Here is a 72,089-nt window from a genome sequence, read left to right on the forward strand (position 1 = left end):
CGGTTTGAACGCGTAGCAACAGGTCAGCAATGGCTGCAAGACAAATGGGCTCTTGCTGTAAGCATGTGCTTAAGTGGAGAGGCGCTTACCATTATTGGCCGAATGACCGCAGATGACTCTCTTGACTACGGCAAAGTAAAAAAGGCGTTGCTTCAGCGGTTCTGGTTTACAGCCCAAGGCTATCAAGAAAAATTCCGGAAAGCGCGGGCGAAGGATGGTGAAACAGGAAAGCAGCTCGCAGCGAGACTCGCCGGTTATTTTGACCATTGCATAGAGATGGCGAACATTCAGAAAACGTTCGAGGCTCTCCATGACCTTATCATCGGGGAACAATTCTTCCGCTGCTACTATCCTAAAATCGTGATTTTCTTGAAAGAACGCTAGTGCAAAACGCTGAGCGACCTAGCGGATGTGACAGATCGTTTCATCGAAGCGCAAAACTTGTCGAACCTCGGTAAGGTCTCCGATGACTCCCGGGATACAACTAAAGTCGCGGCAGACGCCCAAACAGAAGCGTCACTGAAATGCTTTCTGTGCGACCGCCCAGGGCACCGTGCACGAGAGTGCCGTAACTCCTTGAGAGAACAGGCTAGTCGCTCTACGCGTGGTCTCCACGGGCATAAAGCTGAGAACTGCTGACATGGGTTGAGTGGAAAAGAGCAGGTTGCTGCTTGTGCCCTCACTGAGCCCCGGGAAGCTCAACCGCAGTGCATCAAGCTTGATGACAAGCACGATGAGAATGCTTGTACCAAGTATTCATGTGGCATCGTAAAAGAACATCCTTGCCTAGCGAAAGAGATGCCAGTGGTCGAAGGGCGATTATTCGGACAGCCTGTCACCGTTTTGCGGCACACGGGTAGTAATACCGTTCTTGTTCGAAGCGACTTGGTCGCAGAAACCCAGTTAACGGGAAAAACTACCCGGTTAATGCTCTTGAATGGGACAGTCAAGAAGGTCCCGGAGGCCCACATAAACGTCCAAACCCCGTACTTTGTAGGCGAGGTTACTGCCGCTTGCCTGGACAAGCTAATCTTTGATGTCGTGATCGGAAATATTCGAGGTGTGAGGGAATCTCACATGCCAGATCCCCACTGGCCGCTCAAAGGGAAACATGGCCCACGTGTGGCACTGGCCGCAATAGCCACTCAGCTGCCCACCGATCAGTTGGCTTTGGCTGTCACAAATACAGAGAAGGGAAAGGTTACGCCTCTAACTGTGCCTTTAATCAGGTGAGCCCACATCCCAAGAGAACAGCTAGCCCAAGAACAACGACAAGACCGGACCCTCCGATGTTGCTTCCGGAAGTGGGGAAGACGTTTTCATTGGCAAAAGGACAGAGGTACTCGTTTTTTCAATCCAAAAAAGATTTATGCCGCCAATACCAGCTTGCCTCCAGCAGAGAATTTCAACAAGTCGTCGCTCCAAAGAGACTGCGGGAACCAATCCTTCGAGTAGCCCATGAGAGCACCTTGGCGGGGCACCAAGGTGTCCGAAGGACGACCGACCGCGTTATGCAAGAGTATTTTAGGACAGACCTGCATCGAGACGTACGACACTTGGTCAGAACGTGCGGAACCTGACCGCATAATGTGCGCAAAAGAAAGACGGGACCTTCGGCACCAGCAGAAGACATGCCAAGTTGCTGTACCCAAGGCGTAGACGTTCCAGACCCAGAAACGTTCATGAGCAAAACGTCATCGCGCATGTCCAACGATACATTTACCAATTCGACGGTCCGACGGCTAGACTGTCAAACCACGTACAACAGCGTATTCACTCAGTCGCCGCCGTTTCATCACCAACGAATAATCGTTAACAAATCAGAAGGTCGCCCACATGATGCGTCCAGCCATGACAAGAACACCAAGGTCGGGCAGCGAAAGAATCCTTCCGATAGGACAATAAAACGACTACAAGGCCACAAAGCCCATTTCGCGAACTTGGTACACAGGCGCCTGACGGCTACGCCAGAATCTTAGGATCTAAGAGTCAAGCCACTGACGCACTGGTCTTCTTGAAGCCGGTCACTACCGGACTAGCGATGCAGGGGCTGCCAACATTGGTAGGGTTAATTCTCGCCTGCCACCCGTCTTTTGTATATAGTGTGTTCTTCGATTGTTTTTTTTGACGTCACTTTGTTTCTTTACTCAGTTTGTATTTTTTCTTCTGTAACTTCGTGCGTTGCGCGTTTTAAGTGTTCTATTTTGACTGATCGTGCTGCAGTAAATTGTGGACTTTATCGTGCTTTGCCGGAACTTCTCCCCGCCTCTAAATGACTGTTCTTTGTATAGAATAGTTGTTGCTTCCAGACAACTTTCTTAAACCCATGGTCATTGTGATGAAGTGGCTGTGGAAGACGAAGAAGAAGGGACCGAGCACGCAGCTGCATCGAGTGAGGGCCGAGCAGCGCGCGGAGCGTGCAGACTAATCCATTCGGCAAGGGTTCAGCGGACGTATTTGACGCGCTGGCCGAGTGAGCGCGGCCCTGTGATCGCTTGGAGCTAGAAGCGAGGGTCTCAACCGCTGCTGTCACCGAAGAGCCGTCGGCCGCTGGGCCGGTTACCGAAGTCTGTGTGCTGGCCCGTGCCTGGATCTGGTGACGCGCTGGGCCAGAGAGCGCGGTTCGGGGAAACACCAGCTCGCAAAAGCCGCTGGGCCACCGAGCCGTCAACCACAGTGCACGGTCCCTGACGTCCGGCCGCTGTCCCGTGTCGGGACCCGACGTGGCGTGAGACTCTTCAGCGAGCAAGCCGCGCCATGGTACATGGCCGATCCCACGCACTTCGTGAGGAGACCTCGTTGGACTGCTGCGCATCCTTAACTATGTAGGAGGTTTCCTCTCTTGCTCTCTTTAGGGAACAGTTTTTTTGCCTGTTACCGCAGTTAACGCTGTTTGCTTTGGCCTAGTTTACGCTGTGTGTTTCCGCTACTTTCTCTTAACTTCTGCTCTCACGTTCTATGCACAAAGCTATCCCTACTTGCGCACGTATTAGTTACCGACTCGTGACTTTCTAGCTGGTCCTTGGCCCATTCATGAGATTTTGTATGTAGGGCCGAGATTGGTCGCGACATCACCAGACAAAAGTAACAAAACACTTAAGGAAAGTTTTACACTAGTGACAACACTCAAAAGCCATGCGAAAGTGGGGTCCGGCAGAAGCAGCAAAAAGCGGTTGTCACTTCTATGGCATTTATAACGGTAGGGATTTCCTGCCTGCAAAATGAAGCAGAAAACACTCGAGCGCCTGGACATCATGACGCTGCCGGACCCACTGAAGGGGAGCGTCGGCGACGATGCTTTTATGTCCGTTTGCCTCCAGGTAGGTGTCGCTACCGTCCCACGCCGTGTGCAATTCGGCGAGCTGATCATGGACCAGCCGATGGGCGAGCACCACGTGGCAGCGGGCACGTCGCAGAGAATCGATGATTTGGCGCATGTTCTGTTACTGAAGGATTCGTCATGCTCTTTGGAGGGCGCTTTGCAAGTGTGGCTTTCGGAAGCGGCATGCAAGTGGAGATAGTTGTTTCCCAAACTGGCGGCAATCTGGCAAATGAAGCCAAAGACACTGTAGGGACTGCATATCATGCCGCTGCCGGACCCACTCATGTTTATTGATGTTTATTCAAAGAATGCGACTTCTAGTCACAAGCTAGACAATTTTGTGCACAAGAAACAACAATAAAAGTACCGTTAAAATTGCCTTAGCGGTTCCAGGGAAGGTGCGCAGACGGCAAAAAGTGGCAAAACAAGGCGTTGAGTACGTTGTATTCGAGCGCTTCGAATTGTTACGTATCCTATACGTAGGGGCGACTGCGAGATGACTGGGAGAATAACCACGACGCAACACAATAGCCATTCATGTTGGAAACAAACTCTATTCTTGCCCGAAACAACTAGTTGACTCCTAGGTTGCCACGTGGCAGTGCCCAATCTCAGTTCACTGTTTCGTCTTCAGATGGCAGCACTATTCCTAATCCCCCCTCTTTGCGAGATAACTGTGGGGAACATGCTACTCTGTAAACCTCTGTGGCGCTTTCACATACCGGCCGCTTCTGCTGGATACAACTCGAGTCGACTGCTTTGGTGAGATGTCAGAAAATCAACAAGAAATCAGTTGACTCGTGTTTCTTCTAATAGGACCGTCTTGGGTGTCGATAATGCAGGTCCGAGGCTCAGGGGCTGAGCGTTGCACTGTTTTTCTTCTTCAAAGTCAGTTACCCAGACATCAGTGCCGTTGACAGTGTCAGAAAGGTCTTGGAATCTCTGCGGGCGATCGGAGGCCGTACGCTGCCCCTTGCAAAGTTCTTTATATCTTCGTAGTCGTTCCATGTTTGGAGAGGCAAGAACTAGCATCCTCTTGGCTACAGGCAAGGTGAAACGGGGTCTCCTTCCCATTAGCAGTTCGGCAGGGCTGTACCCATTACTCAGTGGTGTGGTCCTTTATGAGAGTAGTCTCTTGTGAGGGTCTCCAGTCTTCCCCGTCGACTGTTTGATTTTTTTGCTGCTGGTTCAGCCAGACCATTGCTCTGCGGGTAATGAGGACTGGATGCTATGTGTCGGGACGCATACCCCTGAGCAAATGGGGAGAATCATTAAGTGTTCAGGCGAGAAAACGTAGAGCCGTTGTTCGTCATGGCAACTTTAAGTATCCCGTCGTGGGCGAAAATGATTTTGCAGTGGTTGATTATTGCTTGAGAGGTGAGGCTGTTTAGCAATGCTATTTTCTAGGCCGTTGAGCAAGGCTGTTGAGCAATGCTATTGGCGAGGCTGTTGAGCAATGCTAATGCGAGGTTCCAAGATGCCCTTAAAGGTTACCCGGCCGCGGCAGAAGACGGGTGTTACGACTGGACTACGTGTAAAGTGCTGAGATCCGTATTCTTAAAGGGGCACTGGCACAAGATTTTGAAGGTGAGATAACTTCGAAGATAAATTGGTGTGAATACGTATACATCATCTGCACAATATCAGCGGCGAATACAGCCTAGAACATATTAAAAATCAATTTTAAAGTGTGCGAAACGCAACCGAGCAACTAGCAGAAAACCACGCGCAATCGACATCCCGAGGATATAGTGTAAATAAACAACATCCAAACACGTCACGAGTTTGTGTTTGCCGCTTCCGCACTGCCGGCGTTTTTCGCCGGCTCGCCCGGCTCGCCGCTCCAATCGGAGGGCCGGAAGGCGGAGCGTCTGCTCTCCATGGACCCGATCGTTGGCTGCGGAGGCGCCGTGATTTCGTCAGCTCATCGGGAAGCTGGCCGCGACCAAAGTTCTACAGCGATTCCAGGCACTCTGTTTCTATTACTTTTTATTACCATTGGATGAGAAAACGCGCCGGAGGCAGGAAAATCCCACTGAGCTAGCCGCACGGTCGCTATACAGGCGGCGGCCACGGCCGCGAAGTGGCCCAGGCCGGCGCAGGTAGCTCGAGTGATAGCTTGTTACCGCTGCACGAAATTGTCCCCAAGTCCCGATCATGGTGGCTTACATGAGAAAGGAGTTAATGATGCGATGGCGGGTTGCATTAAAAATTGTCATCTGCACCACTTACGCGAGCGGCATTCGAATATCCGCCGCAGTGCTAAGCCGAACACATCTGTAGCGGACCTGTAGGCAGACCGGCCGGCTGCTCCCAGCGCGTGTCTTGGGCCACCCACCGTCTCGAGCGTCGCGCGTCCTTTAGCCGCGGTAGCATTTGCACTCGCAGCTCCTGCGTCACATCCACGGTCGCTTTTTATTTATGCGCCTCGCGCGATCAGTACGTGGGGGCATTCGCAGAAACTGCCGCCGATGCGGATTCGACAGTGCTACTATGGTCCATAAGGAACCATAGTGCTACGGCGGCTCTGCTTTGTGATATCCCTCCGACGGTCACGTGGTCAGATTTGTTCACACAAAATCCATCGTTTCGCGGCACCCGCTGAAACCGAAACTGCGACTGGCCGCATTGAAAATGCCTCTAACTAAACAACCGTCGCACGCTGAAGCAAATCATGTTTCTACAGGTTATAAGTAGGTCTCTAGCTACTTATCGCAACAAAAAAAACGAGATGCAAAACTTTTGTGTCAGTGCCCCTTTAATCTCCGTTTCTTGTTCCTTCTTCGTGCTACGTGTGCTGCATCGTGCCAGCCGGTGGTGTACGTGTGATCGGCGACTGACAGTGCACGTGTTCGTGGCATCACCTTAAAACTTTGGTGTCTCAGATCTGCACGTGTTTTCCCACAGACGGTGTCTTTGAGCTGGAGAACGATGTACGCGGGTGTGCCGCGTTCATTTTTTGTTTGCTGTCTGTTTATTCCTTTAGCAATAGATATGGCACGTGGGCAGAAGTTTTCCCTGTTGGTCCTTGGACACAGTATGTCAGAAGGACATAGAACGAAAGAGTTTGCGCGGACCGGGGCGACGTCGGTGAGCTTGTCTGCGTCGTCTCTGTGCAGGGGATTCTGGCGGCTCGGCCGAGGTTGCGAGTTGGAGGTGGTGGCGGCTTGGGCACGGCTTGGGCTTGTCGGCATGTTTGGCACGACGCGCGTATTTTTCTCGCAAACGGCGGGAAACAAACGGGCTTCGAAAGCGAGAACAGTGCCTGCATAACATCGACTCAAAAATCCAAAAGTGGCATATATAGCACGAAAAGGTATTTTTAGCCACCAAAAATCCCATAGATTCAAAATAGGCACGGAAAAGCTCATATTGTTAAAAAGGCACTATAGGCACAATAAACTATTACTGACAATGCTCCCCTTTCCTTAGTTGGCGCTTATATGTAAAATAGGCTTGATACGGACTGAAGGATAAAATAGGCATTTTCCATAAAGTTATGGTCTCTATACATAACGGTCCATTCTACGCATTTGCAGTTTCAATGCATTGCTTTGATTGATTGATTGTAGGGTTTAACGTGCCGACGCAACGCAGGCGATGAGGCGCGCCGTAGTGGAGGGCTCCGGATTAATTTTGACCACGTGGGGATCTTTAACGTGCGCCGAAATCTCGTACACACGGGCGTTTTTGGTTTTCGCCTCCATCAGAAAAGCGGCCGCCGCAGCCGTGAATCAAACTGCGACCACGTGCTCAGCAGCCCAACGCCTTAGCCACTGAGCCACCGCGGCGGGTTTCAATGGATTGTGATATCACGAACAGATTACTATCCAATTGCCTGTCTTGCGTAAATCCATTCTGCAATTCCTCAAGGATTTTATTTTCTTGCAACGACGCTTGAATTTCCTATTTTATCGCCTGCAATAATAATCTATACACCACTTGCGTTACTGTGAATGGTCTTTATGACTCAATACTGGCTTTGTTCCCGCTGCCTTTATGTGTTTCTTTTATCCTAATTTCAAACCAATCCTGTGACATTGCTTAGTCTGTACCGCCTCATGTATTGCCCTCATTAACGATACATTACTTTATGCCCAAGCAGGTTTAAGTTGCGTTGGTATTAAATCCGCACCCAAAGCTGTTTGGGGAAGAAGCCTTTTGCTCTTCTTTTTTTCTAATCAACGTTGCTCTAACTTACTTCCCTTTCCGCAGTCATCGGTGCCGCTAATGTTATCGGTGCAGGCTTCCATACCTCTATTTTAATAAACTTCTCGCTAACTGCTTGATGAAAATGAACCAACGCGTGCTCCCCTGCTAAATGCTTCCCCTCCACGTCCCTCAAGAATTTCTGGTGGATATCGTTTTTAGAGCTTTGTAATTACACATATTTCCAGAACGTCTTCAATGCGTGTTGGTCCTTCGGCAGTATTTCTGCCATCTATTGCCGGCTTTTCTGCTTGATCTTTGCGTGCACCATTTCCTCCACTTCTAGTTTTTTTCTCGGTAGATGTCGACGACGACGAAGGTGGCATCGCTACACAGTGAACAGGCCCTTTTATTTTCGCCCTGTGCCCAAAAATACCTCCTTTTTCCGAGCTTCTTTTCAATCTTCTTGTTCGTAATTATGTGCTGTATCGAAAAATACCAAGATTGCACCCATCAAAGCAACCAGACCATCGCAAGTGCCACAAACAATCCCCTACAAGACAGCGGGACGCCCATCACGCCTGATGTTCCGGCTCCTGTGCTCCAGTAGCGCACCATCTGCTCAAGCTGTCGCATCTAGAACAGGCGGCATGGATGCACCTCTAGTTGCAGCGAACAACGACGCGCCGTCGCCGACAATGTACCAGACACCACTGCCACCTCCGGCAGCATACGAACATGGTGCTTCTTCAGGAGATCCGTATCAACCTTCACTATACGAAGATGCCTCTCTGAAGCGGCAAACTCCGGCGATGCCGAAGGCGACGATGGACAAACGGAAGATCTCGACGAACCACTCACGGACACCGACGAAGAGGACGGATGGCATCACACTAACGAAGAAGAGCCGACCCACAAAAACTGATCGGGTGAGTCGCTAGCCCTACACACAACTGATGAAACCACTTGTAAAAGTTCGAATTAGACACATCCCTCGGCATGTCATTGCCTCAATAATAGTACGCCCTGCCCCCAACGCCGGGTTGGCCGAAATGGCTGCGGTGTATATATGCATATAAATGTGTATATATATATATAAATATATATCAAGGTTGCAGTCGTCATTGCCAGTGCTATTCGGCTGTTTCCGAGATATTTGATAAGGCCGAATGACGTGCGTTTGTGATGTTTTTTTTTTTAATACAGTGCTAAATAGGCGAAAATATAAGTCGAGAAAAAATCCGCCGTTTTTCCGGGAGCGGGAGTCGAACCCACATCTCCGCATAACGCGTGCGGTGCGTTAACTAATTACGCTACCCCACAGCGGCTCCCTTCTCGACTTTTACCAGGGGGGTTTATATTTACAAGTGCTCTGAGGCCGGTCAACTAGCGCCGCCCCTCGACTACCGCGGGAGACGTAGAACGTCTTTTTTCAGCGGCCGCCACGTAAGACGTGGTCGGAGGTCGGGTTAGCAATTGGCATATCCGAACTGCTGGAGCCAGAGTCCTCGTAATGCATGTAGCAGAACAGAAAGATATGGGACGAGGGACTCAGTAAGGACACATATCAAGGTTGCAGTCTGACGACTGCAACCTTGATATGTGTCCTTACTCAGTCCCTCGTCCCATATATTTCTGTTCTGCTATATATATATATATATATATATATATATATATATATATATATATATATAGTCGTGAAGTGGAGTCCTTAGTTGCTGCAGGAATACGCGCAAAGTAGAGGCTCGGCATCGAAGTTACGCGACGGCAAAATGTTACGCGACGGCAGGACACAGATGAGACGAACGATGTATTGGGGTGGAACGATCTATTTACAGTACAGTCAAACGCCGCTACAACGAACGCTTCTACTACGAAATGGCCTGTACAACGAAGTATGTCATATGGCCTGGCCAGATTCCGGTGTTTCCTATGTATTGTGAATGCCACTACAGCGAATACCACTACAGCGAATTTGCCTGTTTAACGAAGAAATCATGCGTTCCCAATCGCTGAATTGTTGTTTGATAACGAATACGGCTAGCCGCACACGTGTTAACGCGCAGCAGCGAACCGAATCCGAGTAACCGGGCTGCTCGGTATAGGCTCGGAGCTGCGTCGCCGCGGCCCGCTGCTGCCGCCGATGGCACTCGATAATGCAATCGGCCAGACCAAGGTCACCCCGGGCTATCTTTTAAAGAACTACAAAAATAAAAAAGCTCGGTAATACCGCTGCACTGCTGCTCAGGGATGTAGCCAGCGGGAGGAGGAAGTGCGACCACCCCCCCTTCCCCTCCTTCCGAAATATTTTCCAGGCAGCGCGCTTAAGCGAGGGCTAGTGCTTCCTCCCACAAAACTCCTCCCCGGGAAGCCCACATGTTTCCTTTTACGCAGCCAGAGAGGGGACGGTTCGCCTAATTGTGCCTTTGGCCCTCGGGGCGAAGAACAAAATCACTGCGGGGGCGCAAGCGCCTACACAGAATGGCGGCGTGGCCCGACTGCGGTTACTCGCTCTTTTTAAGGCGTTGGCCTGGAGCTGAACCAGCTGTACCTTCGGCCTTTCTTGGGTCAACAGACGCCGAATAGACAAAATAGGGGCGCCGAAGACATCGATAAACAATTTCCATGTCGCCTCTTAACTTCCAGGTTGGGTGGCCTTCCTTTTCTTACGCTCCCTTCATTGTTTTCCTGCCGGCGCAAAAGCAGTCTGGACCAAGGAGGTTGGTCTGGACCGAGTTTCGTCGTCGCAGCAGGGTCTACAGTGTAATAAATAAAATGAGAAATGGCACAAAACAGGCACGGTTCGTCAACGTGGCCCCAAGTCCTGACTGGCTGTTCTGCCGTTCCCGGAGCACTTGCACTTTTTAGCGAGAAGAAAGAAGAAAAAGGGCGATCGGTGTGCAAATTTGGGATGAAACGTGTGTTTGAGATTTTTGTTTTGAATGACAGGGCGGTTGCGAGAAGGAAGGAACAAAGGGCAATAACGATTTGGAGGAGAGTTTTCGGGCTAGTCTTGGGGAGGCGGCAGCAGAAGAACGGCGTCAGAAGAGTTAGCTAAGTGCGCGCATGCACGCACTGCCTGACTGCGGAGAGAAGCGAGTCTGTTCCTGATCTGGTCTGTAGCATGGTTGGTCGATTGCGCGGTGTCCGTGTTGCAACGTCTTGGAATCGCGATGAATGCAGGTGAAGGTGCAGGGACTAAAAAGCGACAATTCAGCCTCGATGAGAAGATGAAGATCATCAGTGCCGTGCTGAGCGGCCGGAAAAAAATGACGTAGCCGAGGAGTACGGTATCAGCGCATCGACCTTGTCGACGTTCCTTAAGGACAAAGAAGAGATACAGGAGCAAGTGGCACAACATAAAACGGACCCGTGAAGGAAGCGGGTCCGTGCAGCCACATTGCAGGATGTTGACGCCGCCGTCTACACGTGGTTTGCCGATGTACGTGCAAGGAAGATTCCTGTCAGCGGGCCGTTGCTGTGTCAGAAGGCCAAACAGTTTGCCTTCGCCTTCGGCGTGGATGAAGTGCACTTCAAAGCGACGAGCGACTGGCTGAGAAGCTTCAAACAACGACATGGCATTGTTTTCAAGACTGTGGCTGGCGAAGAGGCCGACGCACCGCACGATCTCACCGACAATTGGCGTGAGTCGAAACTGCTGAGAGTGCTGCACGAGCACAGGCCGGAAGACACATTTGATGCCGATGAAACTGCTCTTTTTTATGAGGGGCTACCTCAGAAGACCCTGTGCGAGAAAACAGATCGCTGCAAAGGGGGAAAAAAGTCCAAGCAATGTCTGACTGTGCTGCTCTACCGCAATGCAGCAGGGACTGAAAAGCTGAAGCCTCTAGTGATTGGGAGGTTGGCAAAGCCACGATGCTGTAAGGGCGTGCGTAGCCTTCCAGCAGATTATGTTGCGAACAAAAAGGCCTGGATGACGGCGGACTTTTTCCAAACCTGGCTTTTGCAACTGGAGAAAACAATGCTCCTTCAGAATCGCAAGATTGCTCTTCTCATCGACAACTGCGCCGCACACAACAAGATCCCGGTGCTAAATCACGTGGAAGCAATTTTCCTGCCGCCGAATGCACATCGGTTCTGCAGCCATTGGACCAAGGGATCATACGGTCCGTTAAAGCCCGCTACCGCACGATGATGCTGCAGCGAATTCTGCTCAACCTCCAACACAACATTGAAGGGCCAACTAGGATCAACGTCCGCCAGGCCATTGAAATGGTTACCGGCGCATGGTGGAAGGTGCCCGCCGACGTTGTGCGCAATTGCTGACGCAGTGCTGGCTTCACTGAAGCTGACGACACAGCCGATAGATGTGCCGACGATCGTGAGTCACCCATTTTGGCCACGGAGCTGCAGGAGTCTATGAACACATATACAGTGCGTGTTGCGACGCCGCATTGGTTGTGACGGCCGACGATTACGTCTCGGTGGACGACCAGGTCCTAATTTGCTCTGATCTTACAACTGACGACATCGTGGAGGCCATCGTAGAGAAAAGGGACGCCACAAATGACCACGCGAGTAGCGATGAAGAGCTTGCAGAGTAGCCAAGCGTTATGCCTACCCGCGAAGCGTTAGCGGCATTTCACGCGCTACAGATATATATCTCGTCACTCCCTGACCTCGCGCCGCAGCATGCCGTGAACCTCGATAGCATCAGGTCGGTGGTGGTTGCGCATTCAGTACGTCATACTACTGTGCAGAAGGAAATTGTTGACTTGCTTCCGCCTACTTGAGTTTAAATCTGGCGTAACTAAACATATAGGTTCGCTGCTAATTCTAATTATTTGCTTACTTCATTCTGTACAACTGAAAAATGCATTCGCATTTTTCAGTTGTTGCAAACTACAACAGCCTGCCCGATGAAATTGAAGCTCTACCATCTTTATCATCATTTAAAAGGCTTCTTAAAAAGTTTCTTCTAGAGTGCTGAATGGTACATAACAGTCATAAAGAAATTTTTTGTGTATTTGTGAGTATTATTTGTTGCAGTGTTGCGTATGGTTGTTTTCTCGCTGAATGTGTGTTTGTAGTGCTGCAATGGGTTTTTATTAATTTATGTTACTTTTCACTTTAATTCTTTCTTTTCCTTTTTGCTGCATCGTGTTTTCTCATACTGAGTGAATGTATTTATGCCTGTATTTGTTTCTTGTGGCATAGGCTGTTTAGAAATTTCACCAAGATGCGCGATTTAGTGTTTTCTATCTCGTGAAAATTCCTTAGTGTTATTTTGAATATTACTATAGTTTTACATGTATAATATTGCGTTTCCTGTTATTCTATTTGTCCTGTTTTTTCACCCCCTTAGAGTCCGCCCTAAATATACTACTTATTTTGTATTGCTATATTGTAAATATTTTTTCATAATTTATAATACTACTCTGCAATGCATGTAGCTCTATAATATGCCACTGTATAATATGATTCTAGCGGCTTTCACTGTGTTTTATTCTCTATGTAATATTTAACCGAGGGTCCAGGTGCAGTCTCGACTATGGGACCCTCATCTGTATAATTTTGCTTTGTAACCTTCATCTTCTTGTAAGATTGAATAAACTTCTGCTTCTTATATATGCTTACCTGTTTTATAGGGTGTCAATTTAGTGTGCGACGCATATAGCGAAGTGACGTGTATAACGAACAATTACCACGGTCCCGAACGCTTCGTTATATAAGCGTTTGACTGTATTTACAAGCGGCCATGACCGAGTCCGCTGAGTCTGCTCGAGCCCCTTTTCCACGTCGTCTTGGATGCCGAGCTATGCCGACATGGGGCATTGTCCAGTGGTCCCGTGACAATATAAACAACAATTACCACGTGATAGGAGGGTTTTTGAGGTCCGCGTTTTACAGCCGCTCTTGGCCGTTCCTATATATCTAATGGTATTCAATTCTTTGACATTTCTCTTGGAAGCTTTAGCAAAAGTTCGCCACTGATACAGCACAAGTGAAGCATTTTACTATCGGAAGTTCTAGTAATCGAGCACTTGAAAAGGAACGATTCTATTCCAATTTACTGTAAGTACTGAATAGGTAGTCCTCCTTTCAATCGATGCACCTGCGCCAATGCAAACCTCATAACTCTTTGAGGGCCAGAACTATTCTTTCTAAGATTGCGAAAACATTTTTGTTATCTAAGAGTACTCCAGACATCTTATAAATGAATTTAGAAAAAATTAGGTTCATTATTACGGACACAATGATGTGTTACGCATGAGCAAATCTGCGCTCTTGCTGCTCCATATATCAGCTTAACAAAAATGCCACCGTAATCAGCATGAATTGTTGTTTAATTGAAGAAAATAAATCTATAGATGCCGTCACCATAATTTGTAGTGACAACAAAATCGCAAAATTTCGCTGACCTGTCACGACCCCATCGTGCCGCCGGGCTCGATGCTAGTCTACTGGCTTTAAGCAGTTTGCATTTTAGCGCGAAGAAGTGCGTCGTTCCCTCCTTTAATGGCAAAGCACCTTAGGGACTGGGCTGTTGGCGTCTCCTGTCGTCGTAGTCGTCGTAATCGTCGCCTCATGTAGTCAAAGTACGTCAAGCCTTTTCCAGTTGTACTGATGATGATGATTAGTGGCTTTCCCTTTGAATCGGGGCGTCTGTTGTCAGCGCCCCACTTGCCTGTCCCACTCATATTGATTTCCCCACGGATCCTATTCATATTGATTTTGATGACACTGTACGCATAATTAGGAGCATAAAATTGTCTTCCAGTTGTGGTACGGATGATAAGCATACAATAGCGCCTAAAAACACCTCAGTTTATTCTGCTATTATAGTGTCCAAAATATTTATGCAGCCCCTTCTATAAGGGGAGATTCCAGATAACAGAAAAATAGGTAAACTGATTCTACTCCGTAAACCTGGCGACAAACATTCCGCTTCGAGCTATCACCCTTTAACGTTAACGAGTATTTATTGCAAAAGGTTTCAACACGTCATCGCTTCTCACATGGCAATTTTTAAAATCATTTTCATTTTTTACACCTGAGCAACACGGCTTCAGAAAAATGTTTTTGTGTGAAACGCAGTTGGTAGCCTACACATACGACCTTCATTCTGTTCTTGATAACGGTTCCGCGGCTGGTTTCATGATTAAAGATTTTTCTATAAAGATTTTTTTATAAAGTTTGCATAATTATAGATTTTTCTAAAAAGTGCCCCACAGCCTGCTTCTTCGCAAAATAGGCGAACTGAATGTAGACCCCAAAGTTGTAAGTGGAATAAATGTTTTCTAACAAATCGCTCTCAATTTTTAAAGTTAATAGTCTAAACTATCGAACTCCTCCTGTCACTTCAGAAGCCCACAAGGTTCAGTTTCGGGTCCGCTGCTTTATCGTATACATAATATTGATCTGCCGAGCCAGCTTACGTCTTCTCTAAAACATTTTGCAGATGACTGTGTTATTTTCCGCGAAATAAAAAATACTAACGACGTTTTTTTTTGCTTCAAAAATATCCTCACGCTATCAATAATTGGTTCATGGCTTGCCATATGGCACTTAATAAATGGAAAGTAATGCAGTTCTCTAGCCAACGTAACTTACCCGTTCTTATTACACTATGAGCATCTCCTCATTGCTACCAGTGTCGTGTTATAAATACATCAGGTTTAATTTAACTGCAGACCATAGTTGGAGTATGCACGTCTCCTCAATTATCTTCAATGCTAACTGAATGCTCGGTTTTATTAGGCGACATTTTTCCTTATCCCCCGCTTCGGCTAAACTCTTATTGTATAGGTAACTTGCTCGCTCAAAACTTGAATACGCGTCTTGAGTTTGTAATCCACGCAATAAATCGCTAATAAATGCACTTGAAGTAATTCAAAACCGAGCATCGCGTTGCATCCTGCACGATTACGGCCGTTTATCAAGCATAATGCTATTAAAAAGAACTCTTCCTTTCGAACCACTTACACTTCGCAGGACGTTATCGCGCATGTGCTTTTTCTTTAAAATCTGAATATTTAACGCCACCCTTGAAAATTCTCTTATGTTACCCCTCCTCCCCCCAAAGGTGTTTCATTGCTCATAGATGATTTCTGCAAATTCGATATCCCGAAATGCCGCACTGCATCATATTCAAATTTCTCTATTCCTAGAGCTATATCGTAGTGAAATCACCTGCCCCCACCCCTAATGCTTACTAACAACATTGACCAGTTTAGGAAAAAAGTGTCTGATTACTTCACGCCTCCCTTGTTTGTGACACTTTTTTGCCACAACGGTGATTTTCTTTTCAATGTGTTATTTCCATTGGCATGTGTCACAGTTTCCTGAACTGTGTGCGCTGCTAAAAGATGTGGGGAGTCGTCTCAGGCGAGCAAACCACCTACAACGATTCTATAGAGCACAGGTGACGAAAGGGGTGGCCGTCTGATGTGCGGCTTTCGCCGACCAGAGCGGTAAGAATTTCAGAGCCTTGAACGAACATCAGAAAGTCTTATATTTGATCAGGCAAAACACTATACAAGCACGAGGACATGTAACGATCACCGGAGGTAACTTCGAGCGAATACAAAATGCGAGGAGCAGTTCAAATACAAAACGTACGTCAGGGAGCTTTGACTAGGAATATTACGAGATGGAAGAAGGAACCAGAAGAAAGACTAACGGTTCGAAGCATATAAGAGACAAAGTCTTACAATATTCACCGACCGTACCGGACGATGCACCACTGTCGGGGGCGATTGGGCTACCTGTGAAGCGTGGCGTCACGTAGGCCAGGCCGTCCGAGACGACCACGATGATTCGAGGCCCCGGAGTACGTTGGAGTCCTCTAGGGCGCGGGTCGCCGATAGTGTGATGCACGAACTGGCAGAAGCTGTTGCAACATCACGATGTCCAAACCATCCAAACGTAGCTAACTTGCTTGGGCGCGAGTCTCTTTTTATAACCGCGCCGCCGCGGAGAGAGTGAGCACAACCCGCAACGCTCCCGCCCCCGACAAGCGCACAACTTCCCTCTTTCTCCCTTCTAGAATTATCGGCGCGACTTAGCACTGGCAAGCCTCCCTCGCTCCCTCGAAAGAACTCGTAGCATGGCGAAAGCTGAGCCGCGGAGCTTTTATTTTTGTATTTTCTTGAAGGCGAGCCGGGGAGTGGTCGCGTTACGGCCGCTTTGTTGGAGAGAGTTGCAGCATTTTTTCGTGCGGATAGCACAGAACTGAATGAATGGGATGACTGTGATAAGAATTAGGCGCTGCACAATAAAATGGAAAAAATATACGGTACTTTTAGGCGTCCTCCTATCCAGTTTGTGACAGCATGCAATTATCAATGTTTTGTTGTGTTTCTTATGCTACATGTAATACTTGTGTAGATTTCTATTACGCCTTTGTATTTATCTGCGCAGTGCTGCATACTTATAGGTTTAGTGTTTGTGCATAATGTTTATTATATATAGAATGTTTGTGTTTGTACATTTAAAAATCCTGGTGCAACTGGTCTTTACTTTCACTTCTCTTCTAGGGACAGTAAACTTCTTTTTGGAACTACAGGTTGAAATGAATTGAATTGAATATTACACCTCTCAGTAATGCCCTCTAGGCCATGTACCGTATAAACCGGAATATAGGTCGAGTTTTTTTCCAAAAAAATCCGCACAAAAGTCACCCCTCGTCTTATATAGCGGTCATTGGCAGAATGTCAATCGTTGTCTGGCAACAATGTGCAAGCGCGAGTCCGTCGCCATTGCCATTCGTGTGGGACTGCTCTCTCGCACTATCAGGCTTTTATTTGATTTCGCTTTTCTCTAGTTTTTCGTCTTTAGTCGTCTATTACATGTGCGTGCATACATTTCTGTACGTCTCTGTTCCGAGATGAGTGGCGGCAGTTGACGCCAGTTCACCGCGGCGTTTAAGCTGACGGCGATTGAGTCACCGAGCAGAATAGGAATATGGCGGCACAGCGCCAGTTAGGCGTTTCGGAGAAAAGTGTGCGGTACTGGCGGAGCCAAAAAGTCAAGCTGTGCGCGTGCAACCCCCGAAACTGATCATTCCGTGGACGTCAAGCGGTCCACCCCGAGTTGGAGAACAAAGTGGCGGACTTCGTCCGGGAACTTCGCTCACTATCGCTCCGGAGGCCATGCGCGGACCGACTCCGCGAACTGTACAATGAGTGGATAGCCGGCGACAACAAAAAGACCTATACGGGTCGGTTGCGACCGTGTCAAGCTGGGTGTCCTCCTCTTAGCAGTCGCTGCCCGACGACATGGTTACACGAGCGTTCAGGAAGTGCTTCATCAGCAACGCATCTGATGGCATGGAAGATGACTGCGAAGCAGTCATCCTTGGACGACTCTGAGAGCTCGGACGAGTGACTTCGGCAGGCATAGTGAGTGGCAGTGGCAGACGGGCGTCGAAAATAAATATAGACATTGTGAGTGCGCTTCTGTGCCGAATTATTTTTTTGTCAACTTTTCCCACTTTAGGGTAGGGGGTCGACCTATATTCCCACTCGACCTATAATCCGGTTTATACGGTAGTTACCTAAGATAAATAATAAATAAATAAATAAATAAATAAATAAATATAAATAGACAATAAATACACAAATAAATAAAAAAAAAATAATTAGGTATGTAAATAATAAATAAATAAATAAAATATGAAAAATAAAATTCCAGAAAACTCAATCTTGCCTAGCGCTAGAACATAACGCGCAATAAAAAACACCGGAACACACGCTTATGCCAGGCGCTGGAACGCTTCGTAACGCGTACCAAAAAGATACACTGGGAAACTCCTTTAAACCTCGCCCTAGAGAACTTCGTGCTTCAAAGACAAAATAATTTTAACACTTTTACAGCAAACTTGTATACCTGTACCCCCCAATGGTTTCATCTCCGTTGGCAAAACGACAAAACGCCAAGAATGCACTTCTACACTGCATGCTTCGCCCCTCCCCAGGTTTCAGGTTTGTGGAAATGGGCCCAGAAATATTTACCCTAATAAGAGTCCAGATACACTCACGTGTGTAGAGAGGAGAGACAGAGCGGCTGTCAGAACACGCGGGTTAAATGGCGAAAAAATGAAATACTCCATCTTCCCGTAGGGAAACCCTGAGTAGTATACGAAGCAGCCATGCTGTCGACTGAAGTTCCCATTAGTTTTCAGTTCATCGTTTCCGCTGACGTTCAGCGTTGCGTGCCGTCGTTGTATCAGTAGCTTCTTGACGTAGTGTGAATGAGTGAAGTACATAAGGCGCTTTCGTAGCACTGCTCCCTTCTCGGTTTGTAGCGCCGTGGGCAGAGCGCCACGTATCTCCCGTTGCGGCCAGAGAATCGTGGGATCGAAACCGGGAGCCGCCTAACTATTTCTTTTGAGAGTGGACTACGCTGACGTCAGCTCAAACACTGACGGGGCTGAAGAGACGCGTATGCGCCGTAAAGTGCGGAAGGCGGACAAGGGAGGCAGAGACGCAGCCCCGAGCATGAGATGCTCGGCATCTAAAAATGATAAAGATTCCCCACTCCCACTGCATCAGCAGGTCTTTCTTCTTTGTCTTCTTGATCTTTATTGTGAATATTTTACAGGTTCCCGCCCGCTCCAAATGATCTGGGAATCCGTGGCTATATTCAAAACAACCCTCGAGCCGGTGTATGTGCCTTGTAGAGAGACATAGTGTACTCGTTGTTGCTAATGCGGTTTTGGTACGCCCTCATTACTCCCTCACATCCGGAATACACCTTCTCAATTCGACACATCTCCCAGAATGTCCTTGGCCCACGACCTTCCCGGAGAACTACGTCCCCTACTGACAGGCCTCTGTTTTTTGCTGTCCTGGTACGAACAGTCGCTGCAATCTCCCTCAAGAAGTTCCGGTGCCATCTGGTCCACCAAGACAGAATCATTGTGTAAACTTAATGTGGCAAATGCTAATAAACCTTCAATCAAAATCAGAGTGTTGCGATAACGGCTTTTCCAAGTCATTTGGATGTCCACGTTTTGCGTCCACTTTCCTCGCTCATCAAGTTTCATTCTTGCTTCAATCACGTCCGCCCAGTTCGTCAGGTTCAGCGTGCACGTAGGTAAGAGAACGGTTGTTAAGATGCGCCTTCCACTTCGATGACTATTGTCCACAGTTCTTCTAAGTTATTCGTTGCTACTTTTTCCAATAAGTTTCTCATTGATGTTTTGAGACTCCGTATTAGGCGGTCGTGCAAGCCTCCGCACCAACGGGTGAACTCTGTGATTGTCTGCCACTGAATCTTAGGTGCGGAGCAGTAATCCTGCGTTGTCTCGTCCTGGACATCTTGAATCATTCGGTTGACGCATCTCGCTGGTTTCTTGGATGTCTTTGCATTATCCGAGTATATTACGAGTGGTGTACCCCTTCTCGCAATAAACCGCCTGAACGCTTGGAAAAAACTGTTGGTCGACATGTTGAGTACTAACTTTAAATGCACAACCCTTGTGACCGCACAGGAGAAAATATTAGCGTACAACTTGGTCTTCCTGTGGTTTTCTAGAGCTTGAAGTGTTCCCGCAAAGTCTACAGCGCTGATTTAAAATGAAAGAGGCTTGCAAGAGGCTTCGTCTGCGAGGATTCTCCGCCGACGCACCACGCCCCCGACCCGGCCAGCGCCCTACTGAGATCGACGAATACCTGTCCAACACGAACCGAGACCTGCCCGCTTCAACCGTTCGCCGTCGCCCTACCGATACCAGTCGCCAAACCGCCATAACACCGCTGACGTCTCACATGGAAGGTCCCCCAGCCCACGCGGGGGAAACTAAAAGCAGCAACTTCTGGAGGTGAAGTTGCAGAACAGCGAAAAAACGAAAACCCTCCATCGACGCATGGCCGCACCGAACACCGTACCTGCAGCCCAACGACTCGATCTAACCCGGACGTGAGTCCCGAACCCGACGACGACACGACGCGACGCGTACCCGAAACGACAGACCCTGCCGCTCTGAAGATGACGAGAATGACGACGCATGGTGCCCGACTGTCAACACGTACAAGCCGAGATACAACGCCCCGACGCACCAAAAACTCCAAGAAAGCGGCGTCCGACGTCCAGTTGTCCATCGACGGCTTTGAGGTAGTCGCCCTCATCTACACGGGAGCCGACTACTCGGTAATGAGCGGATCATTCGCGTCGAAGCTGAAGAAAGTTACGACAACATGGGACGGTCCGCATATACGCACAACAGGAGGCCATCTCGTAACGCCAAATGGAACGTGCACATCACGCGTCACCATAGGCGGCACCACGTACCCTGCTGAGTTCGTTATTTTGTCTAACTGCTCCCGCGCCGTAATTCTCGGAATGGACTTTTTGACGGACAACGGCGCAATAATTGATCTGCAGACCAAGTCGATAACTTTCGATAACCAAGTCGATAACCAAGTCGATCACTCCACGATGCCGCAGCCGAACCCCGATCACCGTGCTGCTGTCAGGATCGCCGACGATCACATCACCCTGCCACCCCGCGCAAGCTTGATGATCGCCGTCTACTGTGAGGATGCTGCTCCTGACATCGACGCTATCGTAGAGAGTGATCAAAGGTTGCTCTTCTCGACCTCTGTGTCTCTGTCGCAAGAGGCATTACGCACTTTAAGCAACGTCAATCTCGCGTTTTGGTCACTAATTTCACCGAAGAATACCAGCATTTAAACAAGGGAGCTGCAATTGCGTTCCTCGAAGAAACGCAAGACGCAAGTGACGTGATCGTGGTCGCCGACTTTGAACGCACACCCCGGTGACACCTTCAAGCTTCCGCACCCCTTCGACGAGAATCTGGCGCCACCGGAAGAACAACAGAAGAAATTATTGGCTTTGCTGCGTCGCTACAGCGAGTGTTTTTCGTCGAGTTCAAAATTATGTCAGACACCCCTAGCGAAGCACCGTATTATAACTGAAGATGGAGCCCGACCTACCCGACAGTCACCATACCGCGTCTCTTCCCACGAACGGGAAGCCATCCGGACTCAAGTCGACGACATGCTCAGCGACAACATTATACAGCCCTCGAAAAGCCCCTAAAAGACGGCACATTAACGCTCTGCGTTGACTACCGGCGAATAAACAAAATCACCAAAAAGGACGTGTATCCCAGCCACGAATCGACGACGCCCTTGACCACCTTTGCCATGCCAAGTTCTTCTCATCGATGGATTTGAAGACAGGCTACTGGCAAATTGAAGTGGACGAGAGAGACCGAGAGAAGACTGCGTTTACAACATCGGACGGCCTATACGAGTTCAAGGTGATGCCTTTTGGGCTGTGCACGGCGCCAGCAACGTTTCAGAGAGTCATGGACACAGTGCTAGCTGGCCTCAAGTGGTACACTTGCCTCGTATACCTCGACGACATTGTGGTATTCGCCCGGAATTTCGACGAACACCTTGCAAGGTTTGAGTCTGTACTCGAGGCCATTCCTACATCGGGGTTAACGCTGAAGCCTGAAAAGTGTCGTTTCACGTATGAGGAGCTGAAGTTCTTGGGCCACGCCGTCAACGCCGCGGGAGTCCTACCTGACCCGGCAAAAACTTCGGCCATTGCGAACTTCCCAAGGCCGAAAGACAAGAAGAGCATGTGAAGATTCTTTGGACTGTGCGCATACTACCGGCGCTTCGTCGCAAACTTCACCCGCATTGTAGAGCCACTCACACGGTTGAAGAAAGATAGCACGCCTTTTAGCTGGGAAAACGACCAAGAAAAGGCATTCTGCGAGCTGCAAAAACGCCTGCAAAGTCCTCCCGTGCTCGCTCATTTCGACGAAAACGCCGAAACAGAAATGCACACCGACGCCAGCGATATAGGCTTGGGTGCCGTTCTCGTCCAAAAGCAAAACGCTGGCGAAAAAGTAATCGCCTGTGCAAGGCGTGGTCTGTCGAAGGAGGAGAAAAATTGCTCAGCTTGTGAAAAAGAGTGCCTCGCCATTATCTGGGCCATTTCAAAATTTCCCCCATACGTATTGGTAGACCATTCAAGGTTGTCACAGACCACCATGCGCTGTGTTGGCTCGCCAATTTGAAGGACCCCTCTGGCCGTCTTGGGAGGTGGAGCTTGCGCCTGCAAGAGTTCGATGTTACAATCGTCTACAAATCCGGCAGGAAACACTCCGTCGCCGACTGCCTGTCCCGCGCCCCCGTCGACCCGCCACCACTAGACTACGATGCCCAGCAGCGTGCCGACCCCGACTTGCGCATTATGATCGACTACCTCGAAGGAAAAAATGTCGCCGTGCCTAGGGTTTTCAAGCGAAACTTGCAAGCATTCAGCCTAAAAAACTCCTTCCTCGTGAAGAAGAATTTCAGCCCCGGAACGAGAACGCATTACCTACTTGTCATCCCTGCAGAGCTCCGTGATGAAATTTTGGAAGCGTGCCACGACGACCCGTCTTCCGGACATCTCGGCACAGCTCGCACTATTGCAAAAATCAAGGCGAAGTACTTCTGGCCCCGCCCTAAATCCGACGTCACCCACTACGTTCGGAGTTGCCGTGACCGCCAGTGAAGAAAAACGCCGCCGACACGACCCGCCGGCTTTCTGCAACCGATCGCAGTTCCGTCGAGACCCTTTCAACAGATTGGAATGGACCTTCTAGGCCCGTTCCCTACGTCACAATCACAGAACAAGTGGATTGTCGTGGCGCCAGACTACATGACGCGCTACGCAGAGACCGCCGCTCTTCCGAGGTGCACTGCACAGGAAGTCGCAAAGTTCTTCATAAGCCAAGTTGTGCTGCGACATGGAGCCCCGGAAGTCCTAATCACGGACCGCGGAATGGCCTCTACTGCGGAGGTGATGCAAGGAATATTACGCTACAGCAACACGGATCACAGAAGAACGACGGCGTACCACCCCCAAACGAAAGGACTAACAGAACGTCTGAACAAGACAATCGCAGATATGCTGTCAATGTACGTTGATGTTGAACATAATACTTAGGACGACGTGCTCCCGTATGTCACATTTGTGTGCAACACGGCTATCCAGGAGACGATGCAGCTGACGCCGTTCGAGCTTGTCTACGGAAGACGGCCAACTACGATGCTCGACGCCATGCTTCTGCACGTAGAAGATGACTACCTCAACACCGACGCCCTAGGATACCTTCAGCGTGCGGAGGAGGCCCGCCAGCTGGCTCGAGTTCGTACTACGCGCCAGCAGCTCGTAGATGCCGGTCGCTACAACCTCCCACGCCGAGACGCCGAGTACCACCCAGGAAACCGTGTTTGAGTTTGGAGTCCCATCCGACGACGCGGACTCAGTGAGAAACTTCTGCGACGATATTTCGGACCCTACCAAACTCTACGACGTGCCGGCCAACTTACCTACGAGGTGATCCCCGATGGTGATTCCGGAACATCACGACGACGCACGCGGCCCGAAGTCGTCCACGTGGTTCGCTTGAAACCTTACTATGCAAGATGACGGACTTTTTTTGTTGTTGTTTGTTCGGACTGTCGTTTATTTTAGCATGGGGTCGATGCACTCTTAGAGGGGGTGGGGGGGTAATGCCGCGAACCATGTATTGGCTTGCTTATTTATTGTTTGTTTTTACTGCCGGGCCATGCCCGGCTGTGTAATCTGCAGTCCAAGCAAAGCCCGTCTTCCATTCTTTATTTTTATGCCGCACCGGCTATCACATTCAGATAAGCAAACTGTTTCGCCCTAACGTCGCTAGCCCAGAATAATCGTCTGTGATCTACAAGGTTCTGGATGTTAATCGACGGTTCCAGAAACACTCGCGCCGAAAGATAAAAAGCCTGCAGAGCAGACGCCTCGGCATTCGATTCTGCGACGCTCGCCGACGCAAGTCACTTGGTTGACCGCTGCTTCTGCCACCTCTGTATTTTTTTGAGTTGTTAGGGGAGCACAAGTTCGCTCCAATAACCTTGTTTCTCCTTCATAACAGCTGCGTCGTCCTTGGCTTCGTGACTATATGAACTATACCGTTCTATCGGCAAATACGCACCCTGTACGTCTATGTACTTCACATTCATTTCATTGGGTGCTTTCTTCCAGTTGTGAAGCAGTCCTGAGTTTGACGACTTCTTGGTTGTTCAGGTCAGGTGCCATCATCCACCCTGGGCCTCTCCACCACAGGTCTGAATCTTTCAAGGCCTTCGCGCTGATCCCGCGTGTCACATGGTCTCCTGGGTTATTTTCTACCTTCACGAACTACCGGCAGTCGGGATTCGTCGTTCTTTGTATTTCAGACACACAGTTTTCGACGTAGTACAATCAGAGTCAGTGCAATAGTTTACTAAGGCTTACGTTGGGCTCGTTGGGTGCACATTATTCCACTAAAAACAGCGCAGTGACGGGGACGGAAGAAGTGACAAACAATAGTGCTGTCGAACAACTGAAGTACGATGTATTACACAATATAAATGCATGAAAAAACCAGTGGCTGCAATCATGCGCCAGGTCAAGGATAAGATATCACTCCAGTATGCCATGGAAGCTAACATCAAGGATAAAACAATCATTCTTGGTGTCAAGCCTGCTATCCGGAACAAGTGAGGTTCAACTGGCTAGATATGCCACCTCTCTTTGCAAAAGGGTAATTGATGGCGTGCTCACGCATTGTTCACCTCGAATGCCCATGAGTGAGGCCTCCAATAATTCCAGTGAGCGAGTGTCTCGATAGCATTTCAAAACGTGCGTTTCTTTTAACTTTGTGTGGCAATCAATTTTATCGCATATCTTGCAATTTCTTATAAGATTCCTGCCTCTTCCTGCGCGCATGGTGTAGGCATGTTCTCTAGGGCGATCATTCAGGCATCTACCAGTCTGGCCTTCGTAAACGCGTCCGCATCAAAGTGGGATTTCGTACACCACTTTGTCCGCACATTTCACAAACTTTGTTTCATGCTTCTTCTCACATATGACCCTTGGGCTGTCGTTGTAGTTTACTTTGGCGCACAAAGACGCCAGTATGTTGGCGCCTAAAACACCATCCTTACTCCGGCCTTATCTAAAATCTTCTTCAAAAGGTGTGATACCCAATGGACGTGGGGCATGACGTTTAGGCGGCCTTTGGATGTTTCTTCTTGGGGCCGGTTTCTTGCGAAGTTAGTGTTTACCCTTTTGAGAACATTCTCGGCGGAGCTGCGCAACATAGGGACCAGGTATCCTGCATCACTGAGTCTCTTGATTTGTGTGCCTAAGCTCTTCGCCATGGTGTGCGGACAGGATCTTACTACTTAGTTCGTTATAGTCGCAAGAGCAATGCAACGTTTTACCACTTTTGAGTGGGCCGAGTTGAAGGGCAGTAGGCCTTTTTGCGATCTGTGAGCGTGTTACCAGCAGACATGACGCCCGTCGAAAGTCATTTTTAGGTCGAGAAACATCAACTTCCCACCTTCTGGCGTCTCACTTTCATGCGGACTTTCATGCGGACGAGTTGATGTAGGCCAGCCTGGTTGATGCCTGAATGATCGCCTTAGAGAACATGCCTATACCATGCGCACAGGAGCGGGCAGCTATCTTGAAATACATTGCGAGAAATGCGATAAACGTGTTTGCCACCCAAAGTTAAAAGAAACGCGCGTTTTGAAACGATATCGAGACGCCCGCTCACGGGAAATATTGGAGGCCTCACTGATTGGCATTCGCGGGGGAACAATGCTTGAGTACGCCATCAAAAGGAAAGAGAGGTGGCATATCTAGCCAGTTGAACCTGACTTGCACCGGATAGCATGCTTGACACCAAGTCTGTTTTATCCTTGATGTTATCTTCCATGGCATACTGGAGTGAAATCTTATCCTTGACCTGGCGCATGCTTGCAGCACTAGTATTTCCATGTATTTAGTGTCGTGTAATAAATTGTACTTCAGTTGTTCGTCAGCGCTCTAGTTTGTCACTTCTTCCGTCTTCGTCCCTGTGCTGTTTTTATTGTGAATAATGTGTGCCCAACTAGTCCAACGTCAAGCCTTAGTAAGTTATATTTCTAGTACAATGGGCCTGTCTCCTTGTATTTCTTCCTCCATCAGGCAAAATCCATATTCGTGTGTCACCCTCATCGTCCAAGCTACGTGCCGGACAAGCATGTTCTCCTTCGCCATTAAAAATTCGTACGTCCCGCCTGAAGTCACAGCCATGACCGGACTAGTGCCGCCCTCGGCGAGCCACAGTGCCAGGATATGCTGCATCCTTCAATCGGATGCTCAATGGCAAGCTCGCGTTCTTCAGTCCTTCCTATAGGTCGCACACTCGCAGTCCGCCCCTACTGGCCAAGTGTCAGCCGGCGTACGAACGGACCTGCGTATAGCTTTCAGCCGTCACAGAGCTTGTCTGGAAGGAAATGCTGGCTAGTCTTCCAAGGAAAGAGCGCCGCAAAAAAAAGGAATACAGAAGATTCCTCTACTGGGGATTGAAGCTCTGATCGAGGGGTAAAAAGACCCTGGAGCTCAGACCGAAATATTGCCTACTGCACCACCTGAAAAAACCTGAATTTGTTTCGCTGGTGAGACGCACAACAGAAAAAGCCAACAGCGAAGAAAAAAAACGCTGCCTTTTGGAAGTAGTCAGCATACTGCCACCCGAGAGCGCACGTCAGAGCAGCAAGAAGCGCGACGATGTTAAAAGCTTGCAGGAAGCAACTTTGAAGCTAGTTCTCGAGGACAAGCAAGGAGGCTTCAGTGTAGCAGGTAAAAAGGAGTATGAAGAGAAGGTAGATCAAACGATTGCGGCAAACCTCCTTGTTTCGTTAGGAGAAAACCGTCAAAGCGCAAAAGAAGGATGCCATCGGGTTCTGTGAGACTCACGGGTTGAGAAGGCTAGCTACCACAATCAAAAAGAGCAAAGGTTCACACCTGAAGTGGTTCTTCAGCACCAAGAGTCACAAGGAGACTTGCCCGTTTAGGGTCATAGTCATTGAAAGAGGCACATGGCAAAACGCGTTTGGACGATTCCTGCAATCTTCTCTCTCAAGCCTACCGGTAGAGGACCCTTTCTTGTTGCGCAGCCCCCGACCCATCTCAAGCTTCCTTAAGTCTCAACCCTCCGATATTCTGAGCGGGTTATCGGTGGATCTCACGGATATGTATTACTCCATTCCTCATTCCTTGGTCTTGGATGCTGTCAGTAAAGCCATAGATTGTTTGGGGAACACCAGTTTCCATAGTGAATGCGGCATCAGTACTGAAGCATGCCTGGAAGGGTTGGCTTTCTACTTGCGCTCCACGTTTGTCGCTCACAACGATAAGCTGTACATTAAAAGGAGGGGGAGGGCATTGGTTGGTCTATTTCTCCAGTGCTCAGTGACCTGCAACTGGCGGTATTCGACAGGCGCCTGCAATCCGCCCTTCAGAATTCTGCGGTCGTAAAGGCCTTTTGCTACGTCGACGAATTCCTGGTGGTGTTTGAAGGAGCGGAGATCTTGGAGGTGTTCTCGACAGTTCTGACGACGTTCGACCTGACTAGTGAGAGGCCAGAAGGTGGGAAAATGAGGTTTCTCGACATGTAAATAACTTTGGACGTGCGTCATGTCTGCTAAGAATACGCTCCAAGTTCGCAAAAAGGCCTACAGCCCATCAACTCGGCCCACTCAAAAGTGGTAAAACGTGGCATTCCTGTTGCGGCTATAACAAACTCAGGAGCAAGATCCTGTTCGCACACCATGACAAAGACCTTAGGCACCAAAATAAAGAGACTCAGTGAAGCAGAATACGCAGTCCCTGTTTTGGCCAGCTCCGCGGAGAATGTTGTGAAAATGGTAAACTAACTTCGCAAGAAACCGGTCACGAGAAGAAACATCCAAAGGCCACTTAAACGTCATACCCCACGTTCACGGGGTATCACACCTTTTGAAGAAGATCGGAGATAAGGCAGGAGTAAGGACGTTGTTTTCAGCGCCCAACAAACTGGCGTCTCTGTGCGCCCAGGTAAACTGCAACTACAGCCCCAGGGCCGCATGTGAGAAGAGCCATGAAACCCAGTTTGTGAAATATGCGGACAAAGTGGTGTACGAAATCCCACTTTCATGCGTACAAGTTTACAGAGGCCAGTCTGGTAGATGCCTGAATGATCGCCTTAGAGAACATGCCTATACCAAGCGCACAGGAAGGGGCAGCAATCTTGAAATGCATTGCAAGAAATGCGATAAACGTAAATGCCACCCAAGGTAAAAGAAACGCGCGTTTTGAAACGCTATCGAGACGCTCGCTCACGGGGAATAGTGGAGGCCTCACTGATTGGCATTCGCGGGAGAACAATGCTGCAGTACGCCATCAATTACCCTTTTGGAAAGAGAGGTGGCATATCTGGCCACTTGAATCTCATTTGTACCCGCTGCGGTGGCTCAGTGGCTAAGGCGTTGCGCTGCTGAGCACGAGGTCGCGGGTTCGATTCCCGGCCGCGGCGGCCGCTTTTCTGATGGAGGCGAAAAGCAAAAACGCCCGTGTGTACGAGATTTCGGCGCACGATAAAGATCCCCAGGTGGTCAAAATTAATCCGGAGCCCTCCACTACGGCGCGCCTCATCGCCTGCGTTGCGTCAGCGCGTTAAACCCCACAATCAATCAATCAATTGAATCTCATTTGTACCGGATAGCATGCTTGACACCAAGTCTGTTTTATCCTTGATGTTAGCTTCCATGGAATATTGGAATGATATCTTATTTCTTATCCTTGACCTGGCGCAAGCTTGTAGCCACTGGTTTTCCCATGTATGTAATGTCGTGTAATAAATCGTTCTTGAGTGGTTCGTCAGCGCTAGAGTTTGTCACTTCTTGCATCCTCGTCCCTGCGCTGTTTTTAGTGTGAATGAGTTCAATAGAAAGATTTCTCGAGTATTTCGACGCAATGCTTATTTATGTAGAAGCCTAACCTCGCGGCCACCACAGGGCCATACGTTCTTGTGCAGCATTCTGCAGCTTGTTCAACATGTTAGGCAACTCGATTTCCATTGCCTTAAGGTGGTGCTTTATTGTGGGTGCTTGTAGAAACATGCTCGGTGCTGCTCCGAACGTTACTCTCGTCATTCGCCATGTCACCGTCTCTTCCGCTATAATGCCTCCGTCGTCGTTCTTGCACCACTGGAATCTAAGGGAACCTCTGCCTTGTTCATGAAATGAAATTTCCCAGAAAGCCTCCTCGACGCGTGATATTATCGCCATTGTGTCCTCTCTGTAGTTTACCAGCAGTGAGAGTATGTCCTCGTTGAAATTCGGCCCCTTTTCCAAGTTGTCGTTCAGAGACCCTTCTTTTGTTGAACTAAATGACGCATCGAACACGACACAGACTTTAGTTGTTTCTCGGTCCCCTCGAATGACAGCTTGGTGTGGCATGTTGTAGCAAAGCGTTGTGATCATTTCTGTTTCACCTGGGACCCTTTCTGCTGCATTCGATGAAAAATATTCTGTTATTCCCTTGCCGCAGTGAATGAGCGTTTCTTCATTTTGATTATTCTTCTAGTTAGCTGCGTCAGCCTGTTTTTTGCGATGTCGTAATTAGTATCCAGTGTGTCGTTTTCTTTCCACGCTAAACTTCCTGAATATCGGCCTCCAAGCTTGACTATTCCAATCTCGAAACCTTCAACTATGCGGTCATTGTTACTTGAGACATTCGTCTTTTTTTCAATGTCGATGGATTCGATTGTAAAACAGTTATTGATCATAAAAGTGGGCGGCTTTCTTAGTCCCGATAGCCGCGAGCTAGCGCAGGTGCTTGGGAGCGCGTCATGAGGCGCTCTTCGTCCTCGCACCATGAGCTGGCCAGCTCGCACTCCCAATGCTCAGGGGATGGGGAAGGGAGGGGGATTTGCGTTTAGGGGCATTCCCAGACCAGGTGGTAGGTGGTGTTTGGGAAGGAGCAAGAAGGGCAGTTGTAGGGTTAAGTGGAGGGAGAGATGTAGTGAGGTATTGAGGTGTTGTAGAATTTTCTGGTCTGCAGTCGACGCCACATGCGAGCCGCCTGAGTACTGAGGGAAGAGTGAGGAGGAGGGTATTGAAGCTGCCGTTGGCGATAATGGTATAAGATTTTAGTGCATCGGGGAGGGACCGGGGGATAGATGGCGGTATCGAAATGTCCTCTTCCGTAGACGAAAACACCTGGAATGTAAGAGGGCGGGCAGCCGCGTGTGCCGCCTCGTTTCTCTCGTGGAAAGAATGGCCTGGTGTCCACACAATCTGGATGTGGGGGGATCCTTGATTGAGGATAGTATCTTCAGCGCTGAGGGAGAGATGCTGCCTGTACAGTAGAAGCGGCAATTCTGTTGCGAATCTGTGAGGATTGGCACGTAGTTAGAGGAAGCCGTGGTCGCTGCTAGAGCGATGGCTGTCTATTCAGCCGACGTGGTGCTTGAGTGAAGAATGCTGAGGGAGGTAATATTCAGCGGTTTGGAGTCGAGGACAACCAGTGCGTGAGCAGGGGGAGATGCATACGAAGCAACGTCCGTGTAACAGGTTTCGGTTTGTTGTGGTGTTCGGCTAGTAGGCGGGTGACGCGGGCCTGTCTTCTCCCTTGATTGAAGGAAGGGTGCATGCGTGTGGGGATGGGATACACAACAATATGAACGCGGAGTGACGTAGGGATACGCTGAGGGGTGTTTAGAGAAAGAGGAGTGGGGTAGCCTAGTTTATGCAGTACCCTGCAACCCGTAGGGGTGAGGACAAGGCGAGTGAGTTGCTGGACCCGCTCTGCTTCAAGGAGCTCAGAAAGGGAATTGTGGATACCTAATTGCAGAAGGCGAGCAGTAGGCGTGAAGACAGGGAGGACGAGAGCGATTTTGTATAATTTTCTGATCAGGGCATCTAATTTGGCATGTTCCTTTGGCTTGAGGTTGATGTAGGAAGTATCATATTTAATGCGGCTGATCAGTACGGCTTGAACAAGACGGCAGGTGTCTGGTTCTTTTAGGCCATTGCGCTGGATTCAGATTCTTCTGATTAGATGTGTGAGCTGGGTGACAGTGACATGAAGTTGGGAGAGAATCGCCGCCCCAGAGCCATGTGCGTGGAATGCCACACCAAGTATACGGAGTGCGGGCACTTAGGTAACGGGAGTAGAATCGATTGTGACTGACGGGTCCAGAGTGGGGTTTGGAGGACGGCATCGGGTGCCGGCTCGAAGAATGAGGAGCGCGGATTTATGTGGTGCACATGTCAGACCACGCTCTTGCAGGTACCTGACTGTGCTATCAACGGCTTTCTGGAGAATGTCTTGTTGATCTCCGGGGGATGCTGCCTTAGTCTAGAACATGATGAATCCGCATAGAAAGCGTGCTGAAGGTTGGGGATCGTAGAAAGCTGGGCTGGCAGTAGAAGACGGGCTATGTTAAAATGGAGTGGGGAAACTATAAAATCCTGTGGTGTTGCTTTAGGCGGCGTCGGGAAAGGGTCCGACTGGAGGGGGCCAATACGAAGCGTTGCTGTGCGGTTCTTGAGAAAGGCCCGGACGAAGTTGTATGTGGCCTCCCCTCAATTTGTTGTTTTGAGACCTCGGAGCATTTCTTCATGCGTGACATTATGAAGCGCCTCTTGTACATCTGATAAAAGTATGGAACTGGGGTGCGTTTTGCCTAAATGTTCGATAATTTGCCCTCGAGGTTGTAAAAGCAGATCTTCGGTACACAAGTACGGTACACAGATCTTCAGTACGCAATCCAAACATGGTATGAGTATAGAGGTCATTGTACTCCAGAAATGCCGTCAGTGGGGAGTGAACGAGGTGCTCGAATAGTTTACCCAGGCACGATGTGAGGGAAATAGGGTGAACGTTGTCAATAGAGATTCGTTTGTGCGATTTCGGGATAAGGGTGATGTCTGTGGCGCCACTGATGAGGAAGGGTGCCGGCTGCCCAGTGCTTGTTTAAGAAGGCAAGGAGGGAGTTGAGGGTGCCTTCGTAGAGAGTCCGTAGTGTCTTGTTGGTTATTCGATCTTTTCCGGGGGTGGTATTGCGCGTGATGCCGGCGACGGCCTCCTTCAATTCTTGTATCGAGAACTTGGCATCAAGCGCAGGGTTCGGTGCACCCATGTAGTCGTTGGATCGAGGAGGTTGCGGGATTTTCGGGGGACGAAAAAACATCGTACGAAGGACGTCTAGAAGGTGGGCAGAGGGATGGGGGTAGTTATCAATCACACGTTTAATTTGGTGATACGTGGCAGTCTTGGAGTGTTTTCAGCCCAGCAAGTGTCTCAGACTACGCAACGCACGCTTTGTGCTAAGCGTACCGTGCAGCTCGTCGCAGAATTAGCGACAATTTTGGGTTTGTAGGGTTCAAGCGTATTCCGCGGCACGCTGGGTGACTTCAGCGATGCGGCGCTTTAGCTAGCGATTATTCTTGCGCATGTTCCAGCGGTTTACTGAGCCTTGTCTGGCTGTACACAAATGTGCGAGATGGGTGTCCACAGAGGGATTGGCAGTAGTCAGGGTGACAACTATTGTGTACTTCTGACCCAGGGACAGAAGATGCGATGTCCATTCTTCTAGGTCTGTGATGTCATCTGGCAGGGAGGTGGGAGCCTTGCGGAACGAGGACCAATCGGTGAGACTAGCGCGGCCGATTTTACGCTTGGCAGGAAGGCGGCGAATAGTGAGCGCCAGATTATGATGGTTACTGCCCAAAGCCTCCGGTAGTCTCGGCCACTCAAAGTGAGGGGCATTTAGAGCGAAAGTCAAGTCCGGGTTGGTGTCGTGTCAAACACTGTTCCCTATACGGGTTGGCAGGGCTAAGTCGTTGCACAGCTTGAATGCGTGGTGCTGCGTTGCGTGAAAGAGGGCAGTGCCCTTCCTTGTGGCTTGGTTGTAACCCCATCAGTGGTGGGGGTTGTTGAAAACCTCAGGCATAGGAAGAGGGTTATAGCCGGCTTTTTGTTTAGCCATCAGGAGGAGGGGGTCGATATCCTTAAGTGCGTGTTGCGGGGAACTGTACACGTTTGATAAAGAGGCTGTGTAACTTGGGTGCGTGGAGAGAATCTCCATAGAAGTGTGGTTAATGAATGAAGGGATATCATGTTGTTGCGCCGTGAACGTTTGAGACGCGAACACTTCTGTGCAATGAGAGGGATCCTGGGAGAAACATTCGAAGCCACGAAGCGTTGATGTGGGCGTATTGGTTCCCTGGAGGGCTATAACGTCTGGGGGAGATTGGCATATGTACTGATTTAGCTGGGCGTTTTAGCTGTTAAAAACAGGCAATTCAATTGATAGATGGTAATCGCGGAGGGGTCAGTCATCATCGGACGGGAGGGGGGGTGGCGGCGGCTATCTGGGCAACGGACTGCTTAGATATCTTCGGCTTCTTCGGTTGCGAAGTCCTGTCGCCTTCCATGGCATCAAGGCGCTGAAGAATAGCCTGGGTAAGGTTGGATGGGCTCGCCTGTTCTAGAGCGGTCATGCGCAGGATGAGGGAGTCAGTGAGCCGAACGAGAGTCTGCGCAGTGTCGGTAATGGTTTTGTTGAGAGCAACCAAGGCATCAGCGATTTTTTTTTCGACAAGCCACACGATTTGCATACAAATCTTTTGGTCAATGAGGGTGTCGCCTGGTACGTCAGAAAGGGAGGGTGGAGATGGGGGAAGGGACGCAGTCTCGGGGCTGAGGTACCATTTTCGGCGCTTGTTGGGAGATGTGGTTACGTTTTCGAGCACTTCAACACGCTGTAGCATGGCGGCGTTTTGCTCTTTTATTTCGGCTAGAACTTGTGTTATTGCGGGCGGGGAAGGCGGATGTGTATTTTGAGAGGTGGTGCAGGTCGCCTGGGAAGAAGAGAGAAGGACTGAGCAGCAGGGGAGCGCGAGAAAACAGCTGACCAGCTCACCTGTCGGGGGTCGAAGTCCATTCACGGCGGCTTCCACATGGGGTACCATCACCGCCTGCGCTTCCGTTAGCGTCACTCTGCTCTGTTGGACTGGTCCTTGCGTAACCCAACCAAGCTTTCTTTGAACAGCCGTAAGCTTGTCTCAAACTCAATTTGATGTCCTCGTAAAGAAGTGCCTGTTATATTCCGATCCTATCAGAATGCGGAGCGATTGAAATGCTGTGTGTTTCTTATTATCATCTGCGATCTTCATGCTCATAGCTTGCATTTTTGACATAACTCTTTACTTGGGCTAGGTAGTCTGTTTCGAGATATCACCTCAACCTTCACCACTTCGATGACAATTGCGTCGCTTTCCCCCTCTGGGGCCTCGGCAACCTGCACCACTTCCGTCACCTTAACCTTTGTATCTCCACCCCGAAGGAGCCTATCACCAGGTTTTCTTTTTACAGTACATTTGCTCCAATCTTTTATGCAAGCTGGACTTCGACGTCCGACAGGTGATCTGGTCAGCTATTGTCTCGCGCTCCCCTGCTGCTCACCTCCTTCCTCCTCTCCCCACGCGACCTGCACCAGCCTCTCAAAACATACTTCCGCCTTCCCCGCTCGCAATAAAACAACTTCTACCCAAATAAGTCTCTCGCGTCAGCTATAGAGCAACAGTCTGGCATATTCACCTCTTGTTCCTCGGCCGAATCAAGCCACTGCCGTCTGCAAGAGTACACTAGTGTTTCCATCTTGGTCTTCTCCATTCACTGCGTGCATAGTATAAGCCCTGCTGATTGCAAGCGATCTCCGACCCCGACTGAAGTGGTTCGAGGGACCTACCACATCGCCCCTCATGGCTGCTTGTTTTTAAGCTCCAAGCGTATGTTCCGCCGTCGGGATAAGCCACGTCACGTGGACGCTTATACCCTTTAAGTAACCGATGGGTATTCGGCGGCACAGGATTGGAACCTGGGACCTCCCGCTTACGAGGCGAGTGATTTACCACTAGACCACCGCTGTCAGTAAGCGTTACGACCCCTTCCAAGGGGGCTTTTCTCAGCAAAGTCAAGTAACTTTCCAAGCACGAGATCCCCAGTTCAGGGGGCGCTTGTACCAATTTTACTGGTTCGTGCCCCGGGGTACCTATGTACCTACCACTTTCTCGTACCCCATTGTTCAAACCACCGTGAATTACAGTTACCAGTACACTGGATCCCCGTACAAAGGTCGCCTGTACCCTTTTCTATTCTGGTGGGTGACCAGCTGCTCCACATAAACCTACCACGTGTGCCGCAGTGGTAGTGCGCTCTCAAACTCTTGCTCCCCTGCCGAGAACGGGGCAATTGTACCCTTTTAACTGGAGTATGCCCAGCGGTGCCCGACCCCGCCCGAAGTGGTTCGTTGGACCTACCACATGCCCTTTCCCCCCATGGCTGCTTGTGGGAAAGCTCCAAGCGTTTGTTCCATCATTGAGACCAGGAACGGTACGGTGACGCCTGTACGCTTTTTAGCGACAGTGATTGGCGAGTGGGAAAACACTCGTCTCGTAAGCGGGAGATACGAGTTTCGATTCCTGGGCCATCGGATACCCACTGGCTTTGTTGAAGGGTACAAGCGTCCCCGTTAAGCTGGATGAGAGGTAAAATGTCAGCTTCCTTTTCTGGGAGTCACCAGTTCGAATCTCCAAGTTGGCGTTCGCTTTTTTATATTGCCTTTAGCGCTTTTCAGAACTGAAAACGAATATTTCAATACACGAAACGGCCCTGACTCAAGCAGAATTGTCCAACCACGTACAAACTGAGAAGGAAGCTCCCTCACGGTGTCTGTTTACTGAACGCCGCCGTTGATTTTGGCATGAAGGCCCGGTTAGCCAACCCAAGAATGAAGCTCCTTAACTATACTCGGGGACAACTTTCTGTGGCGATGGAGAGAAAGCTACGGGAAGGGAGGCGAAGTGGCCAGCCGAACCAGGTCATTTCACTGCGCAGTTGGAAGTAGTTCTACAAACATTATGCAATGCGCATAACATTTGCAATTCAAAAACATATTTCTTTTTTGCATTGACAATGCCAATGCCTTGCATTGACAATGCCAATAAATCGCCAGAATATAAGCGGCAATAAGCGTCACTTTTTAAAATTTTCGGTTTTGTTTGGTTGCGGAAATTACCACTGGTGGCACGACGGTTCTCTTCAGAAAAAAAATGGCGTCTTCATCGACAGCAGCTACTTTTCCGTCCGATAGCCTGCCAGTTATTTGGCCTCAAATGATTTTTAAAAAGCTTCACAACCAAAAGCTGTCATACCAGACCAAGCAAGTTGTCTTCAACGTGTACACCCAAGTGAGAATGACGGAACCAGGACTCTCCATCGCTTCCGCATTTCGTTCGGTTAGCAAGCTTACCGGCGTAAGCGAGCGTACGGTCGCACGGCTCAAGAATGAGGTTTTGCGTGGCACCCCGAAGTCCCCAAAGCGCAAAAGGCTTCGTTTGACGGCTGATGATGATGATGGTTAGATTTTTATGGCGCAAGGTCACATGGGGCAAAGAGCGCCAAACAAAAGTATCTAAAAACATTAGGGGCTACTAAAGCCAGAATAACAATAAAATCAATTAATGGCAATGATGATGGCTGGTGTAAAGTGTCAGATTTGATTATGCGCGGTAGGAAATAAGGTTTAAAAATTAACGTATGACAAATACTCAAACACACGTTTCACGAAAAACTTGGTCATCGTCACCTAGAAGCAGCGATGGATGTAGGGGAATATGTTGTCTGTAACAGAGTTCTCTGAAGTGTTTGTGTCCTGTTGTGTGAAGTGCCTTCCATGTGATTAGTATGTGCACTACGGATAGGGCTTCTCCGCATTTGCTGCACTGGGGTCTAGAAGATCACGTCAGCACATACGACTGCTTTGCATGGGTGTGCCCTGTCCGCAGCCTACCCAAGGCGACTTCTGTGCGTCTGTTGCGTGTGTCAGTGGTGTATGGTCCCAAGCGTGGTTTTATAACGTGTAACTTGTTATCTGTCTGTTCACTGCAGTGTGTTTGCCATGTTCTACGCAAGTGTTGTCTTATGTGTGGCTTGAGGTCTGTATATGGTACGGTTGTTGTCTACAGTGTTCCTGAGTGCAGCAGCAGCGGCCCTCTCGTCTGCCAACTCGTTGCCAGCGATCCCAGCGTGTCCTGGGACCCAGCAGAGGAGCAGCTGATGCTTCTGCGCATACACAGACATGATAGTATTAAATACAAGATTAACTACGTGGTTTTTGGGGGGTGTATGCGATGACAGTGCGCGAACAACACTCAAAGAATCTGTGTAGATGATAGACTTCGGAATTTGATTTTGAAGTATGTGTCGTACAATCAGTAAAATTCTATATGCTTCTGCTGAAAAAAATGTTGTGTGGATGCTCATGGTTCTCGCAGCACTAAAATTGGGACCATGAGCTGCGCAGCAGACCATACTGGAGGTTTTAGACGCGTCATTGCAAAATTCTGCAAGTGGGTATTTAAACTGCTGAGACAGAAAGTGCGTCAGTATTGCAGCTCGCGGTACCCGATTTTTGTCAAGTTTCATAAAAGAAAGGTCGGAGGACACAGGACGAACTTTCCAAGGAGGTAAAATATCTGAAAAGGATGATCTGTACACCTGTAAAAACGAAGCGCTGAGATCCGCGGCTCGCTCTCTCACTTAAATGAAAAGGACAGAGGAACGGGTGGGCGATTTACAAAAAGCACAGATGTGGATGTGTCGTTAAAGCAGGATGAAAACGATGGTTATTCAGCCATGAAATCTTAGAAGCATAAAGTAAGTCCATGTATGTCCATTGGTTCTCAAGGGCCCACTAATACTCAACGTACAGACTCTCGACATCGCTAGTGCTCAAAGCACCCGATGCATGCCGTAGCCCCAAATGTAGCACTGGGTCAAGCATTCGCAACGCTGTTTTACTCGCCGACCCATATACCACACTGCCATAGTCTAAACAAGACCCAACCAAAAAAGTATAGAGCCGTAGTAGGAGTTCTTTGTCGGAACCCTACGATTGGTGGGAGAGAACTTTCAGAATATTCATTGTTTTCAGACATTTATGTTTAAGTTCCTTCATGTGTGGAATGAATGTGAGTTTGTGGTGAAACACAACACCTAAATACTTGTGCTGCTTGTTCACAGGAAGCGAAACGTCATTAGGAGTAATGTCTGGGTCCGGTAGGATCCCGCGCTTCCTGGAGAACACAACGCACGAGCTTTTTGCTGGATTCAATTTAAACCCATTCTTGTCTGCCCAGCCGGCAAGCTTCTTGACACCAAGCTGGACTTGACGTTCGCATATTGACATATTACATATTTTAAAAGACATTTGCACGTCGTCTACATACACAGAATAAGGGATTGTTGGTGGCAGTGCCTTTCCAAGAGAGTTCATCTTTACTATGAAGAGAGTACAACTCAACAGGCAACCTTGGGGCACGCCATTTTGTTGGACGTGAACCTTTGAAAGTGCACAACCAACACTTACTCTGAACGTTCTGTCTGACAAATAACTAACAATAGTGTTCAACATCTTACCCGAAACACCGAATGACTTGAGGTCACTAAGCATCCCATAAGGCCAAGCGGTGTCGAATGCCTTCTCGAGGTCGAAAAAGACAGTTAAACAGTACTGCTTATGCACGAAGGCATCCTTGATGTATGAGGCAAGTGCAACAAGTTGATCGTTCGTCGATCGCCCCACCCTAAAGCCTGCCTGGCAGCTCTCGAGAAGACCATTGTACTCGAGGAAGTACACGAGCCTGCGATTGATCATCTTCTCGAAGAGCTTGCACAGGCAGCTCGTTATGGCTATTGGACGGTAACTTGAGGGAGACGACCGGTCCGTTCCCTCCTTCAAGATAGCCACTACAATGGCCTCCCTCCAAGAGTGTGGAATGTGCCCCGAAAGCCATGTTTTATTATATAGATGTAGAAGTGCTTCAAGTGTGCCTGGGTGTAGGTGTTGTATCATTGTATATGTAATGTTGTCTGGGCCCAGAGCTGAAGGTTCACACGTGCTCAGAGCAGCCCTCAGCTCATGTAGTAAAAACAGGGAGTTGTAAGAAGTATGTGATTTGTTGTTGTCGTGTAGGGACTTCTTTTCACTAGTCTTTATACTTCAGGAAAGTGTTCGTGTAGTGTGCTGAACTGGAAACGTGTTGGAAGTGTTGTGCGAGTGTGTCAGCCAGGTCTTCTAGTGTGTCCCCTGTTGTACTGACCAGGGGCAGGCTGTGTGTCTGTTGTCCTTTGAGTTTGCGTATACGTGTCCATACCTCTCGTGTGTCTGTGTATGAGTTTATAGATGTTATGAATGAGCGTCAACCATCTCTTTTTGCCTCACGGCGCACACGTTTTCCGTATGCCTTGGCCCGTTTATAGCAGAGAAGGTTTCACAACGTGGGGTACCGACGGAGGATTCACCACGCCTTGTTCTGGGCCTCTCGCGCCAGTCTACAGTCCTCATTCCACCACGGCCTCGGCTGGTTGCGCGGGGCACCAGTGGCATGGGGAATGGACTTTTCGGCGGCGTCGAGGATGTGCGCCGTGAGCAGTTGGGTAGCTTCTTCAACGTGTAGGTGTCCTATATATGTGTGGTGTAGTTTGGATGTATCTGTAAATGTATTCTAGTTAGCTCTTGCTTCATTAAACCTTTTATGGGAAGATGATCTGCTCGGGCCTGTACCTTTATACGTTAATGAAGTGGGGAAATGGCCACTACCATATGGGTCCGTGCCCACACCCCCCTCAAGACGTGGAAAGAGAATTGCAGAACCGATACCCAGGTCAAGATGTGAGTATGTGTTGTGACTTATGCTATGGTATGTTGGCTGTTTATTGTTGAAAAGGCATGCTCCTGAAGATGTAAGGAATTTCTCTATCAGGCGACCTCGGGCATCCGTTCTGGAGGAGCCCAAAAGAGAGTTGTATGCATTAAGGTCGCCTGTTAGAATGTACGGTTAGGCAGCTGGTCGAGCAGCGCCTCGAAGTCAGAGCTCGAAAGTACATAATCATGACGAATGTAAATGGAGCATACCGTTACCAACCTATTAAAAATTATGGTACGGATGGCTACAGCCTCGAGGACGGTATACAAGGTGACAGGATGGCATGCTAAGGATTTTCGGGCGATTATGGCCACACCGCCAGAACAGTCTGTGCAGCCATCCCTATCCTTTCTGTATACCTCCTAACTATTTAAGAAATTTGTGTGTTTGGAATTCAGATGTGTTTTCTCGGCACACATTACACATGGCTGATTGGCATGCAGAATCTCATACACGTCGTCAAGATTACTCAGAAGGCCTCTGCAGTTCCTTTGAACGATATTTTGTGTTCCCATTATGATGTGTTAGAGCTACTGGAGTGTGTATGTTTATGTGTCGTCTTTCGGGGCTGTGACTCTTGGATTGGGCTTTTTGGGCCTTTCTGTAGGCTTGGACGTCGGAGGCCGCTCCTTGCGCTGCGTTGCAGGCAAGAACGGCATGACGTCCATCTCGTCGTCCGATGTCCTGGGTGTGTCCGTCGAACCGGGCCCCCTGTACTTGGCCCCCCTTCGGCGGCCCTTCGTTTCAGCCGCCACCGCCGCGGGTGTCGGGGGCACCAGGAGTGGCACGGGCGGTGCGGTGGCGGTGGGAGCCGGTGCGGGGCCCGTGGTGTCCATCCCCCCGGCACCCTCCAACGCACTGGAGTACGGGCAGGCAGGGACGGGAGCTGCACCGGTCCCGACGGAAGAGGTTGCCACCACAACCGCTGCTGGCTCAGCCAGCGGTGCGGAGGCGGGTTGGGCTGCCAGAGGCAACCCAGGGGGGATGCGGGCGGGACCAAGTCTGACTCGCGGTACTGGGTCCCCGCCGAGACAAGACGCCGCTTCGCCCCCGGCGAGCTGCGTTGGCGCACCTCCCCAGGGAGAAAGAGGCGAACATCTTTCGCGCCTCTGGGATGATGTTTTCGTTGACTTTCAAGGCAGTGATCTGTTTTTCCTGTTTGAACCTTTCACAGCTCCTAGAATAGGCAGCGTGTGGTCTCTGGCAGTTCACACAGGTGAGGTTCTCGGATTTACAATTGTCAGTAGGATGATAATGTGCTGCACATTTTGCGCACGTCAATTTACCACGACAAGAGGTTGTGCCGTGCCCAAACCACTGACACTTGAAACAGCGGCGTGGAGTCGGCACGTAGGGTCGGATTGGACATCTCAAGAAACCTGCGTTGACCGACTCAGGAAGGTTTGAGCGGTCAAGTGTCAAGATTATGTGCTTGGTTGGACTTATTTCATCATTTCGGCGTATGGTGATTCGCCTAAATGCTTTCACGCCCTGATCTCGGATGCCCTCGAGCAGATCTGCTTCAGTCTCATTCATTAGATCCCGATCAGAGATCACGTCCTGGCAGCTATTGAGGCTGCGTTGGGGCGTGATCCTGATGTCAGCATCTACCATGCCCGTTTGCTTGAGGAGGTTAGAGGATTGTTGTTTGTTTTCTACTTCTACCAAAACTTCTCCCGTTGTGAGTTCCTTAGCCTTGTAGGACTTTCCGATAAGGCTTTCAAGAAACTTGGAGATTAGAAACACAGACTGGGAAGTGATGGGCTTTGTCTTCTCGGGAGATTCCATGATCAAAAACCGCGAGAAATTATCAGGCTTTGGGAGAGCGATTGATTGCAACGGAGGAAAAAAAACTTCGGTGCAGCCCCTTTTTGAGGGCCGACCACTTTTGGGGGGGGTTAAAAATGCCATATATTATAGTATAGAAGCTGGGGACGGGGGTACTTTCTTCTTTGACTTTACCCTCATGGTCAAAGAGGTCCCAGAGCTCCCTGCCTGGTAAACAGACAGGGAGCACATCCGCCGGAGCTTGACCTGGGCTCCGACGGCTACCATTTGAGGTTTCTACCCTTCACCTTGAAACCCATTACCACGGTCAGTTTCAGCGTGAGTGTGGGGGCTCGGGGTCCGCGTTGTCGCCAACACCATCACCAAGATTACTCAAGGTGCCCCGTGCAGGGTCGTTTGTCGGTTGGGAAACCGCCTGCATTTACAGGAAAGACAAGAGTACAGCGGTACGACACCTTCACCCTTGCCGCTCCCCGACGGAAAGTGCATCAGTACCTCATTTGCAACGAGTCGCCAACTGCAGAAATGATCCTCAGCGATGTGACCGGCCACCCCGACGTGGGACTGCCGAAGCTGAGTGTCAGAACGATGCGTCGGCTTCTGAAAGACATTGGATTTTCTTTTCGGAAGCGAAAACGTAGCTCTGCGCTTCTGGAAAGGGATGATATCATCGTGTGGTAGCGGAAATATCTGCGGACCCTTCGAGAAACGCGAAAGCAGAAACGGTACGTGGTTACTGTTTGGATTTAGCGGATATATAGATAAATGTCAATTCAGGCGATTAAAATAAAACGTTTGTATGTCACATTATTTGACAGTTGGAATGTAACAAGAAAAATTAACCATGGAAGTTCTCTACTGCCAAACATTTTATTGCTGAGAGTTACTTATCAACACTGCTCGGCATGCATACTGGCATTCACTTTATTTTTTTCATGGCGTGTTTCTGTATCCCTGCCTCTTATTAGTACTTTGCATGCTATTCCGGCTCAGCAAGTGAAGGAACAAGTATGCATTGACATGTTATAATAATATATAGATAGCACTCACTGACTGGATTTCGTTAGTTATGTGGTGGTGTATATTCTGCGAACTTTTTTTATTTTGGGGTTTTTAAACATACCTGCCTGTGTAGTAGAATGAATTTAGGTGCAAGCAATAAATGCCTTCTCTGTCTTTACTAACCCTTCTCCCCAAAGAAAAACTTACACGTATTCCTTTCATTTTCGCAGATATATATACTACCTCGACGAGACTTAGGTCAATGCTGGGCACACCAGAACACGCTGTGGGAGGACACCACTGTGTCATCCCGTGAAGATGCCTTTCACAATGGTCTAACTACTGGGGTTCGTGCACCAAGTGGCAAAGGTGGTCGGCTCATTGTCCTTCATGCTGGAAGTGAGAAGGGCTTTGTGGACGGGGCATGTCTCATTTTTCGTGCGTCAAACAGTGCTTCCACTGACTACCACAGTGAATTGGATGGCCCATACTTTGAGAAAGGGTTCGCAGAACAACTTCTATTCAACATTGAGCCACGCAGTGTTATTGTCATGGACAATGCTCCATACCACAGGGTTCGGACCGAAAAGCTGCCCTCGACGTCGTGGCGCAAGGCCGACATTCAATCTTGGTTGACTGCAAAAACAATCCCGTGATGTGATAACCAGTTGACCCCTGAGCTCCTTTGGCTGGTTAATGAGAACAAACAAGTTTTTTGGATACCGGATTGAAGCCCTGGCCAGAGTTGTTGGTCATGAGATTGTTCGGCTTCCTCTTTACCACCGTGAATTCATACCAATTGAAATGGTGTGAAGCCAGTTTAAGGGGCATTAGCTGCCAACAACAGTTCATTCACTCTCGCTGAAGTTGAATGACTACTCAACGAGGCCATCGCCCTCCTGACTCGCGAAAACTGGGTCCGGGACTGCGCTCACTTGAAGCGACTTGAGAAAGAGGCCTGGGAGCGGGATGGTGCAATCGACACCTGAATCGACAATGTCGTGTTTCCGCTAGGTTCCGACTCCAGCAGCTCTAGTGACTGCAGTGACAGCGAAATGAGCGGCCTAGAGGAACTGTGATGAAACCGGTGTGTGCTGACTTATGTGGTGCTGGCAGTGTGTGGCGAGTAACAAGGTGCTTTGTTTACGGTTATGGTGACCGGGAGCTTGAAAGTACGCTCAGCTGGTTCTGCCCTTGTGTGGCAACTTACAGAGCCCCTCGTTGAACTTTCCGATGCCCAGGAGCTTGGAAGCACGCTTTGTTGTTTATGCGGTGCTGGCCTTGTGTGGCAAGTGACGAAGTACTTTTTCCTTTCTGGGGGCCAGAAGCTTGGAAGTCCACTCTGTTGGTTTATGTCGTGCTGCTTGTGTGCAACAACTTACAAGACACTTTGTTTACCTTTCAGATGCCCCGCAACTTATGAGTTAGCTGCTCGTAAAGTGCTGAATTTGTGCAGCACCAGGCAATCATTAGGAGTGCTTGTTGTAAGTATGCGAATTAGTCTTCAGGTTGTCGGTTGTGGGTGGCAGCTAAGATGCACTTGCTGTACCTTTGTGATGCATAAAATGAAACCCTACGGCGAACGCTGGTAGCAAGGCGTGAGAAGTGGCACGTCACGTATCCTGTTTCACCCACAAGAAATGCAATGGGAAAATTGGATTACAAACCAAGAGGTTGTAAACAGCATCTGCAAATAGCAGTTACCTCTTCATGAAATGACAAGACTGGCACAATTATTTTACAAGAACTGCGAGATGGTAGTGATGTCCAGAAATGCATTGTTGAGTTGTCTATCATTTGAAAAAAAAAAATACTACCATCAGTTGCACTTTGTAAGTGAGGTAATCATTTGTACTCACTTGCTCATGTTTTATTGGTCTTTTCGACTGCAGACGGCATATTGCTGAAGTAAAGACCACTTCAGACTCAAATAATTTCTTTTAAATGGGTATTTACAGGGTTAAATGGTAACCAGTAAAACGAATCGTCAATGCCTCACTTTCAAATGTCGAAACGCTCTGGGCTTCCCTGCTGCCAACCTTAGCTTTTGTAAAAATACCAGCTTCCCGAGGCCCTGGGATATGAGTTCGAACACCCGAAAGGTAACGGCACGCTCTCATGAAATAGAAGCTATAGAAATGTTCACTGCCATGGGGATGGGCAGTGTCACTTTGTCATGTTTCTGGCGCAATGTCTGGTACGTCCATGTTGTTTTCAGAGTTATCATGAAGAAATTCCTGTACACCGTACACAGTGACTGCGAATAACTGCTAACAGAGCCAGAAATAATTGTTTGAAAATACGTGGCTGCGTAACTTTGAAGGCTCAAGCAGGCTTGAAAGATGGGACCACGGTTTTAAATGTTTACTCCTTTTGGCTTGTGTTCGTGTGCACATTTGTGGTTGTTTGACTACTTGGAGTGGTTTCCCGATTTTTTCCAGCTTATTATGCAGGAAAGAAATAAATGATTCAAAACACATTCTTTATTCTGCTTCAATTTTTCACATAGCACAAATTATTCCTGCTGACTAATGCTCACGGTGTACCGATGTCAAACGGTTTGCAATTGGCGGTGGCAGTCCTGAGTGTCGGAGTTTTTCTGCTGGTTCTGGAATTGTGTGTGCACATCCTGGCCATAGCCACACAATTGTACATTTTTGCAAAATGTTGGAGTACTTTAGCGATGGTGGGGTGTCACGTCGCCGCCAAATGAAAATTGGTGAATTGGACGGGCAGTACCATCACTGGTGAAACCACGTGTTAGGCTTGGGAACAAGTAAGGGCTAGGTGAGGCCAGCATCAAATATACAGTCATGAATACCAGTCAGCTATTTTTTCATGTACAGCCAGCCAAGCTCTCAGAACATTGTTGTAAGTGACAAAGAAATAAGGCTGTTGCAGCAATTGGAATGTTGATGAAAAGTTAGCGGCTACACGCAGCCAACGCGAATTCTATTGCTTGGTTTAGAGCCAATTGAAATTTTGCTGACAGGCCCAGTTGCGGTGTTGTGGCTACGGTGCTTTTTGCGGCAAGTGAGCCAAGAAGTGTGCGAGTGATCACAAATTAAAAACGGAAAGGGGTGGCTTAACCACCAATCTGAGAACGGCTCGATATACTGGCGTTTGGCTAAGTTAGCTAATGGAATGTACTTTACGATATCTGTGACCACATTACTGGAAAAATGTTCAGTGACCAATTGTTTTTAAACTTTACGACCTGCGCTGTGAAGGTGTTTAGACAGCGTTACGTTTTTTTATCCGTCCAAGTGCTGAAACCCCTTTATGCGGTAAATAGGCAACTTAGCCAGTGCAGTAGGACTACTATCCTAAGGTATGAAACCTGCGCCACGTAGTATGGCGAGACATGCCCGAAAGCCTGCATGATGTTTATCAAAGATTGGAATAGGAAGGCGTGGGGATTGAGCGCACGATTCATGAGTTCTGCAGCGCGAGCTTCCCCTATACGCTTTCCGAGTTGCGGGTCACCAAAACTTCTTAGGGCCTGCCTAATTCAGCGATATCCAAATCGGATTTCACTTCGCGCCGTAGTGTGCGCGTCCTGCCCTAATGGTATAGCCAGCCTGCGCTATGTAAGCACGCTACACGTGCCCATTGTGCTGCCCAGTTTTCGGCTAAAGAAGAGTTTAAATATCAGTGCCTGCCCTCAAAACTGCAGCGCTGACAAAGTGGACGGCGTTTCTGGGCGGTTCCGAGTTCGACGGTACCGTCCACGCTATGATATATTTGGTCGGTCCGAGTTCGCCAGTAAACGTACAGAAGGAGACGTCAATATGCCTGCATGATTGGTGATTGTGGTTCAGCGCACTCAACCAAAGAGCTCCTGCGAAGAAACGAACTGTAGGAAAAGCGTATCCGTCACGCCGAAACCGAAACCGAAACTAGTTTACTGGGAACTACTTTGGCGCAGTAACACAAGGCAGTTCACCCCCTCCCGCGTAGCTTTGTCTCCATTGCCAGAGAAAGTTGTCCCGTAGTATAAGTATGTTAACAGAGCGCCACCGTTTATCTTTGGCATGGAGTTTCTGTTAGCCATAGCGAGGGCAACCTAGCCGCAGCACAGCAGCGAGGGCTGTGTCTTTACATTTTGTACGTCAACCCCACGAAGAGATGGCATTCTGTTATGGCAGATGTCCCCCCTTATGAATTTATTCGTTGAACATTGCTTCATGTTCTGGAATTTTAGCAAAGCTTGCCGTGAAGGACGTAAAAAAAAGAAGGAATAAACTGTGTACTTCCTTTGGAGTTCTCAGGTTCGACCGAAGGACAGAGCTGTGTCACACCAGACGGCTTCTGCACCATAAATAATGCGGCGCAATCAGACACTGCTCTCTGTCACCACAGATTGCTGTACGCAATGCTGCACGGAGAAACTTTCCAATTCTGAAAGGTATTTCTTCGCAGCGAATACTGCAGGCAAGCGTAAAGAAAGTGCATATGCTACGAAAATCATGCTTTAGAGCAGGTGAAAGATATACAAATGATAACTGTAGATTATAGTCGGACAGCATACCGTCTGGTCAGGTGGGGTAACTTACAAGGCCAAAAAATGAATGCAAAGAATGAACGCTAAGATTGTGCCAAAAAGCATGGGATGAAGCGTGTAAAGAAAAAAACAGTAATGACGCTAGACACTTACTTACTAGTCATTTAGTCTGTTTCCAGTCACGCAAGATGCTTCTATGATTACACATAATGAAATGAAATTATGGACATCATAATGTCACCACAGGTTGCATTACACAAAGCTGCACAGGGGAGGTTGTCAATACTCTTGTGGGGTAACAATTATGCAGGTGGGCGCAAGTGATTCGCATCTGCATTATTAAAAGCCTGCTGTGCAGCAAGATGTTTGTCTACTGTAATAGTACTCTGTTTAAAAAAAACAGTGTGCCTGATGAGCCCTTCTTGTAATCGGATGTTTTTGTAACTACCCCAGCACGTGTGGGTTCAGAATTCCAAGATTTGCTTGCAATTCTCAGTTATAGAAAAGTCGCCGCAGCGATTATCAGGAAGCACAAAGCAGCTAATTTTTTCCAGTGACAACACACTTATGCAAGGGGAGGTGGGAGCTGCGAAGCATTTTTAGACCTTGATGTTATCCTTTCACAGGCCAAAATTAAAGGTGCTTGCACGTACTTCAAGGTCTTTTTCTGACAATTCCTACCCATTTTATACGAGAAACATGTGCTAGTCATTAATCAACCCTTAGTTGAAGCTTTTAAGAATATTGAGTGTATAATGTTTTTTTAAGGGCACGTAGAGGTTCTTTACAGTCATAATTCAGACCAGTGACACCGGTTCAAACAACACCATGACTGCCGAGAGCGCTCTCAGCTAATCGCTTACCGTGACGGCACCACACGCTGACGTGAAAGCAAAACTTACAGCATTTTGATAGGGTTGCACAGAAAAGGCTTTAGGCGCGTCAACCGCGCTTGACGAGCCCGGGTCGTTGCTACCGCGCCAAAAGAAGCCAAGTATATGGTTGGTATTTCCGCTGCTCAAGTCGACAAGCCTTATGCGCAACTTAGAGACTTACCTTCTTTGCTTGCGGTACATGCTCGTGCATCAGTAGTCTGCGTCATCCGCCGATCACCTGAAGCCTGCACGATTAAGCGGCAGTGTCACATTTTCTGCGTATTTTTAAACGCAACCGGGAACGTACCTTTCCGTTGTGGCCCAAGTGCAGCATGGGGACAGTGTTTTCAGGTGTTCCTTTCACGCCGACAAAATGCTCACAGCGCAGGTGCGACCGAAGCAATGACCGTGAAGTCTTTCCAATTGACGGGAGCAGTCGTAGCTCTCGTTAAGAGCGATGAAGCACGAACAAACGCACTTTCAACTGTTGCGAAGCGTGCTGTGCTGCAGACACACGATGGCACCCGCAACATTTCTCTTGCGCTGGTTGTTTGTGCAGCCGCGAAGTGTGCCATGCTGGCAACTAGACGCCTCATGCGAATATGACGTGTTGTCGGCGAAACAAAAGAATACCCGAAAAAACTACTGCCGGCAGTCGTATATTACGCGGAAAAACGACGTCCAGGAAACGTTTGTCACGGCCCAGTCCAAAACGGCAAGACTAAGAAAGTGCCCTCATCCTCAGGTGCCCCCTTTAGGTCGCTAGTTTGGGGGCTCGCCCGTGAAAGGATGTGTAGTATTCGTGTCTGTGCTTTTCCCTTTCCCTTACATTTTTCTTAAAGATTATTTATGAGAAAAATACAACTGAACTTATATAATTTACATTCTACCATAGTTTCTATTTTAACGTGTTAGACTTGGCGATGCATTCGTAGATGTTTTATAACATTGGTTTCTTCACTGCCGCGATAGACTCTAAAGGATAGCAGTATCTAGAAGAAGAAAAAAAAGGAATAATCAAGTTATTGTTACCTACAGAATCGGTGATCGGAGCTGTTTATGATACGTGGGGTCAAATGCGTTTTCTATAGCTTTTTATAAGCAGCCATTTACAACGGGCTCCTCTCACACCCATTCGAAAATTTTGAACGTAAGCAACTATAGTAAAAGACGCGTAACGCAGTATTATGGCACAGTGCCTTCGAAGCAGCTCATCAGAGTTTCACACAGACTTAACAGCTTCTTTCCTAAGTAGTACTACAATACTTCAAAGTACTCGCAGCATCACCAGGAGTGTATTAAGTCGTAAGCTAGTTGGCTGCATGACAGTTGAAGTTTGGACAGCCTAAAAAATTTAAAAACCGGAAGATGAGAAACAGTTGTTTTTTATTTGCTGTTTTAATGCTACTCGACAACAAACGTGGCTAAGGATTTCACGGTCCACTATTATATGTATTTGGAAAGTGTTTTGGCGCTTTTACAATTTGTTATTTTACCTTATTTTACAATAATGAACGCGTATTTTGCAGCCACAATATTTGCTGTGGCGACAAGAGACTCAACCACGTGAGTTTTCTCTTTACTCATTCTACCTAATGCTTTCCCATTATTTCACATCCAATCTGACAATATTGAACTAACTCTTGAATTGGCGCTGGACTGCTCCCATAAGCGCAACTACAAAAGAAAAACATGACGAGGATGCTTACAGCTTTCCTAGGTTGTAAAAGAGTTGGACTAGAGACACTTTTATTTGAACTGCGGTTGAACTCCTGTTGAAAGTTACGCACCGCTCTTCGCTACTTGACAATCTCAGGTAAGAAACAGCTGAACATTTTGCTCAGCTTAATGGCCATCGAGCGATGCCTCGTGTTCTGCTTTCGTTAAACATACAGTTGAGCACATTGGCTGTGAGAGTGACACGTGTACCATCACCATTTGTAATGTGCGGAAGCGGCTTAACGGGCATTGGCGCACGTCTTTGTGTTTCCGAACAAAAACTGGGCGTTGCACTTTCCCATAAACTACCTCCGCCTTTCCTCGTGCGCAGTCGTTGCTCTTAAAATGTAGGCGATCTCGCGCTAACATTTACTGGTTCGGTCCTCTCTGGTATTTTTGATAACATGCAGTATTCTCCGCTAACCGTCACTGGTAAACTATGCAGTAGCCATCCCACGGCCGGTTCCAGAAGCAACCGTTCCCGCAGACTCCAACGGTGTGCTCACATCTTTTTACAGTACAAACGTTTGTTGCCTCTCCTGCAAAGAAGTGAATTTTCTTGAACTAAATCCTCTCAGCTACCAAGGATGATCACTGAAGTATATTCAAGGTTACATTAACGAACTTGGTTATGATTTACTTAACAACTAAGTGCCAAGCTTTACCGACACTGTGTCAAAGCAGCTGTGTCGACAGTGTCGGCACTGTATTTCTTTACACAAATTTTTTTCATTGAGGGAAACATAGACTTCCCTTACAATTCATCATTTCCTTGGAGAGTCTTTTCTCTCGACGTACACAATTCAAATAAAACTGAAATTTGGTATTCGTGATACCTATTTCTCATCCTAGGTGTCTATTGCTGACATCCAGAACAAACTACTCTGCGCCGAGAAAGCGCTGACAATTTTTCGCGTATGACAAAAATGCATTGCAATTTGAATTGTTTTAGGCTCTCGATATTTCTCTAAAGGATCGCTCATATTGTTTGCGACCAATGTCTCTCTGAAAAAGCAATACCGTGTTAAGTGCTAGACAACTCCAAGGTTATATGTGTAAGCTGGCTATCCAACATTTGTTTTTGCATATTCAAGCCTTCATTACTGCCCCCTTTATTGTCCACTCCAACGCAGCTGCCTCATTACCAAGTAGTATTGTACTCCTCCCAGCACGTGGCGTCTCCCCACAACCCCTTACAGTGCGCAAACCCGCGCACTCCTCAGCATACTTTGCAGTGGTCCATACATGTACTGTTATTGCAGCAGCCGTGCTACAGTAAAACTATAAATATTTCTACCCCTCATCGTGGGTGACGTGTGTTATCGCTGTAGTGCCCCGCTACGGTACTTATAAATAGATATAGCTAAACTATCAACAAACCAAATCACACCATAGTGTCAACTTTCCTTGGATTACCTTTCCCCACTGTGAGAACCTTGAATATCGATTACAAATGGTGGTAAATACCTTCAAATCTTTAAATAAGTTAAACTGAACAAGAAAACGCGTGCCAATCCACCCTGTGAAGGTGGTAGGAAAGCGAGGTTGTAAACAACACCCACAACCATTACCCGTCCGACGTCATTTCAATTCAGTGATGATGATGATGCTTGGGTGTCAATCGCAAGGCCGACTGGGGCAAAGAGCGCCAGAACAGTTGTTACAATTTGTAGCGATGAGTCCCAATAAGGAGAGTAAAAGCGTTTATTAAAAGGGGGACCTTGTGCAGGCAAACACTGGCGATCCACAGCTAGAGCAAGCGAGCTTGGACTTCTTTCTCCTCTGTGCACCAGTCAGCACATACCCGTTACTAGAAACAGCCCCGTTAGCCGGTCGGGGATTGCTCCAACAATAATAAAGTCGCGGCATTGATCCCTCCTAAAGTGAGCTTCGGCCCGATGCTAGGGTAGCAAAACAAAAACAACCACGTAGATGTTAGTGATGGGCGAGATTTAGGGCACGTGAGCTCGCATAGCATCATGCTTCGAGTTCGCAAGACGGGATGTAGTATGGCTTGATGCGTACCACATGGAAAACTGCTAGTTCGGACCTCCGTCGTGAAGAACGGGCTGAAGAAAGACGGCGAAGAACACGGTAAGGCTCAAAGTATCGCCGAAGCAGCATCTCCGAAAGTCCTCGGCGGCGAATCGGCATCCACACCCACACAACGTCACCTGGTCGATACTCGACGTTAGAGCGCCCCGTGTTTTATTTATCGGCGTCGATTTCTTTTTGATGTCGAATGCAGCCACGTGCTAGCTGGCGTGCTTCCTCCGCCAATTGGTTAAAAGAGTCGGCGTCAGTGCTTGTCACGTCGTTTGAATCAACAGGCAATATTGCATGTAAGGTTGTCGTTACAGAACATCCGTAAACAAGTTCCAACAGTGCACATCGCGTTGTTTCTTGCATAGCAGTGTTGTAGACAACGTTCGTAGTGAAGAATTTCGTCAAAGTTTTTGTGCTGCAGGTCGACGTACATGGATGTCATGTCAGTTAGGGTTCTATTAAGGCGTTCGGTGAGGCCGTTGGTTTCAGGGTGGGAGGCTGTGCGTTTCCGGGGAGTGCTATTAGTTAGCTTGAAGACTTCATCTACGAAGGGGGTAGTAAAAGCGGTGGCCCTGTCTGTTATAATACCCGTGGGGACGCCGTGGCGTAGAACAATGTATTCAACGCAAAATTTGGCGAATTCACAAGTGGTGCCGTTGGAAAGGGCCTTGGTCTCGGCATAACGCATGAAGTAATCGGTGGGTACTACGATTCACTTGTTTCCCGACACCGATTTTGGAAGAGGCCCAAGGAGATCTATCCCAACCTGCCGGAACGGCGCGTCGGGAGGATCCGCTGGATGAAGGTATCCCGGTGGCCTGACGGGAGGTTTCTTGCGGCACTGGCAATACCGGCAAGTCCTCACGTAGTGTCGTACTGATTGAAGAGGATTGGGCCAGTAATACCGTTCATGAATATGAGCGAAGGTGCGACTAACGCCTAGGTTTCCGGCGGAAGGCTCGTCATGACATGCTTGTAAAATTTCGATTCTCAGAGCAGATGGCACTACCAGAAGAAATTTCTCTTTGCTACCGTAGCTTCCTTTGTAGAGCACATTGTTTCGCAGGGAATACGAAGCCAAGCCTCGAAAGAAGAAACGTGGTGGCGTAATGTTTTCGCAGTGAGGGTGCGCGATCAGTGGCCGTAGGTCTACGTCCTGCTGCTGGTAAAGGGCCATGTCCGCAGTAGGGACGACCCCGACGAACGGGAAATCCTCTTCCGTTTTATGTGTGTCAATCAGAATTTGCGCAGGCGACAAACAATCGGCATCAATGTGCGTGTTTCTAGATTTATACATGACCATTAAGTCGTACTCCTGCCGCCGTAGGGTCCATCGAGCAAGGCTACAGGAGGGGTCATTGAGGTTGGCAAGCCAACACAAGGAATGGTAATGGCTTACGGCTCCGAAGGGCCTTCCATACAAATATGCCCAAAATTTAGTTATAGCCCATAACACTGCAAGCCACTCCTTCTATTTTGCCGAATAGTTGCGTTCAGCTTTAGACAGTGTGCGACAGCATAGGCTATAACTTTCTCGGCACCCTGCTGCAACTGAACCAAGATAGCACCGATGCTAACATTACAGGCGTCAGTTCTGATTTCTGTGTCGCTATCTTCATCGAAGTGTGCCAGGATTGGGGCCGTTTGCAGGCGGCTACGTAGTTGAATAAATGCCACTTTCGGCTCTCCCGTCCAAACAAAGGGTACGTCTTCTCTTGTGAGGTGCGTGAGTGGCTCTGTAATTCCAGAGAACCCTTAGACAAAGCGTCTGTAATAGGCACAGACACCTAGGAAGCGTCGGGCAGCTTTTTTGTCGGTTGGTACTAAAAAAGAGGTCACGGCCGCTGTTTTGTCTCGGTCTGGGCGGACGCCTCGAATACTAACCATGTGTCCAAGAAATGTCTGCTCCCAAAGTGGCTTTTTGAGGCTTAATAGTCAGCTCGGTCGAGCGGATTGCTTTGACAACGCTGCGCAGTAGTGCAAGAAGTTCTTCGAAACAACTAGAAAACATGATTACATCGTCCAAGTGAACAAGGCAAGTCAGCCATTTCTATCCAGCGAGTTCGGTATCCATCATACGCTGGAGCGTTGCAGGGGCAGCACAGAGGCCAAATGGGAGGAATTTAAAGGCGTATGGGCCATCGGGTGTTAAGAATGCTGTTTTCTCACGGTCTCTTTCATCAACTTCGATTTGCCAATCACCAGATTTTAAGTGTAGAGACGAGAAGAATTTAGCATTACGCAAACGGCCCAACGTATCATCTATTCGGGGAAGTGGATAAACGTCGCGTTTAGGGAAGCTGTTCAGTTTGCGATAGTCTACGCAAAAGCGAAGCGTGTTGTCCTTTTTCTTTACGAGTACAGCTGGGGAGGCCCACGGAGTATGGGTAGGTTGGATAAAGTCGTCGGCGAGCATCTCTTTGACCTGTGTTTTGATGGCCTCCCTCTCTTTAGGCGACACGCGGTATGGAGGTTTGATGCATAGGTCTGGTGGATTCATCAGTCACGATGCAATGCTTCGCGATGGGAGTACGGCGCACTTTGGAATACGTGGCGAAGCAGTCGGCGAAGTCTTGCACGAGCCGTTTTAGGGCTTATTTCAGAGTGTGGGGGAGATCGTCGTTTATTTCAACTGGTATGTCGGGGGCACGTGTCAGCGAATGAACAGCCAGCGTCCTGAGCACGCCCACGTGTGTAACGTCAGCGACGTCCTCAATGAATGCGATTGTAGTGCCTTTCGCAAGATGTCGACGTTTGTTGAAAAAGTGGTGACCAAAGCTTGAGTGCATCTGTTGTGCAAGTTGACAAATGCTCTGGGTAAATAAATACCCCTATCCAGCAATAACTGAATGTTGCCTTGAACGATAACTCCACAATCAGCGAAATTGTCATTTTTGACCATTACAAAAGGCTAGACGGGCAGGCAGTGTGACTTTCTCATAAAAAATGCGTAGCGCTTCGTCGCGCTTGCCTTAGATGTTGCTTGCTATGGCCCTCGTTGTCGTGAAGCTTATTTTCGATTTTGGCAGGTCGATAACTTCACCGTTTGTCAGCAGAAAGTTCATGCCGAGAATTGAGTCCCTCGAGCAATCAGGGAGCACAATAAATTTGTTAACGTAGGTGAAACCATGAACTTGTTTGCTGGTTCGTTGGACTGGTTCGTTGGGACTGCAGTGCCGCGCCCTTTGAGGGAGCGCCCTTTCAATTGTGGTAGCCTCGTGGACGAATCCGGCAGCCGTTCTAGGGGGACTCCGCATCAGCCAGGCGAATAGGTCTTGCTTGACGCCACGCATGAGATGTCGAACCTTCGTGTCGTTGGTCATTGAGGAATCAGCGCTCTTAAAAAGACCAGCCGTGTGTTCGGTGTACATGGCGACGCTCTCATTCGGATGCTGGTTTCGGGTTTGAAGGGAACTCTCAGCCTTCTCCCTGCACTCACTGTTTAGGTAGGTCACAAGTAACCGTTTGCGAATCTCCTCCCAAGACGACATCGTGGATTCATTATTTTCATACCAGGTTGGGGCGGTTTCTTCCAGTGAAAAGCACGCATTTCGCAGTTTAAATTCGTTGTCCCAGCACCTAAACGTTGCCGCGCGCTGGAAGTGGTCAAGCCAATATTCAGCGTCTTCATAAGGAGGCTCTCCGTAAAAGATTTTGGGCACCCCTGCTGCTGAACCACGTACTGAAAGGGGCTCCCCGTCGTAGTCGTGTTCACAGCGCCAGAGCTCTGTCCTATCATCCTGGTCGTGCGATCAGTTAACAGACCGCACTCCGCTCGAAGACCGAGTAGACGATGGCTAGTTTGCCCGTGGATGGGCGAAACTTCGACTTGGATTGGTGACCCCGAGCTGTGCGTCATGGAGGGATGGGGTATCATGTACCAAGGTCCTCCACCACTTATGCAGTGATGAGCTCCAGTAAGGAGAGTAAAAGCGTTTATTAACAGGGCAATCTTGTGCCGGCAAACACTGGCGATCCACAGCTAGAGCAAGCGACGTTGTGCTTCTTTCTCCTCGGTCCACCAGTGAGCACATACCCATTACTAGAAACAGCCCCGCTAGCCGGTCGGGGAATGCTCCCACAATAATAAAGTCGCTGCAGTATGAGAGATGACGACGTAAATAGTGAAATTGCAGACCAAGAACACAATCAAAACGGGTCGCAGACAATGAGGGTGGCAGGTGTATAGGGCCATGTTGTGAATATGCCTAGCACGAAATTAAATATGAAAATTTAACTTCCGCTAAAACGTTATAAACGTGCTTTACTGAAAGCATGGGATCGTCAGAGGGAACGAACGCTAGGCCTAAAGGGTTGTGATGTCTGTATAGTTCGGCAAAGTGTTTGTGTGGTGTTGTGTGGAGTGCTTTGCATTGAAGGAGCACATTGATCACGGACAGGCCGTCTCCTCACCTGCCACACAGGGGTGTTGTAGCAACACACGCCTATCTGCTGTGGTCAACTGAATTCACACGGGTGGCTCTAAAAAGACCGCCGCCACAGACAAGTGAAATGGGCTTAACCACGCGATTTATTACTTCAAAGAGATATTTTTTGCTAATGTGAAATCAATTCATGATCCATGAATGGTGGTTGGTTTAGTTGTATTACTGAAGTACATATGTGCAAATTTATATGTATGTACATAAACTTGTATGTATATAAAATTGAAAGCCAGCTCAAGCCCGAAGTTAGAAGATCTCACTTCTCAGTTTCTGCCACCTTCTACAGAGGTAACGACGTCGGCGACCGAGACACAGTAGAAGTGAGATGCCGTGCGTTAGTGTAAGTTTCTCTAATATTTAAGAACACTTTGCACATGGGTAAAGCGCGCATACGGCCGCTACTCGCGCCGTCTGCGATAGGTCGAGTGACGCGAGAAGTACAAACAGCAGTGTGAAAACTGACGTGGAGCTACGGCGTGGAATTCAGTGAAAACGCAGGGGGTAATCCCGCAGATGTGCTCGGTGAGTCCGCCATGTCTCTTCTCAGCAACCACGCGGGCTTGTAACTCAATCGATAAGACAACACGCCATCGCTTCGTTTCTTTATTTGTACCAAATTATACTTCTGGCGGTGCCAGAAACTTCTTTTATTTTTTTGCGAGAATTTTCTGTTGACCCCAACGGTCGTGACAGAACCCTTGGGGGTAGATGTAAAACGCTGCGCTTTTTAATTTGGACTACAGGGTTACACAGATGCGAAAAAGTACCAGCGGCAACATCCGACGCTTTCACTTAGGACGATAAACTAGTGACTCACACAACAGATTCATCGAACTTGCCCTACCTAGATTACGGATAGGCCACACACACGTGACACACTCCCATCTGCTCACAGGATCTCCAAGATCCCTGTGTAGCAGATGTGGGGAGGGCCTATCCGCACTTCACATCCTCATTACATGCAAAGCACTCATTAATGCAAAGACGCATACATCCTCATTACATGCAAATACGCAAGCACTTGCCTGAACTGTACAGGCAACACATTCCACCGCACCCAGCACACTTTCTAGCGGATGATCTCATGATTCCTTTATAGCGAACTTTTAAGTTTCTTAACGACATCAAGTTTACGGCAAAGCAGTGTATGTCTAACCCCCCAGTTTTCATTCCAGTGACATCGAGTTACTCGACGCCGCTCCGAGGCTCCTCCTCCCACTGGTGACCGCTCTTTCAAATCTAATTCTCCCCTCGCCTCCACCGATGCCCCTTTCGCAAGTTGCGCAGTCGGCAGCTGACATCGGTAGTGATGTTATCAGATGATTGCAAAAAATAAACAGAAGGACGAAAGCGCGCAAAAAATGCACTGACGAATGCTATATTCCCTAACATTAAATTTGTGCGCATCGCGAGCTCAGTTTTCTCGGTCCCAGCGCATTTCCCCTGCATCTCAGGAACTGTTCAGGTGATCAGCGAATGCACTTCTGCGTACGCTACTCTTCCGCTACCATGCAGCGCGCCGCCACCGCCGGCCAGCAATCACGTTGGAAATCATGTTTGAACATGGTACGCAAATGTCTCATTGTTCGGATTAGCCCCTCAGGACAGTGCAGCGAGCATATTGCTGGAAATCGTGTTTGAACCACCTGCACAAATGTCGCGTGGCTTGCATTAGGGGAGAATGTAACAACGTCTGAGGAAAGTCTCAAAGGAGAGCGCTTCTTGGTGGCGCGCATGAGACATGTGTTAGAGAAAGGCAGTGAGAGACGACGCTGTAGCCGCACGTGTCGTACTCCACGTCACCCTTCGGTAGACGTTCCCCTCCGTTTTATTTCTTTCGTGGCTGCTGCGTCCCCTCACACCGTTGCACGGACCTACGCAGACGCCGCTCACACGAAGCCCAGGTACAGGCTGCCGAAGGGCTCCCCCAAAAACGCTTTCGCCGTTTCAGCTCAAATTCCCCTTCTCCACGTAGCTGCGAATCCTTCCGCGTCAAAGAGAGACTTCGCAATTAGGAACGCTGGCGTGAGCCTGTTTTTCAGCTTGGAAGGCCTTCCGAGCGACATTTTGCCGGCGTCTTTCACGCCTAAGTATGCTCTATCACCGGTTGCCGGTTTAGGCGTGCACGGTTAGCGGGTGTAAAAGGGGGACGTGTAAACACAGCTAGTCTTCATGCCACTGCCGATGAAGTGCCAGTTGGGCTGGAGGGAGATTTAGATGTGTAAATTACATGGCTCAGTGCGCTTAGTCGGCTGTCCTCCTTCAGTGAGTGGTTCGGGTGTGGGTTGATGTGTTACACAGACATCCTACCCATACAGTAAATGCCTACGATGGGGAAGAGAAACGGAGAGCCAGATGTTTGTACGCAAGAATAGAGCTGAAGGTCCTCCAGGTTTTAAAACGTTATGGGACAGATGCATGCAATTCATTTGATGGAAGAGCAAGAATTGAAGCGGTGGCATCAACACAACCGCGAACGGGCGCAAAAACAACGCGAAGCTTCTGACGCCGCCGTTACCGCCTCAAGTTCAGCTCGTCGAGTAGTCGCGAATCACTCCCGGATGAATAGCAGGTTACCGGTTCGGAACACCGGCGTGAACCAATATCTTTTCTTCAGAGGGCTTTCAGGAGATACCTCCGACCGCGTCTGTCCATTCTAAGCACGCGCACATGACCGGTTGCGGGTTTATGCATGCACAGGTTTGTAGTGGAGAACATTGGGGGGAGGGAATTGGGAGTGTGTGCACGCGCAGCTATAGGTTTCATGCCCGTACTGAGTGATGGAATGTTCGTTGTGTTGGTGCGAGGTTTAAACGAGGACGTTAAACAGCCCAAATGGACTTTTCAAAGCCCGTAGCGGCAGATCGGATTGTGTTTCTGTGTTTCACAAACAGTAAGAAGCTTACCGCGCGTGATGGACCCAGGCAGCTCCATGTTTGTGTGCAAGAACAAAGCTTGGATCAGAGGTTCATTAGGCTTATTGGCTAGGAAGTATGCTTCATCGCAAGTTACAACAAACGTTTTTTACTTCGTGCACTCCATGGAGTGCGTCCAGCTTTACAGGTAATCCATTTCCACAAAGTGGAAGGGCGGTATTTGCACATCATTTGGTATCACGTGTAGTTTTAATTTCATGCCACGCACCATCACAACCGGGCCTTTTACACCAGACATCCTCATTGTCTTTTACTGAATTTACTTCGGTTTTGTTTAACAATTTTATATTTTATGTTTACATCCCTCATACCTAACCGCTGTTAGGCGCTCTTTGGCCTACTTGGCCTTGCGCCATAAACACCCAACAATCATAATGAATATACGACGTTTTCTCAAGCGTAATAAAATGCATTATCTTATGCCAAGGACGGAAGGAAGAAAGACTTTTTAAATGCAGAGCATTTCAGTAACTCACGATGTCACCCGCGTTGGCGTCCGTGGTCCGCGTCCGCATCGCTCCCCCTACACTATATAAATACTTGCCGGCGCCAGGTTTCGATCCTACGACTCTGCGGGCGGAATGCAAGGTGGACGGTACTCTACCAAGTGAGCCACAAAGCCGACACAGAACGGAAGGTTACGAACGTGCCTTATATCCTTCACTCATTCAACCGTCGGCCAGAGGTGCGCCCTCTCCCCCGCGTCCTCCTCGCCTTCTCTCCGCTCGCAACGCCCTCTCTCGCCGCGTTCGGTTCGGGCCCACAACAGGTGGGGACGTGCGCAACACCCTCTCTCGCCGCGTTAGGTTCGCGCGCAAGAACAGGTGGGGCGCTCGCATCGCGCTCTCTTGCCGAGGTCGGTTCGCGCTTAAACCACATGGCGTTCGCGCGCGCTGCCGTCGCTAACATCTGTGGCGAGATCGTGACGTCAGCATCACGCGTTCGCGTGGTGGCGATTTCGGCGCTATAACACTCTCTCGCGAGGGGCATTGGATTGGATTCGATTGGATTGGCTTGGATTGGCTTGGATTTGGATTGAATTGGATTAAAGTGGATTGTGTTGGATTGTGTTGCGTCATAGCCGCGCCACGTTGCGTCATAGCCGCTTTACGTTGCGTCATAGCCGCGGCAGGGGGTTCACGGCACGTTTCACCATCGACTTCATCGACAATGTCTACGCTGGAAGACAACAATTACAACAACAACAACCAATACGTAATCCATACGACTTGCAGGCGCCCCCCCCCCAGAAATGCTCTGCATTTGATCGTGCCCCTCGCGAGGGGGATGTTTCTTCTTTTCTTCTTTTTTGGGTCTCATCTCATACACGCGTGCCGCAATTTTAGTTTCTGAGCATGTACGCTTTGCAAATACGACGCCGAATAGGCTGGCAGGATGCCGATACAGTATATAACCGATCGCGCCGGATGAAGTGACCAAAGAATGCCTAACACGATTTATCGCAGTTCAGAATTTAATGAAATAATCCGCGACTCCGCTTAAGTTTGTTATATCTAGTTATGATTGTATCACACCCTTAACGCACTCTCACCACCCCCGCCCACATGTTACAGCCCGGTGAAGTAATGCCGTCCTTATAACTCTTCGGCTTAACGACGGCATGCTCACACGTTTCGAGCCTGCACTAACAATCAACTCCGCCTACAATATTTCTCGCACATTCTGCTGTTTATGCCTCGCTCGGAGAACGCATGACTCAAACACTGGCATGCCGCTACTGCCGCGGCAGTTAAGAGACCAATCACCGTCCTCGTGGTTGCTAACATTTAGTCTGTGTTCCCTTAAACGGTCTTTAAGACAACAGCCGGTCTCGCCAATATACTGGTTCACGCACTACCGCGTAACTTCCTACACCACCCCAACCGCTTATTCTACCAAAAGCCTATGTTGCTGTTTTTCACACAATACAGATTTTGAATGCCTGCAACAGACACAGTGTGTACACTGCGCCGGACGTAGCCACTCGTCGATCCTTACATCCCCCTACTCGGACAACCAATACAGCACGCACAACCTAATTACAGCCTACATCCGACACTTTGCAGGCAAGCAGTCACATGAGGTCAAGCCGCTCTCAAGTGGTTTTGCTCCGAGACGCACGTTCAATTAAGTTTAAGTACATAGTACTTCTTTATCCGCAATAAATAAATTTATTAGAGCTACATACCGACCGAACCTTGTTTCAACGGAAATGTTAGGGGCCCGTTTGTACATGGGGGCAGAGAACCACTAAATTAACCACTAAATACAGGCTTAATTGCAGTTTTGATCATATTTGCCTTTCCCCACGCTAGATCGCAATCCTCGGTTTATAAGATGCAGACGTGCAATGCAAATGACGTAACAAAGTAGATATTTTTGCAAAAGTAAGTTTGATGATAGACATCCCCAGGCCGAAAGAGCGCGACAACAAACGATGGAGGCGAGCTAGCGGTGGAAGAGAAGACGATGACGTGCGGTACCACGCGGCGCGGGGAGCACGTGAGGGGGGTGTGGCGGCAGAGGCTAGCGACCAGAAACGTCGCAAGGAATCCTCTCGGGAGGCGGTTCGAGGTAAAGCCAGGAGCGTGCTTGCGCCGTGCCTCGAGAATCGTCCCGGGAGCTGTACCGAGGGTTCCTCTGCTGCAACGCGGGGTGCCGGTTACCGCTGGCGTGATCCCGGGGCGTGTTCCGGGGCGTGTTCGGATGCTTAGAGGGGCCAGGCACGATCGCGGGCGTCGGCGTTCCGACCTGCAGCCACTGCGTCTCAACGGACACCACACAGAAAGTGTGCCGTCACGTTTTCGCTCCACCAGCACCATACGCGGGGAGCCCTGAACACGTACCACCAAAAGTCATCCCACCTAGCATCGAGTAGACTGGAATAACAGCGTATCGCCGCGTGCTTCTTTCCACTTGAACTTTTGTTCGCGCCTGTGTTTTAGTCTTTCTTTCGCGTTGCGCGGGTGCTTAATTTTGTGTCCGTTCAGGTCTCTAGTTTTTTTACCGAGTGTGTGTGTGTCTGCAAAAGAATATTACTTAGTCACACAACCCACACAAGTGAATCTGGTCGAACGACGCAAGTGATGATGGAAAGTACTTTTTAACGTGCTACACAACACGCCAGAAAATTAATTTGGCGTGCCTAAGAAGCCTGAAAAATGCCTTTGCTTGAGCGGCAGCAGAAGCTCTACAACCGGTGATGGCATGCCTCCGAGGTTCGGAGCGTACACGTGTGGCAGTCCATTTGCATGCGCAAAACCGATAAGTAACTGGATTGACTACGGAGAGCTTGGTGACAAAATGGAGCTGGGTGGTAGTACTGTTGTAATTAACATCACTATCTGGCCATACAAACGCGGTTGAAACTCCTTTGTGGAAGCGTTGCCAGGCATTGAACGATGCAGCCAAAACAACTTATTTCTCTTGTCCACCACGTCATTGCGACGGCACACGCGCTAGTTACCCGAGGCCGCACACAGTCCACACTCTCAAATATCTCTACGATGGTTCATTTTTGGCACTTCTGAGAAGTTTCTCACCTTATCCTCTCGGAAGTATATCTTTCAGAGAAAGCTTTATTCGAAACACCTCCAGGTGGCTACAATATTGTTGTTGTATCACATATTTCGCAGTAATTTATCGTTCCATAGAATTGACCTTTGCGTGGGCAAGTCCACAATTAAGAAATTCAGAGAATTGGACCGTGATACGCGAGATATCGCTAAATCTGTTGTACGTTGATAATGCTGTATGTCGAAACGTTCTGCTTTCAACCCGGACTCAATGGAATCGGCTACCCGCCCAGGCGGCACAGAAAGTGTGCCCCAAGACCGGCCCGTCTATGGCCGCTTTCTGGCATGTCCGGCCAGCATCCAGGTTCTGGCAGCCACTGATCATACGTTGAACGGCCAACATTCGGCAACCAGCGCTTCGGTACTTTTCCGTCCGCCCGTGTACGGACGCAGAACGGCAGCTAACCGGCTGCCAGATATTCAGTTCTCTTACGGCTGCCGATGTTGAGTAAGACAACGGCCGAAGTACGGCCTTAGGGCATCCGTTTTTTCTTCGGGAAGCGGTAACAGGCCGAAGCACGGCTAGCGACCGGCCACAGAATATGCGTATTCTTGCGGCAGCTGGTGTTCGAAAGGAGACCGGCCGGAGCGCGGCTGCCGTGCATTCGTTGTTTCAACGGTGAACCGCGCGTCCGGCGGTAGAATATTCGTTTTTCATTCGGTTAGCTGTCCTCGGCCGAATTACGGCAAGCGAATGGCCACCGAATATTTGGCAACCGGTGTTCAAGAGGAGACCGGCCTACGTAAGGTATCTGGTTATACGTCATTTTTTCGGCAAATGGCATACAGCCGAACAACGGCACGCGCCTGGGCGCCGAGAATTCATGCACAGACGTGTTTGGAAGGAGACCGACCGGTTTTTTTCTGGGGGCAGAAAAAGCCGTTAGGGAGCCGAACGACGGGGACGCGTTTTTCATCCGCTCCGTGTTTCTACGTTTTAAATGAACGAACATTGTTTTTCAAACAGTAACGAGTGTTCTCGGTGAACGGGCAAGGTGCAAGGACTCACTGGACATTAGCAGGGAACCTTTTAGGCCATCGAAATGTCATTTATTGCCACAAGAAGACTGTGCCACACCGGCGGGTGAGCTAAGCCTCGCCAGTCATCGCCGCTACCACGCCTCTGCCGCCGGCTTCGTCGACGCATCAGCTCGAGGCTATTCGCCCCCTCAAGAAATGGAGAGCATTGGAGACATCGACCCGGAAAAGATGTCCGATCCGAGATGGAGATGGTTCACCAAAATAACTGGCCTTCAAGGGCGTCGAGCAAGCCGCCACCATGTCAAGGACTCCCCACCAAAGAAAGGCAAGTGCGAGCAAAAGCGCAAGTTATTCTGCTTACAATCAAACTGCGACAAGCAACGTTGCACTATGTTGTTGGTGATAAACGTAAATGAGACTCGCTCGTGCATTGGTAGGATCAACTTCACGCCCTGCACTATGTTACTTCATGGGATTTTACGACTGTCTATTTAAAAAAAACTATTTTAAATTTGCGATAACAACATAGCCTTGTCACTGACGAAGCCTAGCTGTTAATTTAGTTCCTATGTTTGAAGGTGAGCTTAGCTACTCTTAGGGATATGACTCATTTGGTTAAACATAATCGCCAGCATCCTAGTAAACACGGATTTTGTCAGGATTTTCTTGCTCAACGCAGATTGTTGAGTTCACGCACGATTTGGCTCTTGCAATAGATAAGCTTAAGGTGGTTGACTGTATATTCTTGGACTGCAAAACAGCAAATGATGGTGTTCTATATCCCCTTCTGCGTAGTACATTTCATCCTATAAACTGAATGAATCGGTTTTTGCATTGTTATTACTATTGGCCCTATAGCTTTGTTCAAAAGTACTGTGTAGTTTACCGGACTATAGCGAATGAACGTGATTCCGTATACCTGCAGCTTTATTCGAATTTAATAACATCCTGGTGTGCTGATTCAGAAAAGTTTTTGGATGTTAAACAGTGTGTTAACGTGGCACCTTTACAAGAAAACCTTCATTCCAATTGAATACGTATACCGTAAATTATGCTGCTGTGACAACGGCCGAGGAATATAAATACCTAGGAGTTTATTTAGGGAGTGGTTAGAGGTTAAATAGGCAGGTTCACACCATAAAAGTTACGGCTGCATATGTTTTTGGCTTTCTGAGACGAAATTTCAGTGAACCTCCATCTAACTCAAAAAAGAACAACCATATTTCACTCATGTGCGCTCAATCTTGGAGTACGCATGTGTTTTCGTGTATCCCCACACCAAAGAGCTGGTTGATACGCTCGAAAACATACAGAATATGTCAGTGCGATTCGTATTAGGTAATTGTCACGCTCAACTTAGCATGAGAGAAAGTAAAAGTAAACTGAAGTGGCAGGACGTCAAAGATCACAGACCAAACCACAGGTTGAACTTTTTTTCGTAATATCTATCATTCGAAAACTGGAGTAGAAGGGGAGAAGTATGTCCAAGCGCCATTCTACATATCGCAAAGTGGGACCGCTAGCTTAAAGCAAATTATTAACTTTCCTTTAAAGGTCACGCCTTGCGCGATTCATTTTATTTTACATCAATACTGCAGTGTAAGTATCTTCCACGTATGATTGCATTAACTGTTTATATTGATGATTTTCAGCGCGCTTTGTAGAAATATTTTGTTATTTTGTCTCATATTTAATGCTTAGTGTTATGTATCTCCCTTCTGTAATGCATGCAAAGGCAAGCAGGCATCAAATAAATAAATAAATAAATAAATAAATAAAGAAATAAACTTCCAGAGGCGCAAGTTTGCCTCCGACGGGTTGAGAACCCTACGGATTCAACCTTGACCAATAAAATATTTATTGCCCTATTCGTTGCAGTATGCAAGGTTTCCTGTATGCATGCTACCATTGCTATGTTATTGGTTTGAAACAAATTATGTAACTAATTTTACGCCTTTCCTTGCGTGAACACAGAGGGATACAACTGCAGCCACCTGACGCAAGGCGTCATTCGCAACGCGTCTAGAATTTTTTGAACGTAGTGTGACATTAGAAGAAAATTAAGTTCTTTTAGACTATTAAGTGGTGTGGACGTATACTCATGAAAACAAAATTAAAATAGATTGAAAATGAAAGTACCTGTTCGCTCCTTCTTAGGATCAGCCCTGCGCAAGATCATCAGAAAAGTTGATCGAGTAGAAAATGTCTTTGCAAGAAAAATGGGCAAAAACTGGAGATACTTTTTTGTGAAGGAGTTATATTAAATGCGCCTGAGTGTTTTGTTGAGAACCAAAACGCTTCGTAAAGGCATTCACGCCGGTTTTATATACAGCAAAATTGGTCAAGCAACTGTTATAAAAATAGTTTATGTAGTCATAGCATGAAAGTGTTCCGGAATATTGCCCTAAAAGAAATTGGCTAAAAGCGGCGCAATTTATCCTTCTGAAATTCAACCCACTAAAGTATGCGCCCTCCGCCGCACCCCCCCCCCTTTTCCTCTTTCCCCGTTTATTACAGGTAAGCTGCCCCACAGAGGATATCAGGACCTGGACAATACATCTATTCAAGCTCTACAAAGAACTGAATATTTTCTGTGTTCGGCAGTAAAAGAGGCACAGCAATTAAAGGAACGACAATTTGTGAGCACTGTTTAATAAATGAATTTTGCTGTCAACTGAGGCTGGTAATTAAGCAAGGGTGCGCTGAAAGCTTGACGGCTGGTGGTTGCGCGCGAGCTCACTTTGATGTGGCTGCATTGGACCCAAAATGCTGGGTTTGTGCTGCTTCTGCATGCACTGCGCGAATGAGTCATCTGCTTGCGCGACATGCAGTGACCGGCCTCAGTACAGTTAACGTACTGTGGCTGAACTCCAATGCCCGTAGCACGGTCGTATTTCCGGTAGCTTTAGTCCGGCTGGAGTCCGACGACCGCATCTCGGCTGTAATCCGGCGGCCGTACTTCGGCCGTACACGGGTGGCTTTGGAACGGCCGGAGCCCTACGGCTGGAATCTGGCCGTATGACCGTAAGCCGGTCGACTGGCCGACGGACACTGGCCGTTGGACAGCCATGGGAGTACGGCCGTATACGGCCAAAAGGCCCACATTTGGACATGGGCCGAACATGGCTGCCGGAAAACGGCCGGACAGAAAATCACCGGCAAAAGTACACCGGCCTGTTTTAGGCCGAACAGTCCTGTGCTGCCTGGGCGGCGTCTTCGGGGTTAAATTTGCAATCTATAGAGCTGCTTATATGAACTGTCCACACCATTGGACTGGTCAGAAGGTCTCAAATACGTTTGTCGTAGCTTAGAGGACTTATGTGCCATTCCTGCTGAAAACATTGCCGCATGTAGCAAGAAAAACTAGCGTTTATCTTTCGTATAACAGTGATTACCACCTTGCAAATGTGATAACTACTGAAGAAAGATTATAAATTAAGTTTCAACTGTACTGATAATCCTCTGAATATCTCTGAGTGTTTAAAAAAGTTCAGTTAGGGTAATCATCGCATATATTTGTTTTCATGCAAAGTTTTAGAAATCTGAGCCCTTCCAGACTCAGGATGTATTGAAACCAGCGACGCCGTTAATATAGCGGCTTTTTCATTGGTGATTTTCTATACTAAATTCATACATCATTAGTGGCCATGTTGGGGGAAGTAGAATATATTCACTCCAGCATACTCGTTCAATGATCTGCTGTTTAATTGTGGTAACCATGTCACGGCGCTTTTGCTGACGTCGGCGTTCGGAGTGGGTAAGTTGTTCCTTATCTGAGAAAGAGTCGCAACAACTCGGTCGTGTGCGAATATGTGCGGCAACAACGGCGACTTCCAGTTGCTTCCCGTTATTTCGCGCCTGTTCGGCTTCTGTGCGTATCGACGTTATATGCGGTTACCGGCCTACTTCAACCGAGCAAACTGCACGCGTCGGTCTCATAAGGAATTGGAGGAACTGCTGATGGCGATTCTAACGCCGTTTTCAGCCGATTGCGCTACTTACCAACTAGGCGTCGGATGTAGCGAGGAGCATAACAATGGTTTTTTCGTCACTTGTTCGGTTGCATGTGCTAAGGCAGTTTTTATATGAACTGATATATATCTGAAACTATCACAGCGCACACGGGCAATGACCAAGTAGAGAACACACACCAAAGAGGGCTTTGAAAATGTTGAATAAACATTTTGAAATGTTTTTGAAACCTTTTGAAGTGGAAGTCAAAAGACGCGTGTCAAAGTGCGTAGACGTGCTGATGAACACTAGTGCTGTTGCTCTTGCGTCTATACGAAAACTAGCGGTGATGCTGCGCGAACATTCTCTCGCGGTGCTCCCAGCGATAAGGAAGGTGGGTTTGTAGCATGGAGGAAAGCGCATTTTGGAGGAAAAGAGCTTGAAGCTATCACCTCACTTTTGCGAACGTGCGACAATGTTTTATTAGAGTAAACTGAAATCAGAGGGCCAGAAATTATACAACAAATTGAGCATCTGTCCTTTGTTAGTCATAAAAAAGCACTTCGGGCTGCTTGAGATTATTATTCAGTGCTAAAATCAACAAGGGTGATTGCTCTTACTTCGGATTACTTCGGAAAAACTTATGCAGAATACAATCGCAAAATGTCTGCATATGTAGCGATGCCTTTTAAACATTTACGAAAATTCCATGGTCAAACTTTCTGAAGATATCATAGATCTCGTGTTGGAGACTTATGGCAAAGGCTTTCTAGCATGCTTAGTAGATATAAAAGTCCTTTACTAGTCTTTGCGGTACGAAGAGCTCCTTAAATGCGTTGAGAAGGGCACTTCTTGTTTTGGGGCCGTACAATTTCAAATTCCCGAAAATGTCATAGTGGAAGGTTTTGTGGAGTGCTTAGACTTTTATTTGCAGTCAACCCTAGCTAAATCGTATGGAAAATACTGCGTTCAAAAACAGGGAGTGTCTGTCGGCGCTGATCTTAAGTGGATTGTTTTTAACACGCTTTGCCAGTTGCCTCCCATACAAACTAGAAGATTTTAAAGTTGTCAAAATTATTATATTACGGACGATTTTTAAGTGTTTTATTGGCGGCGGTGTGTTTAGTTTCCCTATGATTATGCCTAAACGTTTAGCCTTGTTTCAACGACACCTTAGGCCATTGGATTTTCCTATGAACGCTCCGACAAAAATGTGGTGCAATTCCTTGATATCACCACGACGCTTACCGAACATGTGTGTTGGGCATATTCCACCCGGGTGAACACGGCTCTGTTATCCCACCATTCGCCTCATTTCAAACTGACGAAAAGAGACTTTGCTAAAATGCGTTTCAGGAATGCCCTCAGAAAATTGTAACTCCAAACAAGACAAACTAGCTTCAAAGAGCAATCAGAACATTTGGACACACATGCTTTCCCTAGCGCTGTTCTTGTTTTTCAGCTAAATGCCCCCTCAAAAATCTAAGTGCTCGAAACAGCCAGACAGAAAGTGCAGATAAGAACAAAGTACATAACAGTAAACCCATTACTGCACAACACATACCACGGTCTGAAAAGCTAGCCCGTCGAATTAATGTAAAAGTTGGTCTTTCTGCACCTAAGCCAATACATCTACTGTGTAAAATGAATAACCCCTACCGCAAAATATCTGTATTGAGTGAAAAACAGCAACATAGGCTTTTGTTAGAATAAGCGGTTGGGGTGGTGTATGAAGTTACGCGGTAGTGCGTGAACCAGTATATTGGCGAGACCGCCTGTTTTCTTAAAGACCGTTTAAGGGAACACCGACCACGGTGTAAGATATAGTTTTAGGTGAGGACACACCTGGCGAAACAAACGTTTCTCCTTCGTTTAAATAAAGTCGCAAAACAGACACCGCTGAGACCCCTGACGGCAGCGCCCTCCACCGCGAGAGAAAAGAAGCTACTCGAGCGCCAGCTACTCGGAGGCGTTCGGATCTTTTCGGCTCGTCGTCGGGCTTTCTCGGCAGCTTTCGTAAGCGGTCGTCCGCTGGCCACGGCTTGGGCGACTCCGGCGGTGGAGCAGACGATAATTTGCCGTGCGACATTTCGTGCTTGTCGCTTTGGGAGTAGTTGCTCTTCCACCCTGTTTTCTGCAGGTGATTCGAGACGGCAGCGTTTAAACAACTTATGTAGCGTTAAACTGATGGGCCTCCTCGGCAGCTTTCGTACGCAGTCGTCTGCTCGCCGCGGCTTGGCCGACTCCGGCGGAGGAGCAGACGATAATTTGCCGTGCGTCATTTCGCTCTTTTCGCATTGGGTGTAGTTGCTTTTTGAACCTGTTTTCTGCAGGCGCTTCTGGACGGTACGTTTTTGAACAGGTTATGTACCGTTAAACTGAGGTGCATGTGTTCCGCAGTAGGACACTGGGGTAAGCGAGGCTGCACGCTTCGGGAAAGAAAGACATGGGGCGCAAATGTTTTATAAAACAGTGCAACGCCGGGTCACGCAACTGTCAAGAAAAGGTGACGTTGTTCAATGTTCCGCGCGATCCCAAACGGAGGGAAGCATGGGCTGCAGCAGTCCCACCAAATTACCGCCCGTTGACAGAAAAAGGTGCCATTTGCAGTCGGCATTTCCCTGAGAGCTCAATTGTGCGAAAAAGGTACTTTTCGGAGCTGGGAGGAGAAGTGCTGCTCGATTTACCGAAGAGGTGCGCGCTTGCAGACGATGCTGTGCCATCGATCTTCACACCAACCACCGTACCGCCTGGAAACAGAAAGCGTCCACTGGTGAAGAAGTCCCTCCAAAAGACAGCCAGAAAGGTAACGGAAGCTGAGAGGGATGACACCGCCGGAGAGTATACAACCAGCGGTCAAGAAAACAGCCCGCCATCCGAGAATGAATCATTGGCCGAGATATTCACAGCAAGTGTTATCGAGGATTCTGCTGTGCCAACACCGTGTTTAGAGCCCTCAGCGGCCCTCTTGCCCAATGCTGCGTGGAATCACCACACGATGCTTCAGGACGACAAGCATAGCTTCTGTTTCATGGAAACAGCGCTCTCCGCTTCCGGAATGCCTGTCTCTTACAAAGTTATGGTTGTGCAATAGGTGCAGGGAACGGAGTTTAGCCTTGCAGCGTTCGCACTGAATACCAAAATCTCCACTGCTGCCATTCCAAACTTTTGCGACTTGCGCCAACGGGACGACTGGAGCATTGTGAGCGCGGCATTAAAAGCAGTCAATGACCTCAAAATCTGCCCCGGAGGACCAGCACATGAAAAATACAGGAATGTGCGTCTCGAATGTGGCTACGTTGATCCAACCGCCGTTTGGAGGCACAACCGGTGCCCGATCGTAGCTGACGACGGACAATGCGCCTATTGCGCGAGACTAGAAAACACCCTTCGAACGCACCTGTTGAGAAAGCGCAAGCACCATGAGCTGCGACGTCTGAGAATACCCCTCAGCCCCCGCTCTAAGCTCAAGGTTGACGCTCTCAGGAGGCAACGCATTGCTTGCTACAGGTCAAAACAGCGGCTATTAAAAACCAAAAAGAAGCGGGCCGCAGAACTGTCTTCCTGTTGCGACAAACCCCAGACGGTCACAGAGAGCTCGCTGCGGAGCGCAGTCGAGAAGGCTAATCTTCCAGAAGCCCAGCAGATGCTCCTGGAAGAGTGTTTGTCAGCCGCGCGTCATGACTCACCTAAAGGGAGAAAGTACACCGATAACTGGCTGTTGCTGTGCTTGCTCTTCCACATACGAACGCCAACAGGGTACAGGTTTCTGCGTGATAATGATGTACTCCCACTGCCCTCAATCAAGACCATACGCAGATATATTTCTGCTGTTGGAATTAGCTGCGGCTTCGACCAGTCGTTTTTCTCGGCCCTAAAGAGGAAACTGCGAACAAAGCCAGAGTTTTGTAGGCGGGGGATGCTGTTGGTGGATGAGATGCAGGTGCGTCAATGTAAGCGCCTAAATTCAAGGACCCTCAGCTACGCCGGCTTAGTCGACCACGGCCAAACAGAAGCACCAAGCTCTGATTTAGCGGATCACGCTCTAGTGTTCATGTTTTGCCCGTTCGCTGACAGCTACGCACAGCCGACGGCCGTGTTTGCTTCCAAGAACGCCACCCGTGAAACTGTTCTTTGTCAGCTTCTTTTGCAAGCAATTGTCCTCCTGGAAGAGGCCGGCGCTGCTG

General features: G+C 48.5%; 1 pseudogene; it reads left to right on the forward strand.

The window, feature by feature from the left end:
* The first annotated feature begins 36,486 nt into the window (after positions 1–36,486).
* LOC144163746 (uncharacterized) lies at positions 36,487–44,166 on the forward strand (annotated as a pseudogene).
* Positions 44,167–72,089: the final 27,923 nt, after the last annotated feature.

Source organism: Haemaphysalis longicornis, unplaced genomic scaffold, assembly GCF_048455015.1.
Source record: "Haemaphysalis longicornis isolate Haplotype H1 unplaced genomic scaffold, Haemaphysalis longicornis Haplotype H1 scaffold_13, whole genome shotgun sequence".
Taxonomy (NCBI): domain Eukaryota; kingdom Metazoa; phylum Arthropoda; class Arachnida; order Ixodida; family Ixodidae; genus Haemaphysalis; species Haemaphysalis longicornis.